At 37.0% G+C, this 72089-nt stretch overlaps 1 non-coding gene across 1 annotated transcript; it reads right to left on the bottom strand.

Moving 5' to 3' along the window:
• Nucleotides 1–49417: 49417 nt before the first annotated feature.
• TRNAK-CUU (transfer RNA lysine (anticodon CUU)) lies at nucleotides 49418–49490 on the bottom strand. The gene has a single exon. It is a non-coding gene; the product is annotated as a tRNA-Lys (tRNA).
• Between the last annotated feature and the right edge of the window lie 22599 nt (nucleotides 49491–72089).

Raw genomic sequence — 72089 nt, 5'->3', positions numbered from 1 at the left:
TTTCATACTTGCCATGAATAGCAAATAGCTCAACAGCTCAAAAGCATTACAGACGGGACCTAACTTCAAATCAACTGATTTTAACTACCAAGTCCATAACTGCTTTTAGGAACATTACAGCTTGTGGGCTGAATCACATATTGGTTGTATATATATTTATCTAATTGTGCTGAGAGCCTAAGGAGACAAAGCTTTTAAGAGGGACGTAACCTGGCCAGCATAGAACATTGGATCTCTCTTGAAGATCTTGAGGAATGGTTCACCGTTGACATGGTAATTTCAGGGGGACTGTTGAACAGAGTAAAGCAAACTTACCACACTTCCACTACAGTTCACTCAGAAATTGTTGTGCTAGCCTCTCACGCTAAACTGAAATTATTCATTCCAAACTGTTCAACCACAGATAATCAGAGCAAGTTATGACATACTTTTATGAATCAGAAAAAAAATTATCTAACATAATTTCCAGACATTTTCTCTTACTAGTCACGGGCTGTTCAGAGACCAACTACACACTTTTTAAAGTAAATAGAACACGATTGGGTACTCTTTTTCAGACAAATCACATGCCTGAAAGACCAAGTTTCTACATTTATGTTTTGGCAGGTTCAAAGCTGTGATCAATATTCTTTGACATTTTTTCATGGTACATAATCATGAAATGTTAGATGTTCTAATGACTAAAATTTCAAGCCATTACATTTGAAAGGGTCAGTGGTTGAAAAGTTGATATTTGTAGCAGCCCTATGTGCTCATTTGTGATTATTATTTCTGAAATGTTGGGCCTACCTTCCATCATAACAACCTTCGATAAATGCATTTTATTGCCAAGTAACTGTTAACTATTTTCTCTGTGGATATATTCCTATCTGTGCAGAATTTGGTTTTCTCTTTAGCTGACAGATTATTGTCTTGCTGAGAGAAGTGCACATTTCTTGTAAAATTTCCAAGATATTTGCTGGACTATGTTTCAGAGCAGATGTACATTCCCTGTTTCAGGGAATTATATTGATATAGCTTTGAATACGTCAGTGACATCAAGTTACATACAGTTGATAATAAGCTATATTAAAAGTTCATTCCTAATATCCAACCTTCACCTCTAAGCAGTATTTAAGAATAGAAATATTTCAAACTAAATATTACCTCTGCTGCCATAATGTTATATTTTGAAATCTTCAAATTGCTGAACCATCTCCTGTTCAGTTAGTCATTTGAATCCAATAAGATTACTTAAATTACTAATTACAAGATAAATACAAAGTAAATAGAATTCGACCAATTTCAAGGATAAATTATTAAATCTTGTTGTATGAGATGTACTTAAGCTGTCTTTATCAAAATGATATCTTATCATTTCATCATCTCATTGAGACAGCAATAGATCAGAGATTTTGGCTTGTAGTGTTCTGACAAAAGACTGTGCAAAAGCACATATCTTCTAGAGAAGTTAGTAAACAAAAAAGAGATTTTATGAATTTCTAACAAATAACTATCAATTTGAAAGACATAGAAGGAAATTTTTTCTCTATCTTCTGTGATGACTAATAAATGATTCCCCCCACACCCCCAAGCCAGAATTCCTGGTATTGTGGGAAGGAGGTGAGGGGCAGGATTACTAGAGTGGATGACTTTACTATTAAATGAAAAAAATATGTTGGGATAAGCAAGATAACAAACCAGGCCAACAAAGGTACCTTTATTTAGAAATACAGGTTTGCTATTGCAACTGCTACGTCTACTCAATCACAGAATGGCTGAGATTGGAAGGGACCTCTGGAGTCCATCTGGTCCAACCGATCTGCTCAAGCAGGGACACTAGAGCCAGTTGCCCAGGATCAGCTTTTGAATATTTCCAAGGAAAGAGACTCCACAACCTCTCTGGGCAACCTGTTCCAGTTCTTGGTCATGCTCACAGTAGAAAAATATTTTCTGATGTGCAGATGGAATCTCCTGAAGAACTTGTCTCCGTCCTCTTTGCACCATCCCTTCAGGTATTCATAGACATTAATAAAAAACCCTCCCGAGCCTTCTCTTCTCTATGCTAAACAGTTCAAACTCTCTGAGTCTTTCAGAGGCTCCAGTCCCATCATTCTCTTCATGGTCTTTCATTGGAGTCCCTCCAGGATGTCCATGTGTCTTTTGTACTGAGGAGCTCAGAACTAGACACAGTACTCCAGATGTGGCCTTACCAGTGCTCAGCAGAGGGGAAGGATCACCTCCTTCAACCTGGTGGCAATACTTTGCCTAATGCAGCTGAGTATGCCATTAGATCTCTTTGCTTCATGGTCACACTACTGCTTCATGTTCAACTTGGTGTCCACCAGGATCCCAGGCCTTTTCTGTCAAGCTGCTTTCCAGCTGGGTGTCCCTCAGCATATACTGGTGCCAGGGGTCATTCCTTCCCAGGTGCGGAACTTTGCACTTGCCTTTCTGGAACTTCATGAGGTTCCTGTCTGCCTATTTCTCCAGCCTGTTGAGATCCTTACAGGTGGCAGCACAACCCTCTGGCATATTAGTCATTCCTCCCAGTTTTGTATCATCTGCAAACTTGCAGAGGGTACACTCTGCCCCAGTTTGTTAGGACATATCTAGAAAAGGAACAGCAGAGTGGGGAAGGAAAAGAGAGGTCTGAATCTAACCTGCACTTTTTAATTCTAATGATAAAGTGATTCAGTGAGTGCAAAATAGCACTGAAGAGAGAAAATCCAGCTATCAGCAGAAAGCCAGCTGAACTGTTGGTGGGAAAGCATCACTTAATCAAATAAGTTATTTCAAAAAATTAAGCAGACCAGAACAGAAGCTTAAAAGCTAACACTGACAAAGCACCAATCAACGTTATCAGCAAACGTTAAATTGCTTTCCAAAACAAAATCCACTTAGAAGTTCACTACATAGGAAAGGGCTACTTCACCGTAACATAGCAAGACAGATGTATCCATCAATAAAAATGCTGAACCCCAGGACAGTGATTTCAAGAGTAAGACGTTTTATTTTGATAAAACTCCTGTCATCGTTTTTTGTGCTAAAGATAGTATTAAAAGTCAAACTATTCAGCACTAACATACTAATCTGTGAAACATTTTTGAAGAATATAAATGCAGTGTTAAGGAAAAAAACTTTCTTCAGTATTTGTGATTTACAGAAGCATAAAATAACTACTGTTTTACGATTTGATTTTCAATTTTCTGTTTATTTTGTAATTATTTTGATTGTTTACTTAGGAAGAGTTTACTTTATTAGTCACTCAGAATAACAGGAAAACATACAGATGGGAATAATTTAGCAACCAGCCTGAAGCATGCTCAACTTTGTTTATGTGTTGCCTGATGGATGCCTCTCTTACCTTTCTAATCTCCCCTCAGGTTTGCCTGGACAAATTATAGTTTAATATAAAGATTGCTTAATACAGTATTTGATTTAATTAACTTTATATCAAATTATAAAAGTAATTATTTTTTTAATTACTTCTACTTATATTTTTCTCTCTTTTGATTTTCTTTCAGCTAGTACATCACTAAAAGTAGAAAAATACTTTAGCTACATTTTCCTCAAGTATTTCAAATGAGAAAACTCAGAATAATTGATTATCAGGGTAAGAGGGAAAAAAAAATAACAACTTCTGACTGCTATCTCAATAAATTTGAAGCTACTGAGGAGTCAGTGATATGATGACACAGCATAATGAAGGTGTTGCCCCATCAAGCAATGGCTAGTTCAACAGTGACAAAATGTAGTGAGAAATAAAAAACATTATCTATAAGGATCATATAAACCCTCCTTTGTTCTTTCATCACAGTGACTTCATTTGCAGTTAGGGAGCTTGATTCCTTTTTTTTAAGATTAATTTTTGCTTTCAAGTAATTTAAACTCCTTATGTTCCTTACATCATTAAATCAGCTATGAAAGAAACAGCTGCAATGACAGGTTTAGATCTTTGCTGAGGGTCTCCTTGCTCTTTTTTTTTGTTTGCTTTTTAAAAAATTTTCTGAGACTCTGAGTAACAAAGACTATAAGGGAATTTCCCAATTAAGAAATAAATTTTCTTCTTACATTCTGTATTTTACTTTTATACTGAATAGGAGCTTATATAGAATAAAGGGAGCCATTTTGATCTAGGTCAAAACAGAACTAGGATGGAAATTATGGTTTCATTTAGATTTTTGTGTAAGTAAAGCATTCAAGAGTTCGTACAAAATGGATATGGCATGAAGTTGTCAATACAATTTGTCCTGTGAAAAAAAGAGTCAGTGTTCATGTAGCATATCTTGATTTAACTTTAAAATATTTATTTCATGATTCTTCCATAAAATCTAGGAAAATATATTCAGAGTAAATGCCTAAGGCAAAATCACAGCTGATGATTAAAAAACGAACCCAAAATCAAAAACTCCACCAACTTTCAAAGTGTCATTGCTTGCAATTCCCCATTAAACTGAAATGGTACTTTAAACAAAATCTTAAAGGAGTCATTTAATTTCTGATCCATACTGTCACCAAAAAACTGGATGATCTGTACAATTATAAAATTTTGTCAAGTTCCAAGGTGGAAGTCAAAAGATTAAAGACATTAACAAGAATAAAGAATATTTTAAATAAGCTGTGTAAGTTGGAAAACTAATCTGAAATCAAGGAGGAGAAATTCAGTACAAAAAAAATTGTTGACACATATCATAAGTTATAAATGAATTTTACATAAACTATGGTAGGCATTGTTATTCAGAGAGGATTGTAGACCCCAAAACTACCCAGCCAGATAAACTAGGAAGAAAATGAGAAAAGATGACCTTGTAACAGAAAACGATACTACTGGCATTTAACCTAACTCATAAACTAGATTGAGGCAGTTTGAAGGCATGTTGAAGGGAATGCAAAGCAAAGGTCAGCCGTCTGCGCCAAATGTAATAAAGACTGTGACTGGATGGAAGAAATTCAGTTCACATAACACTTGAAAGCCTATAAAGAGTGACTGATGGGTGTAGTGGGGGAAAGAATAGCCTGACAGAAAGAAGGTCCTGATCTAATAACATCAAGGAACAGCACAAAGATCTGAGAAACAACATGAGAACCTGTATCTGATAAAATCTTATTTAACTATGTGTTTGCTTACTTGTATCTGTAGAGTAAATTTGGCATATTCTAAGAGGCAACACCTCTTACATGACTGGCTAATCCATTTGTTTGTGCTTGTAAGTGTTAAAGTGCATTAGAATAAATACTTCCCCTCACTGCACACATTCCCTTTTCTTATTCTTTTCTGGAGTCAGCTGGTGGATGGAAGCTGGAAGTATTCCTTCAATCAGCCAGCCTGACTGGGGAGTGGCTGCAGCCTTCAGCTGGCATGCCACATGAGAAGTAGAAATCAAGTATGTGTGCATGCACACACACAGTGGAGACTATGGATAAGTATAAAAGGATCTGGAGATTGTTTCTAACTGATTTCAAGATTAATAGCAGACTAAAGTATGATTTGGATGCTAAAAAGGCAACTCTAACTTAGTTAAAAGATAGAGGAGTTCAGTCTGCTTAAATTGTGTACTGTCTCACCAGAATTTTAGGTACGGAACTTTGAGGACAATGCAGCACACCTAGAATAAAAAAAAAAACCAACCAAAATGAGCAATATGTTTAAGTAATGGAAAACTACTGGGGCAATTCAATTTCCTTAGATAACATGTCTCTAAGACTACAGAAAACCAGTGGAAATGATGAGTGCTTCCATTTACTTTCCTTAGTTCCTCACTGATGATATCATTATAATAAATTAAAATTATTTGAATAGTATCAAGGAAAAGAAGTATCTGGGCAATCTAAACTTCACTTAGAAGCAAACTCAATCCATATTGTCTACATATCTGGAGTGTTTCCTGACTATTATTGATATTAAATGATCAAAGCAGTGGGCCAACTCTAGCGATCACAACTTGTGCATAGATTTTTAGCACTAATTCTGAGATGTAAAAACATTTTACATTAAAACATCACTAGACTACCTTCCCATCACATCCCTTTCACATGGAGAAAAATAAAACAAAAAGAAAACCTAAATCCCAATTCTTGCTGGCCCAGAACCAGAAAGAAGAATCTACCCCCAAAGTTGAGACCTTGTGACAAGATGCAGCCAAGGGCTTCATCAAACAGAAAACCTTGATTGCTACTCAACTCCCATAGATTATAATGGAGCACAGTCCAACTTCTCTACAGGCTAGTGGTTTTGACCCTCACTAAGGGTACAGCATTTATGAAACTGCTTCATCTTGGATTAAAAGGGTTCCCAGTGTTCTCCCTTCCTGAATGACTGCTTTAACTGTAAAACTATTATGTAGAAATTGAGATATTTATCACTAATTTTAGCTTGTCACAGGTCACTTTTTCAGGGACTTAGAACTATGTTAGCGCATATCTGCCCATTTATCCCAAAACTGCACTTTTGTCCACATTAAGAAGGAACACTGGCAACTGTTCTAATATTGCTCAAGTTCACTAAGGCAATACCTTCTGAATTTACAAATTCATGAATAGGCAGATGTGGTAACCACATCAAAGAATCTAGAAAACCAAATACTAAGGGAAGATGTGGTCACAGTCTCACAGTTCACAAGTTATATCAGGCAGTGAACAATTCATTCACTTTTTCTATCAGTAGAATAATAATAAAAAAGTCAGCTTAATTTGCAGCAAAGACAACATGCAAAGCAGTTGCTTAGAGCAGCTGGGAAACTAAGCTAACAACTGGTATGAGTGCTACTGAAGGAACAGCTCTGGTATGTGGAACAGCAGTTTGTGCTGTAGTAAGCAAACCAATCTTCTAACAACAGCAGTAATAACTAACCTCAAAATCCCAACAGAAACAACAAAATCCATTCTTCCAGACACAACTTGCATTCCTGTCCCCTGACTCAAGTATACTCCATCTTTTTCTCCTTTAGTTACAGTAGCAGACTGAACCTAACACCTCATACTCAGGATAGAAAAATTCAGTTTTGTCTACTTAGCTGCAAAGCCCTAAGTCAGCTCTGATTAATGGCTTAATCAAGTTAAATAACATACCAGAGGCCTACTTACAAATGAAAGAAAATTTATGTCTTCTAAAAGAAAAGAAATTTTATTTTAGTTCTTTATTTCCTGCTAGGATCATAACTGTAGACACTCCTACCCCCAAGACAGAAGAGAAAATTCTGTTTCTAATTCCGTCTACAAGACAGAAGTAGAGTCACACTAAGACTGTTAGCTACTTCCTGACAATTTTTTTCTATTATACCAGATCCAGCCCAGCTGTGATGAACTTAAGGAGTCACAGGTGCAGTAATCACCAGTTGGCAGAAGGAGAGGCCTTAGGAGTATTCTGCTCTACTAACGTCCTGTAGCAGAAGTCTCAGATTCACTTCAGCCAAGAGTGTTAAAGCGGTAGGAATAAAAATGAGAATTAATAGAAATATTTGTGAAATTTGTAGGCATGGTGTAAATATGTTGATGTTTAAAGATATAGATAGTCTTTAGGTTTTCCTGTCTTGCAGGTAACAACTGTTTCTCTTGGTTTTTTGAAAGCTTAGTGCCTAGATGGATGGGAAAACAATGCAGCTCAGGAGATGTGGTATTATAAGAAGATTTTGATAAATTAACGGGGGTGTACTTTATGTATTTTCTTTCATCTTCAGGTTTCTTGCTTTTTTTTATTCAACATATATTTTATAGGAATGTTTTCAGCAGACAAAGGTGATAATATACTTTTATTACTTAAACTGTATTTTAATGTTTGAATGTAAAGTATATAGAATATAGGTTTATTAGTTTATTATGATAACTGTTTGGCTGTACAGTTATTTTAATTTTGAATCTTCAGTACAACTTGTAGGAGGAGCAGCTGCAAAAAAAGGGTATTTTCTTCTTCCCTCTGTTAATTGTAAATCAGTATCTGTAATAGGGTATTATACCTTCATTTAATATAGTTATTTAGTTAAACTCTTGTAGAGGATGATTAGTGTTTTGTTGTTTGTGGCAGCTGTATGATGAGAAGTAGTCCTTCATCAGACAAATCTCTTATGTTATAAAGCTTCTCTTGGAATGTCTTACGGTTCTTATCTTTAGAAAGGCTATCTCTGTGTAAACACTTCAGTTAAGAGTTACAGGCTGTACTGTCCTTGTTTTCTGTAGCATTAGAGGTAGCATTAAGAAGGTTCAGAATGTTAGTATATATATAAATTTTTATATAAATATTATATATATGCATATGTATAGATTTTTGCAATTTCCTATAAATGAGAAGTAGATGCAAGAGACAGGATGTTCCTATTGTATTATGAAGCTGAAGTAGCTGGGACTCCAAAGTCTTTATTGTGTCTCTTAAAAACAAAGGATCTGCCTCCCTACTGTTCTCTATTAAAAGAACTTCTAAATGTAGTGAATTAATGAATGACTTATTTAAAATGAAATGCGGTTTAGGAATGGGATTAGCTTTCTGATCCATAAGCACTACTGTACAGTTTCCTATGCGATACACTGAATGTTCTTACCTAAAGGGTGGAACATTCTGGGTTTGGCTCTCTTGTTCCTTGTTTGTCCACACTGATGAGGATTTTAGATGCTTGTCACACTGTTCTTATGTATTTTGATGAAATAAAGTATACTTTTGTGGTTTCAAATTGTAAGGAACTGAAGGAAGAAATGCCTCAAACATTCATCAACACAGAAAACCTCAAGGACAAGCTGTGGCCTTTGTGATTAGTCTAATGAACGTCACCCAAGGATGCACCCCCTACTCCCTTTGTAGGGATATTTGTTGATATTACTTTTCTTGTTTTGCACACCTATTTTCTTCTTGAAAACTTTTTGTTTGTTTGTTTTGAGGGGGTGTGTGTGTGTGTGTGTGTGTGTGTGACTTCCTGTCCAGTGCTATAAACAGCTTGAAATTTCCTACAAGTCAAGCCCAGCATCTGAGCTCAGATATGATTAAGTTCCAGCTCTATGCCTGATGGAATTCATTATGAAGTAGCCTGTGGAGAAGATAGGCTATTGCTTATCGTGGGGTGTGAGTGTATATATTGCAGGGGATTTGCATGAGAAGGCATTGGTTCTTGTCCATAGGCAAAGAGCTGCAAGCTTCTTGTTTTATGTCAAAAGTCTGAAGGCCTTCTACTGTATTACTGAGATGGAAAGACTTAGAGGCTGATGAAAAAATTAGTAAGAGAGTGTCACATTGTAGCTAGCTATTGGGCCAGTCCTCTGGAAAGGAGATGAAGAGACTATTTCTGCATTCTGCATTGGAGCTGTCAAATAAAACATAGACGTACTCTCAATGTAACCAAAGACTTATGACTGGCACTTGCAGGGAAATCCATGCCTCACTAGGCTCTGGAAGGAGATTCCTTTATTCTTGTATTTTCTTTCATTTCAATAAGTCTCTTTACCTATTACTGAGCGGGGGAAGAACCCTAGAATTTAAATGTTGGGATTTATCTGAAGACAGAATATTTGCCTATAACCAGATTTAATTTTGGTCTATAGATGAATGAAAAAGTCACGCTAGGGACATCTTTTTTCCCATTTTTGATTTGAAGAATGAGAAATTAAAACAAACCAATCAACCAAAAAAACCCAAAAAACAACAGACATGAAAACATCCACAACAAACCAGTATTCTTCTATTTAGTTGGGGAAAAAAAAAGTTTCCCATCAGAAAGTCCTGTCATAGTAACAGTCTATTACTTAAGGGGAAAAATACCTTCATATAAACACTAGGGATTTTCAGCTTTTAGTGATGCAAACAAAATCTGAGGAGATTATGCAGAGATCATAATCAAACCCCAAAGTGATAAATGTTATGAGAGATGCATGTGACAAACTTTAGTTTATATATGTAAATTATACATAGAGAGATAGCTTTATATTTATCTTATTTATGTAAAAATTATATGGATATAAACTATATGTAATTCTATATATGTCTTATCTTTATATAAACTATACATATTTTTTTGTTTCTGCACAATCTTGTTTCATGAATAAATAATATGCAATTTTTTCCTCTGTGCAAATTTGGTTTGCTCCCTTTTTGTTATTGGATGAGTAAAATAGAGCGAAGCAATATGCTTCACTGTTTTTGGCAGAAAGCGCTTTCCCTCTCTTCCTTCTAGTAACTAGTAATAATTTATGTTTTGCAACTCATTCTTACCATGACATCAAGTGACACTGTCTTCTATGTTCATTCACTCTAACCATTCATGCCTGTAGGCTAATTTCTATAAAGATCTGGGTTTTGTTTAGTATATTCGAACTCCTGCAAAGTGCTCTGAAATCTTTCACTAATAATTAAAATGTGTGAACACAAGTTTCTAAATGAATACTGTTAACTTTTTAATGTATGTCTATTTTTTTTTCTTACATGATGTAATGTTTTTATCTCTTTTCAATATTTGCTTCCTATACTGGAAACAGGACATAGTGGTGATGTCCAGTACTTTAGTGACAGTTCTACCAAGAAAGTGTGGAAGTTTTTTTTTTTAAAAAAAAAAAAAAGTGTGTTTAATCTTGGTTTAAGGTCCTCCAGCAGAGATGGTCAAAGTATATGGATAAAAATTATTTTCAATGGGATTTTCAAAGTAAAGCCAGTGTTGGGGAGGGGGGTGGAAGGGTGGAAATCACACAGACCTTTGGAAAAAGGACAATAGCAAAAAGATAAAAACGAAACCTGCTTTCTCATGTATAAACATCTACTTCATGAAAAAGTTGGTAAATTAATAGAGAAGGCTAGTTATAATGATTATGTCACTGTTAAATCTGTGCCTCAATGGGATTAGGAAAAAATATAGTAGCTATTGAAGTTTCTAGAACCTGCTAGTTACTGTGACAATAAATGACTTATTAACACTAATAAGCATTAATACAAATACAGGTATCTTACAAGGTGTATTCCTACTAAATGTTAATCTAACACATTTTTTAAAAATTAAAATGTAATGACACATCCATGCTGTTATTAAAACTTCTCATTAATGATCACCAGAAAACATAACATAGCCTCAGGAGAAAGATACAGAAACTGAAGGCTTAATCTAAAACTGAAATGGAAGTAAAAGCATCTAGTAAGAAAATATAGCAAGTCCTCTGGAAAACATGCAGTGTTTTGAAAGAAGCAGAAACAGAAGTTGTTCAAACAGGAATTCTATTCCCATAAGAAGTAAGGAGAACTACTAAAATGCAAAAATTGAAGGTAGTTATTCTTCTGAATACTGAAGTCGGAGATAAAGATTAATGTGAAATAGTTATATGAGGAAGATGGAAAAAAAACCCATCAGGTTTCAGTTAGGAAAAAAAATAGAATACTAAACTCATTTCAACTACCTCAGTTTTAAATGGAGACCCTGTAACAAGAGAAACTTCAATAGAAGGTGAAATTGGGGTGCAGGGGAATTATTAATTCTTGCTGATATGGACTATATATATAAAGTGCTTATTGCATCTTAAAACAGGAAGAAACCCTCTAGCATTCCTTAATATGAGGTGGGAGGGGTTAGGGGGAGAAGGAATGACAAAGGGAAAAAAAAGAATGGAGGAACAAAATAACCTCACCAAAACTCTTGTTTACATCATCTGAGAAATTTTAGATTAACTTTTTTATTAATATAGATTTGTTTACCCCCTTAAAAAAATGCATGGATTATTTTTAGATTCTCACTTTTCAGAAATACAATTATGAGAAGTATTAAGAAAACTGTGAAGTATTCATGCATATATTTTGAAAACCTGTGGTAATGACACATAATGGTTATAGTAATGGTTAAGTGTTTCAATCCTATAGACTTTTTTGAAATGCTTTTCAAATCTTGTAAAAAATAGTAGAGTCATAGAAGGGTGTGAGTCAGAAGGGACCTTAAATATCATCTGGTTCCACCCCTCCTGCAATAGGTAGGGACACCTTTCACTAGGTCAGGTTGCTCAAAACCCCATCCAACCTGGCCTTGAACACTTTCAGGGAGGGGGCTGTCATGTCCCACTCAGACTCAGAGGAGACAAGTGACTTAGATTCATAAATCCCCAGCAGAGTGGACAACAGTGAGTCAAGTCTCAAAGTCCAGAAATTTATTAACTTCCCACAATGTACTAGTTAGATACACGATAACTGGCTAAGTATATAACAAGTTATGGCAAACAATATACTATGCCTTGCATTGCTTAATGGTAGTGAGGGAAAAGGGGAAAAAGAAAAGGAGGGACATAGAGAGTGAGAATAGAGAAACAGAGACCACCGGTCCTGGTTCCTGCATTCTTCAGGGATGCATTAATCTTCTTTTCTTCTTCATGTCTTCTTTTTCTGTCCTCCCTTTCACTCCTCATCCCCCCCAGTTTATAGACACTTTCCTTAGATCCCTCCTCAAGGTCGACCCACTATCTATATATCCTATGTATGAGGAGGGGTAAGATGTTTCATGGGATGATGTAATTAGTGTGATCTTGTTAATCTTTATTATCATATTCAGGGGTGTCAACTGTAATATGCATTTTGTGGATAATGAAGTAAAGGTCATTCACTGGACAGATGGCCCTTGAAACTTTATAAGATGCACCAAAGCAGAACCGTCCTGCCTTCACAGGGCTTCATCTTCCAATTACATCCTGTGCTGTCCAGGCAGCCTTATCAGCTCCAAACCCTACACTACCCACCCTGTGACTACAGCTTCATTACGTGCGAGTGTTTGAGACATTCCTTGTCTCGGAGGGCCTCTTCTCCCCCCCCCATCTGTTATCTCTGTCAGGCTGTCTTTTCTCGCAGGCCTGTTTCTCTCAGGCACTGTTTCGGGGAGTTACAAGTTTGGGAGAGACAACCTGTTCCAGTGCCTCACCACCCTCATAGTGAACTTCTTTCTTATATCTGATCTAAATCAACCCTCTTTCAGTTTAAAACTGTTACTCCTTGTCCTCTCAATACACTCCCTGATAAAGAATCCCTCCTCACCTTTTCTGTAGGCCTCCTTTAAGTACTGGAAGGCCATTATAAGGTCTCCCCAGAGCCTTCTCTTCTCCAGGTTGAACAACCTCAATTCTCTCAGCCTGTCCTCCTAGGGGAGGTGCTCCAGCCCTCTGATTATCTTCGTGGCATTCCTCTGGACTTGCTTCAACACCAAAAACATGCTATTAAACTGTTAAAAAGATGCTCAAAAAAGCTCCAAAGTCTAGTTTAAGTCCTCATAATTGCAGGCAGCTACTTTTGCATTGTGAATTTGACTTATTACAATATTATTCATTAAGAAGTTTAAACTATTTATCCCTAGAGTTTAGAAATAGGATCATTTTAAATTATAAACTGGCAAAAAAAATGTATTATGATTGAGACACAAAAGTTATATTTGCTGTAGACCTGTGATAATGAATGTGTTTTTATGTATATACTTGTGTGCTGAACATAGATGCCATATATTTATGGCAAAACATAGGTATAAAATGTAAGTGCTGAATTTGTTCCTCTTGGATTCAGAGTGCTAAATTATTCTCCAGAGTAGAACTACAGAACAATAGGAAACATCTACTTTTTTATTTCTCCTTTTTTTGTGGAAGAAGGTAAAGACCAAGATACTTAATGTCTAAGATCCAGAACAGGCTGAAGAAGATTTAGTGTCTCAGACAGCATCTGTTGACACAAATGTTTCAATAAAAATCACTAGAGAAGGCATGGATGGCTCCCCTAACAATATGAAACTCCTGCAGTACAGTGAAAGTTTGCTCATTGGCTCAGGTAGGTAGATAAACTATACAGTTTTTATAAAGTATTTCCAAGAATCTTAAACATTTGTTGTTCTTCCCTGTACTGGTAGTTCAGACCCATCTCTACTAATATATGACAGTGTGATTGCCAGTATTTTGCAAGTGCTTTATAGAGTGGAAATTTTATTCATCTTACTAAATATTTTGCACATTAAAATAACACATAGAGTAGTACTGTTCTGTATTAGTCAAGGAAAAATTATGAGAAACTTCTTGTGCAGTAAATTACAAGCAAGGACAAATTTAAAACAGTTGTCCTTGACTGCCTTATATCTACTGGGCAAAAATAAGCCTTAGTGATTTATGATAAGAGAAATAATGACTTTATTAAAGACTTGTTCAAGCTCATTTTTCAAAATATGTATTACATGTGAACATTTATTACTGATTTTTCAATGCTTCAGTTATACAATGCAACACACATCATTTGTTTATCTCATTAAATTTTTTTTTATAGAAAGTAAGTATTAGGTCATCAGCCTAATAGTACAACTTCTTTAAACTAGATTAGAAGAGTGAGATTGAAAATACAGTGTCTTATTTGATGAGGACTACTGCAAATCTATAAAATACTTTTTAGTGCTTAACTGTTTAAAAGCTGTTTTCAGTGCCACCTTATTTATGTAATGATGCACATTGATGAGTGAACAGCTGTAGCTCACTGAAAAATAATTTCATTCTTTTTCCCCCAATAATCCCACTAACATTTTGGTTTCCATTGTTGTAAGAACATAAGTTAATATTAGATAGACTGTCTGTGAGTCCTGATTTTACAAATAATCTTTCATTTGCTTAATTTACTCTTGTGATAAGTCTCCATCATTTCAAATAACTTACCAATGTCATTTGTTATTTATGATTAATATTCTGACATCTCCCTTTGAAAGTAATTTCTGTTCTCATATGATTGCAGTCTGCCACCCTTAGCACTTATTACTTTCTGATGTGCCCTTGGCTTCATCTTTCCATCCATGGTTTGTCCAATTCTTTGCAGTATTAAAGGCATTCATCTACGTGGAGATAGGAATGCCAAAGGACATATATTCAGGCCTTGGTTGTACCTGCAGAAATAAATACTCTATAGTCCTATGCAGCATCTCTGATGTCAGTGAAATTTATCAAGTCCAGCTGTTACTGCAAGATATGACTCAGACTCATCCGGTATTATTCTGAACATCTATTCACAACACCTCATTTAAGACTAGCCATCCTGGGCTTCCTCAGATGGCCATGTGTATTAGGTAATCTGCATCTAATTCATATTTGTTTTTACAAATAGTACAAATGGTGAAGGGCATTCTTAAATGTGTGCTTAAAGTTAGTAGGATGAATCCTTGTGTAAGTCTGCTTTGCAGCATGGAATTTGCAGGTAGGTAAAATGACTTAAAAAGGCAGGTGAAATTCACCAATAACTGGTTTTATAGAGTTCATACCGGTAATAAAAGTTAAAGTAAACATCTTACTGTATTTGTGAGTGGTCTAAATGTAAACTATCTGTACACAGTGGAGAAATATTTTTTTGTTGTTGTTTTAGAGAAAATGTATATAACTGTAGAAATAATTTGACATTATCATGTATTCCAACAGTAACCCTTTTATTTCTGACAAAGAAATATTTTGAATGAGGTTTAAAGTAAATCATGTTCCATTTCCCTTCCCTGTGAGAGTGTCAAAGATGCTCATGAATCTTAATTGCAAAAAAAAAAAAAAGTAAGAAAATATCAAGAATGGTTTAGATTTCTTGCTTTGAAGATAAATTTGTCACAATAAATCTTGCTTGGGACACTGCTGTCTTTACATACACAAATAGAAACTGTTTCTATTCTAAATGTTTGAACATACAGAGAAACGGGCTTTACTATTCATGTCAACCTGAACAAAGTAGCGCATGGAAACATTTCTTTTTTAGAGATCTCTTGCATGCATTTTCAGAATTCCCAGTCCCATGAAGTTCAACTTTCAGCCAACCACCTTCTTAAGCCATGCATTGCTCTTGATCTGTCAAATAGCCTCTTGAAAAATCTCCAAAAGTAAAAAGGACAGTGAAGTTTGCCAGACATAACTCTGTCTAGATACTCAAATTTGACTGATCTGGAAGGAGTTAGAGCAGGAAAGTTGGTTTCCCTCAACATTAAAACATTAACCATCTATACAGATAATAATCCTGTGAAGTCAGAATTATGTACTATGTTCCAAAGTAATGAAGCAGCAAGCCTTATGGAAATAATGTCTTCACAGTTTTAAGCAAGCTTTTGTTGCCAAAGCTATTTCTATTCAATTTTCAAGCCTAGAAACACAGATAGAATGCTCTTGGTATCACAGTACTTATGTAGCTACTAGTGAAAAGGATAATGTACAGTAGTTGTTTCTATTTATCCCAACAGCATACTAGAGCCAGTGTAAATTGTATATCTCATTAGTTTTGCATTAAAAATAACATATTTTAGAGCTCTACATGAATAAGATGGCCTGAAATCCTTTGAAAAAAGTCTGTTACACAAAAACATGATTAAATATTTTCCATTCAATTATATAGCTTGTAAATAAAGGGTGAAAAATGTTTTCTAAATGTGTGTTTAACTTAAGAAATATGAAATATGTTACAACATTGTAAAGAACGGAGTCTAGTAACTTTCTGTAGAAATGGAAGAACTGGAAAGGGAAGGAAAGTTCTCAAGTATGATTAGCTTATTCAAGGAAATACAAATTTCTTTCTTACACTGTTATCAAAAAAAAAAAAAAAAAGAGTTCTCTTATGTGAGAGAATGCAGAAACGGTAGGAATTGGACCAACCAGTGCAGATGCTCTGTTCTGAGAGATTGAAGAGAGATGTTATTATATGGTGACATATTCTAAAGTTTCAACTTTTCTTCAGCCCTGGAAATGTCTTTGCCCTGTGTTAACAGAGGAAAGTGAAAAGGAAATGGAATAAAAAGTACTCATAGACCTCATTGTCAAGTAATATCCTACAGAATGTTAAATAACTCCTAATGTGTGTATTTCTTGTATAACACAAGTATAAACATTTCACTGTTTTCCTTCTCTTCAGGTCTTTATAATCTGCTTATCATTCACTGTGATCATTGGTGCTTATCTACAAATATAGATGGAAAAGGTATATTAATACTGTCATAATAACTGTCCAAGAATGTGAAGATTTAAATCAAGTAGATCGATCTCTCTCTCTCTGTTTTGGTAAGAAAGCCCTCTCTTGACTTTGATATCTGGCACGTGATGTGTGCCTATAGAATAGAATTCTCCTATTATTACATCTACAGTGTTAGATATGTTAACAACATGTTAAATATGTTATTGTTAAAGATATGTTGGATATGTTATTGTCTCTCTACACAGACATGTGTTTGTGACCACAATGAATGTCACTTTATAGTGCAAACTTCATTTTGCATGAATTCTGAAATAAAGAACTATTGCTGAAAAGGATGTTTGAAGATCAAATATATAAGGGACTAAACAGAAAGGACAAGTTGAAGTTACAATGTAAGTGTCTATTTCCCTCTTTAAATGAAAAGTGGAAATGGGTGCTAGATAGCTGAAGCCAGCATGTACATCACAGATAGGTTAATATAATTTTTGAAATTTGTCTTCATAACTAATAAGTTTTGAGTGATTATAGCCATAATATAACCGTTATAAAAGCAATGACATGTATACTGTTTTCTAGCCTAAAACCTCCATATGTTTTATTACTAACTAGGATAGATCCCCATCCCCATCAGAACTGTATATAGCTCTGTCCTAAAATGGAATTTGGTATTTTTCAATATTGGATTGTAAATCTCCATTCTAGGTATGTTCTTAATAACACAAGAGGTGTTTTTTATAGATTTTATCCTTCATTGATTGAAACTGGTATATCCCTGGTAAGTCTGACAAATACTGAATAAAGCTAACATTTTGGTTTCGATGAAGGGTCATATATACTGAGTCTTTTCCCCTCTTGATTGGTATGAAAGTGGATTGTTTTCATAGCTACATCTTGTGCTCATTTGTGTGTACATCATGTTTTGCAGGAAGCATACTTTCAAACTTCAGACCCAGTGTTTATCCATTAACAGAGACATTTCAAATGCTTTCAGTCTTAGTGAATATTGTACATCAAGAAAGACTTCACGGTGTCTGGGCTTCCATAGCAGTGTTCTATAATTGTAAATATGCGTTTGAAAAGAATCTGCAGTTCTCCACTTGGATCAGAATGCAGATGTGAACATTGAAAACACATAAAAGTGTATCAGATTTTGACAACATTCCAAAATTCACTAGTGTTCTTTTAACCCTATGAAAAACACCATTTTTGATCAAACGCAAAGATAGCACTATGACAACCTGCTTTCGATTCCTATTGATGAAATATGTTTTTTTACATTAGAATTTAAATTAAAAATAATGTAATACTATTCTCTAATGTAATACTGAATACTTGATAAGATATCTTTGGTCAGGCACTACAAATATAGAAATGAGTTTAAATCCTGCTTATTAAAAGTCAGTGGTTTGAAGTAAAGAAATAAATTCAGCTGAGAGAGAAGATATAAGATTATTTTTCACACAATTGTTCCAATATGCTTCAATTTTGTCTTCTGAAAGCCTTGTATCAAATAGCTGGAATCCTATATTATTTCAGTTGTTAGCCTTTCTACTAGAACTGCCAGTAGCTGTGAAAATTAAAGCTGGTGGTGATGGTGTTTTTGTAGTACAAATGTCTGTCTTCCACCAACTGATTCATGATGAAAAGTTCATTATACAGTCTCCTTTTTCAAACATAATGCAATTTCACAGATTCTGTGCTACTAAATGTTGGTGTGTCATAGCAATGCCAATATTTTTCTGTTAATGGGCAAATTACTGGTAGATTTACTTCAACAGGGTATGGAAAAAATAAAAAAAGCAAGTTTCAAACACAGTGTCATGATTTAGACATCACTTGTTTGAGATCATATGAGTTCATGGCCAGATGGTTGCAGGAACCACCTTCATTCAGATCAGGATGAGTCTCCCTGATTTGGTGAAGTTCTTCTGTTTAGGCTATTGTTATTAATATAACTGTAAAGAATAGAGAAATGCCTAGAGCAAGAAGAAAGTGAAACAGAGCTAACCACAATAAAGAATCAAAACAAATCAAATTATATAAAGGAACAACTTAGAACATTTAACATCCATACTTGTCTTCTGAAGATCTCTGTTAAGGCATAAGTAGCCAAAATGATGTCTCTGAAGTGTTGATCGACAACATGGTACAAATGGCAAATCACATTTTATACTGCTGCTTGTATAACAAATAGAACTAAAGAAAGAGTTGTCAGGAAAGATTGGGCTAAGGCTTTCAAAAGTTTGGGGGTTTTGGGGGGTTGTTTTTGTTTTTTTTTGGTTTTTTTTTTTTTTTTAATGGAAGAACAATGTGGCTTAAAGTTTAACATATATATTTGTGAAGGCTATCTCATGAGGACAGAATGGAGGATTGTTTGAAGTGAATGACTGTAAGTTCTGTCATTGTTAAAGACTTTCAGTAAATTAATTTAATGAAACTTTGTCTTACTTGATGTAAACAGTGTTTTGTCAGGCATAGCAGCTCCATAAAAATTATCTTCAATGTCTTAATTTTTGCTCTCAGATCTTTCCTAAGAGGGTGAATAAATGCAAAAGTTAGAACATTTTTACTATTAGGTCACATAGATTTGCAATAGAAATACTGAACTACTAATTACTTTAGAATAAGAATGTATAAGCGAACAAGTCACAAGACTGTAGCTTGTGTCCCCAGGAACGCAAGATAGTAGGAGCCTTGAAAGTACAGGAACAAGGTAATACTAGAGAACACAGAGCTAGACTGACCAACAAATACTTGCTGTGATAGTTGTGTAAAAAGCCTAATGAAGTTACCTTAACTAATAGCATGATGTAGCTGTCTTTTAAAGCATGTATAACACTATCACAGAAACAACTAGTTGCACAGTAGCCACTGCTTCAGAACCAGGTGTGCAGTACTCATTGCTCCGATATCCTACACTGTACTGCCACATAACTAAGTATTATCTTACTATCATTAAAGAGAATTGTTTCTTTGCATTTGATCTAAGGTTTCATTGGTTGTGTTTTGTTATCTGCCTTTGAGAAATGGCTGTTAATTCTGAATGTATCTGTGATGGCAGCACTGTACTTTCTACCACTAAACTGTCCCCTTTTCCCCTTTAACTAGGGGTGGATATTCCATGCTCTGTGGATAAGAGAAAGGAGATGTGATAGCTTCTAATATGTCAATTATTACAGTCTGTCTTCAGGTGGATCAACTCAGTCTCAGGAGAGCTGCGACTCAAGGTCCTGAGCTTTGAACAGCTTATATATTTCTTTAAGTTCTAATGGGTTCTTGAAATCTTTGAAACACCTGGAAATACCAAACTTAGAAACAGGACTTATATATTCAGACGGCCAAACTTATGGCCTTTTTCTATGGGAGAACAATCCTAATTCAGAAATTCTTTAGATGATCTCTTTGTAAGTCTTCTCTGCTACTAACTGGAAGAGATCAGAAAAGATATCACTCATGAATATCACTGATTGAAACTGGAAAAACCCCCAGTATCAATACAGGTGGGGGAAGAAAGGATTGTGGGCAGACCTGCAGAGAAGGACTTGGGGATACTGGTGGATGAAAATCTGTGCGTGAGCTGGCAATGTGCGCTTGCAGCCCAGAAAGCCAACCATATCCTGGGCTGCATCAAAAGAAGTGTGGCCAGCAGGTCGAGGGAGATGATTCTGCCCCTCTACTCTGCTCTGGTGAGACCCCACCTGGAGTACTGTGTCCAGCTCTGGAACCCTTAACACAGAAGAGACACGGATCTGTTGGAGCAGGATCTGTTGTTCAGCCTGGAGAAGAGAAGGCTCCAGGGAGACCTTGTTGCAGCCTTTCAGTACTTAAAGGGGGCTTGTAAGAGAGATGAGGACAAACCTTTTAGCAGGGCCTGTTATGATAGGACAAGGAGTAATGGTTTTAAACTAGAAGAGGGTAGATTTAGACTAGATACAAGGAAGAAATTTTTTACGATGAGGGTGGTGAAACAACTGGAACAGGTTGACCAGAGAGGTGGTGGATGCCCCATCCCTGGAAATATTCAAGGCCAGGTTGGATGGGGCTTTGAGCAACCTGATCTAGTTGAAGATGTCCCTGCTCATTGCGGGGGGGTTGGACTAAATGACCTTTAAACATCCCTTCCAACCCAAACTATTCTATGATTCTATGAAGAAAGGATTATAGACCCCTATTATGTTTGCTCCATATAGGATGTTTTTGTAATAGAGAAATAGATATAGAAATTGGGATCAAAATATTATCAGATAATGTATTCTCAAATTTGTGCTCTGCATTTAGATTATGTCGGTTTGCACCAAGACAAAAAGATGAATCGGGTTTTGCCTCTGAATGTTGTTTTCATGCAATTATTTCCTGAAGGACAATAGGGAAGGAGCTTTTCAAGTCTCTTAGCATGCATCAGGAACATGTTAATGTAAAAAGATTAAGAAATGGAAATTCCTGTTTTGGCATGGGTTCCTCCATGGGCTGCAGGTGGATATCTGCTCCACCATAGACCTCCATGGGTTACAGAGAGACAGCCTGCCTCATCATGGTCTTCACTAAGGGTTGCAGGGGAATCTCTGCTCTAGCACCTGGAGCACCTTCTCCTCCTCCTTCTTCACTGACCTTGGTGTCTTTAGAGTTGTTTCTCTCACATATTCTCACTCTTCTCTTCCAGCTGCTCTCATGCAGCAGTTTTTTCCCCTTCTTAAATACATTATCGCAGAAGCACTACCATTGTTGCTGGTTGGCTTGACCTTGGCCAGAGGCAGGTCCATCTTGGACCTCTCTGGCATTGGGTCTATCAGATATAGGAGAAGCTTCTAGCAGCTTCTCACAGAAGACACCCCAGCAGCCCTGCCAGTACCAAAACCTTGCTGCACAAACCCAATACAGAAGGGAATAAGGAAGAAAGAATAACTGAATCTTGATGTTAGATATCAGTTTCTTTAAGCTTTCTGACAGGTCTAGAAAGATGTTACTTGAAATAAAAAATACACTTGACCCACATATTGGTTAGTAAAATGAAAAAAAAAAAAAAGAAAACAAAATCATACTCAGAAATTTAATTTTCTTAGCATAAAATCTTACTCCTCTTTTTTCACCCCACTGAGATGAAAAATCAGACACCAAAGGAAAAACTTTGAAGAAATACTCTAGATGTTTCACAGTGCACTTCTGTGTTATATGAGGTTTTCTGCCAGGTATATATGATTAAAAGATATTAGCCTTGTGCCTAGCATATTTTTACTTTGGTGAATTTCACTAAACAGAGAGATAATAATGCTGCCCACAGTCTGTACAAGCTTATGTTTACTTTAGAAAAAATTACATTCAAATTTTTAGCTTCACAACTATATGGTCATGTACCTGAACCGGATTAGTAATGATTGTAGTGGTTCAGAAGAGAAAAGGAAATCAAAACTATAAACTAAGAAGAGGGTTTCTGCTTGACAATTTAAAAATTCACCACCATGAAATACTTAAATGAGAATTTACTCAATGGACTGTTATGACTCCTGAAGACATGCTATCGTCTAGTGGTTAAGTAATACGCATTTTCAAAAACTATAGATCTTTTTGCCCTTCAGATCAGAAGAGATTTATGTGCATAACTACTATTAGCAATAACAGGAATTATACAAGTCACTGCTGGCAGAATTATATGCTTTAACAGATGTCATAATAACATCTTTTTTAAATCATAAAGAAATAGTAAACTTTTAAAAATAATTTTTCTCTAAAAACTTGATATCAGTTCAATCAATTTCCCTAAACAATGTATTTCTTTTTTTTTTTTTTTTTTTTTTTTGTCTGACAGTCTTTGGCACTTTCTTTATTTTTATTTATACATTTGGAAGAGAAACATATTGAAAGCATATTTTTGAACTTGTACTTTACTTTCATCACTGTTTCCCCTGTCATAAATTAAAAAGAAAAATGTTATATATATTTTAAAACTTGGATTGTATCACAATTTTATATTTTCACATAAATAATTTCTTCCACCCTTAGAAACTATTGTGCTAAGACTTATGCTTATACTACAGATAATAGAGATAGAAATAAATAGAGTTTATAAACTTTAACACATTGTGGGCATATTTATGTACTGCCTAAAAGAAAAGTGGATGTTATTCATATCTTGCCAAATGGGAGAAAAAATAAAAAAGAAATTAGAAAACGGTATGGGTAGAAGCAAAAAAGTAGTGAGTATAGGAAAAAATTTTGTCTTAGACAAGATGTGTCACCTGTCATGGATTATCATTGAACTGTAAACTTCTTCATAGAGTTAAGGTTATCATCAGTTCAAAAAGTCTGATCATCACACTTAAGAAACAGGAGACCTTTTTTTTTTTAATTATTTGCAGTCAGTAGTTATTGGTCATTGACACTTTAAGTCATCTTAAGATGACTTAAAGTGTCAATGACCCAGAGCTCATGCCTGTTCAGTTATAGTTCAACTAAATCTTATTATAATAATTTTTGTTTAATTTTACTTTTCTACAACTATCTGTAGTTCCTTTATAATATTTTTTTTGTATTTTTCCCCTCATTGATAAAAAAAGCTGCAAAACAGCAATTATGTCAGTGGGGACAGATTCCTGCTAGCAAATAATCAATACAGATATGACTTTGTACGAAAAGAGATCATCCTGTCATACCTGATTACCTTCTATTTCTTTTTCCTATTGTATTTTGAGATGTCACAGGAGGATAAGCATGGAAACAAATTTATATTTTTTAACATGGCAATAAAAGAATGAGGAAGACACAAATGCTGTTTGAGATGAGGTATTTTTAATCTTTTCTTCCAGATGTCAGGGAGAGGGTGGGATGTGTCTGATGGATATGTCCTTTGGTCCTCTATTAAGCTGATCTACAGGGATATATTTTAAGGGAAAAAAATAATCATAAACAAACAAAACCTACCACCAAAGCTAAAAGTCACTCAAAAATTATTGCATTTGAGAGTATGAAATGTGAAATTAATCTGAAAAGTGTTTTCAGTATTTACACAAACCAAGGGTGCCTGATATGCTGGCTGCCCTTCCGTCTTTATTAGACCATCTAATATATTGAGAACTTCAACACCTAACTCAAGACGGTGCTTTATTTCCCTTGAACTGACTGTGTATGTAGGAATATGTGGAATGTAAAGAATATGTGGATACCTGGAATGTAAAACATACCCGATTTGTGAGGAAATCTAATTAAAGGTTGTTAAACATAACAAATAATTAGAAGGTAATAAAAGTAATAAACACCTAAATACACAAAGTCTAATGAACAGGAGGTGATAGGGACAATAACAAGGGCCACAAGTCTCAGGCCACTGACTGATGAGCCACTGAAGGAACTCCTTTGTAACTGGTAAGAAGAGGGCAGACCACATTATCATGGATCTCATGAGCGGGAGCAGACTTCTTATGAGATATTTGAGAAAACTTGTGAGATTGTGTAAAATGTATAATGGGATGTTTTAAGGGGTGATTGACATGTGGAAAACCTACTATAGAATGTTTAGGAGAAGCGCAGAAGGTGGGTAAATGAGAGATCAAAGTGGATTGGGGCATAACAAGTGGGGAAGTGAAGAAGAAAGGAGATAAGGGGCTGGTCGTGTACAAACAAGCTGATGGTCAGGACGCTAGTCTGGCAAATCTCATGTCTTATTACCACAGCCTGTCATATCTTATTACATTCTGTTCTTGCCTATTTTCTGTGTCACCTTACTGTATTAAGGAGGTGGAGGGAAGGCAGAGGGAGGAATATGATTCACAGTAAACTCAAGTCCAGCTCTGGGCTCCCCCATACAAGAGATGGACACATTGGAGAGAGTCCTGTGAAGGGCCATGATCAAGGGACTGGAGAATCTCACATATGAGTGAGCTGGGACTGTTCAGCCTGAGGAAGAGAGTGCTCAGGTATATAATCATGCCTGATCAGAGGCAGGCTCTTGTCAGTGGTGCTCAGTGAAAAAAGCAATGGGCACAAACTGAAAAACAAGAGATTTCATTTAAACACATGTGGTGGTTTGACCTTGGCCAGCTACCAGGTGCCCACTCAACCACTCCCATTCCTCATCTTCAAAAGGACAGGAGTAAATGAGATGAAAAAAATCTTGTGGGTGATGATGAAGACAGGGACATCACTTACCAATTATCATCAAAGACAAAACAGACTTTGCCTGGGGAAAATTAATTGCAGATATTCTAGAAAATCTCAAATAGTGCTAGATACCATATGTTTAGGAAATGAATCAAGCCTGTTTCTGATATAGGCACTTCCATGCAGACACCTAAATTTAAATGTCTTAAATTAGAGCCTCTTACAATGAAAGCATCTACATGTGAATTAGTACTGTATTTGAATTAGTCTCTATATCTGATTGTCCTGGTTCAGCTAGGATAGGGTTAAGTTTCCCCAGCAGTGGGGAGGGAGCTCTAGCCGGGTTATTCGATACCATGCTGACGTCAGGTCCAGACGCCCAAGTGTGGGAAGACCAGAGATGGCCTTTGTTCGGTCCGTCCCCTCACTGCTGTATCCATACGGTGTATCTCTTGTTCTGTTCATTGTTATTACTGTTATTGTTATTGTTGTTGTTCAGTTTGTTGTTGTTACACTGTTGTATTAGAACTCTCCTTATCTCAACTCCGGGGTTTGTATTTTACTCCCTGTCCTGTCCAGTATGAGGGTGGGGGAGGGGCAGTGGCAGCGTGGTCTCGAGTCCCGGCAGAGCCTAAACCATCACACTGATTAGTCACTGTAACTGACTAATTCACTTAGGTTTAACTTTGCTGGAGGCTAAAAGGAATTTATGATGAGATGAACTGTATCATGTAAGTGATTCAGTCAAATATATCTACTTTTCTGCCTATTCATATACTGCAGGTCACCACCAGATTCCTAGAATTTTATCTCTTTTCAGAGTTTTTCTTGTGCTCATAACTCCTTCAGCAAATATACTGGTTTGTTGTAATTTGTCATTCTCTTCTGTTGCATCTCCAGGTGAAAAAGGTATATTTTTAATATGATTACTGAATTCACCTTTTTAATCAAGATGTTATTTTCTAGCTCCCTCAGCCCCCATCGTGAAGAAACACTCTCAAAAATAGCCAAAAGATGTTCAGAGCAGCTCTCCTTTCACTTCTCGACAGCTGATGTCTTCTGCCTTTCAGTTAAATAGATTATGACTCTTCAGCTGGAAAGAGATAATTGAGGAATGACTTTATGAAAGCCTATAAACAGTGAGAAACACGTGAAACAAGTTTCCATTAGAAGGACTGGAGGCCAAAAGAAGCAAGTCAGTAATAAGAGATTTAAAACAATCACCAATGGATGTATAGTTAAGCTATGAAACACCAAATTATACTGTGGATGTTAAAAGTGTAAACGAGTTCAGTAAGAATTTGAACAAACTTAGGGGAAAAAAATATCTTAGAGAACTTTTAAATATAAATATGCCAACACCAGTTAAGAAAGTTCCTGAGTCACATGGGCCACTGAAGTTCACTAAATCTCAGAGAATAATTTTATCTGTCACTGTGTACTACGCCTGTTCTTATGCTTTCCCTGGCCAGAAATATGTTATTTGGTCACAATTCATTGAATGCTTGGATTAGATAGATTTTTGATAAGAGTTAGCTTTTCCTAGTAATGTCTCTAGAGGCTCTATATTAATAGTATGCATAAAAGTTTAAGTATGGCTATACTGAGTAGATCTAAAACCTGCTGGTTTTACAAACCTGCTGGTTTTACTTCCCCTCTGGTATGTTTCCAAGTAGACAGCTGCTTTAAGATTTCAGAAGTATAACATGTTAGTTATCTATTTTCTGTTTCAAGATTCATAATGAACTTCTGCTTTCTTAAAACTACTTTTTGTAGGTGACAGGTAATTTTTAGGTGGATTAGACACAGCCAACATGGCTTCCTCAAGGGCAAAACATACCTAACTACTCTAGTGGCCTTCTAAAATGGAGTGACTATGTCAGTGGGTAAGGGAAGAACAAGTGATGTCATGTATCTTGAATTCTGTAAGGCCTTTGACATGGTCCCACACAACATACTTGTTACTAAATTGGAGAGGTATGGGATTGATAAATGGACTGTTGGAGGGATAAGAAATTAGCTGGATGGCTGCACCCAAAGAGTTACAGTCAACAGCTCAGTGTCCAAATGAAGAACTGTAAAGAGTGGTATCCTTCAGGGGTCCGTATTAGGAACAGTCCTGTTTAATATCTTTCTTAATGGTATATATACTGGGATTCAGTGTACCCTCAGCAGCTTTGCCATTGACATTAAGCTGAGTGGAGAAGTTGATTCTCTAGAGGGAAGGGATGCCATCCAGAAGGACCTTGACAGGCTTGAGGATTAGGCCCATGTTAACCTCATTAAATTCAACAAGGCCAAGTGCAAGGTCCTGCACATGGGTCAGGGCAATCCCCAGTATCAATACAGGCTGGGGGATGAATGGATTGAGATTAGCCCTGCAGAGAAGGATTTGGGGGTACTGATGGACATGAGTTAGCAATGTGTGCTTGCAGCCCAGAAAGCCAACTGTATCCTTGGATACATAAAAAATGAGGGAGCAGATAGAGGGAAGTGATTCTTCCCCTCTCTTCCACTGTTGTGAGACTGCACCTGGAGTATTGCATCCAGCTCTGAGGTCCCCAGTACAAGAAAGATATGAACATCTTAGAGGGTCATAAAAATGATCAGAGTGCTGGAACACTTCTCCTATGAAGAAATACTGAGGGAGTTTTGGTTGTTCAACCTGGAGAAGAGAATACTCTAGGGAGACCTTATTGCTGCCTTTTGCACTGGTTATGGTGGGGATAGAGTTAATTTTCTTCATAGTAACTTGTATGGGGCTATGTTTTCGATTTGTGAAAACAGTGTTGATAACACAAGGATATTTATTGTTGAGCAGTGCTAATACAGAGTCAAAGCCTTTTCTTTCTCACCCTGCCTTACCTGAGAGTAGACTGGGGGTGCAGAAAAAGCTGGGAGGGGACACAGCGAGGATAGCTGACTCCAACTGACCAAAGGGATATCCAATGCCATATTGTGAGAGACAAAAAACCAGGCCTGTGAGAAATGTGGACTGAGAAAAATAGCCTGAGAAAGAGATAAAAGTTGATGCCCTCCGCGCTAAGGAATGCCTCAAACACTCTCAAGACAAAACTATAGTCACAGGGTGGATAGTGCGGAGGTCGAAGCTATTAAGGCTGCCTGAATAACACAGGATGCAGTTGGAGGAGGGAGCCCTGTGGAGACAGGACAGCTCTGCTCTGGTGCACCTGGTCAGATTTCAAGGGCCATCTGTCTGGTGAATGACCTTTGCTTCATTATCCACAAAATGCATATTAAAGTTAACACCCCTCAATATATTAATGAAGACTAACACGATCATGCTAATTACATCATCCTCTGAAACACCTCACCCCTCCCCGTACATGGGATACGTAAGTATGTGGGTCGACCTAGGGAACAGAACCAAGGAAAGTGTGTATAAATCAAGTGGGAGGAAAGAGGTGGGGAGGGCCTGGAGAGTGCAGTGAAGTGAAGAAGATGGATGCCTTCTTGAACTCTCATTAGCAGGATCAATGCAGAAACCCAGACTGGTGATCTCTTTTCCTCTATTCTCTCTATCTCCCTCCTTTCATTTTCCCCCTTTTTCCTTCACTACCATCAAGAAATGCAAAGCATACCGTGTTGCTTGCCACAACTCATTGTATACTTAGCCAATTATCATGTGTTCAATTAGTACATTGTGGGTAGTTAATTAATGTTTGGACTTTGAGACTTGTCTCACCATTGTCTGCTCCACTGGGGATTTGCAAATCTGAGTCACTTGTCTCCCTCATCTGAGCAGGCCGTGACGCATATGCTGTCATGTTCAGCAATAAAAGCTGGGGGAAGAAGAAGGAAGAGGGGGATGTTCGGAGTGATGGCGTTTGTCTTCTCAAGTAACCGTTATGCATGATGGAACTCTGCTTTCCTGGAGATGGCTGAACACTAACCTGGGTATGGGAAGTAGTGAACGAATGCCTTATTTTGCTTTGCTTGTGTGTATGGTTTTTGCTTTATCTATTAAACTGTCTTTATCTGAACCCATGAGTTTTCTCTCTTTTACCCTTTTGATTCTTTCTCCTTTTCAACCAGGGAGAGGGAGTGAGCAAGTGGCTGTGTGGTGCTTTGTTACCAGCTGGGTTTGAACCATGACACCATTCAGTATTTAAAGGGGGCTTTTAAGAAAGATGGAGAAAGACTTTTCAATAAGGCCTGTAGTGACAGGACAAGAGATGGAGGTTTTAAACTGAAAAAGAATAAATTTATATTGGACATAAGGAAGAAAGTTTTTTACAATGAGTGTGGTGAGACATTGGACCAGATTGCTCAGAGAAGTTGTGAATGCCCCATCTTTGGAAGTGTTCAAAGTCTGGCTGGATGGAGCTTTGAGCAACCTGATCTATTGCAATATTTCCCTGACCATGTCAGGGGAGGTAGACTAGATGAACTTTAGAATTTCATTCCAACCCAAATAATTTCATGATTCTATGATGAAACTCTATGATGCTATATGAAACTCTATGATTCTACAATTGTATGGTTCTATAATTCTCTAATTATGGTCCCTGTTAAGTACAACACCTTGAGTAATATGTAAGAATATTTCTTATTGACTTCAGTCAAGTTTCCCTGGCCAGATTTTTCACTTAGTATCAAGCCTGGATTCAGTTCAGGGTTGGGAGTTCAATCAAAAAATATTCAGACATTTTTATTCTGGATGTCTTTGAATCACTGAATTCTTTATCCAGATATGTATTATCTACTCCTTTTTAAGACATCTTTCTGAATGTTCACAAAGCCTCTCATAAGTAAGTGAGTTTTGGCTGAGCAAGGATCATAGAAACTTTTATGTTTCATAGTTCATGGAATACAAGTAGTATTACTTATTTTATTTCAATATAATGAATACAATCAGAAAGTATGCAATTTGCAGTCCTTTGTTTCTAAACCAGAGAGAAAAGCAAATTGAATTCTGCACAGATTGAAATATGTTGATTACATAGAGTGGCAAGGATAAGATGAACATTAAGTTTTTAAAGTACCTCATAACACCACAATATTTTTAGTCCTCTTTTTTGATTGCAGCACAGTAACTATCCAATTTAAGTAAAAGAAGTCAACAATTACTATTGCTCATTTGGTTTTCATTTAATATCTGATCTGTTCCTGCATATGCATAAAAGGAAAAGCAATCTGGCCTTGTAAAGCAAATAAATATCTAAGTGTTCTGAGCTAAAGATAAACACCAAAATGACAACTCTTCAGTATCGTTCAATGTCATTTATGCCTTAGCAACCGCATCACATCAAAAGTCAGAGAAATTACTAGCCAGTTTTAGTCCAATAGTTGGAAATAAATTACAAGTACATCTCCTGTGAATTAAGTTATCCCTGTGCATGTGTATAAATCAAACAGAAAGTAAGGAAATTATGCCTGTAATGCTCACATACCCATATTCTTTATTCATAATAACAAGTTTTGTCAATGGAAATTTAAGTGTAGTACAGTTAATGTTTCAGAGATGACCTTAGAATGCTCAGGTTTACTAACTACACAAAGTCTGAGCTGCAATTCAAAAATTTTTTTCTGAAATATTCTCAAGTATCATGATAGATCTATTGAATAAAGAAACAGAAATGTTTTACGTATCTGATAATATCTGGAAACTACATTTTTTTTTTCACAGCTATTCTTCTTTTTTATTTTTTTCTATTGGTAAAAAACTCATAAATGAGCCACAGTCAAGTTACTTCTTGTCATGTACAGTATTTCCAGAATGATTCAGTTCAGTAAATGTACAATTTAAATTTAAAATTTCCCTTAAATGATAAGGTGAACAAGTGCTAAGATCACTTAGAGAGGAGTCTGTAAACTTTCACTTTCACTTTGGAAGAGAGTTATATGTTTTTAAATCAAGATGTCTTGTAAATTGTCTGTTCTCTATAGGAGTTAAGTGTTTTAACTTCCCCCCCCTCCCAATTTAATACAAAACATACATTTATAATAACAAGCTTGAAAATATGCTGAGGTTTCATGACCTCAACATTTTTAAAGGCAGCACTTCTAAGAAGAGCATAAGGCAGAGGTAGAGTTGCCTATAAAAATGTTTCAGCCTTAGATTTTTCAGGGGAAAATATTTTTTAAAATACATCCACAAAAGTATTTTGGTGATTTTTATTTAAATTAAGTTTATTAATTTACCAGTGAGAATAATATACAAAACACAGGAATGACACAATCCAGAAAGAAAGTTGTTCTTGATTAAGAAGACTTACATTGACTTAATTTGGTCTTTATTTTCTGGATTATTGTAAGAACAAAAAAGGTAAAACATACAAGGTGGGGACTTCATTATCCATGGGATACAGTTATTTGTAAAAAAGTATAATTCATTTTTATAATGTAAGTTGATATAAACTTAAATTCTATAAGTAACACTTTTATATTTCCTTCTGGAATTGATTAAGTCAATTAAATTACTGTTCAGGTGATTGTTCCAGCAGTTGCCGATTTCTATCACATTAAGGCAAGTCTAGACTGTAACATGCACTTACACAGATTTAGCAGAAATCATACCTTATCTGGCTTTAACTTCTAGTATTCTTTTCCTGCAAAGATAAAGTTCAGAGAATAAATAGGAGATTTTCTAACTGTCTTTAAGAATTTCTGTTTACATTGTAGAAAACATCTAACAGAAGTCTTTAGCTGTAAGTTGTAAATCTACTGCAAATGACAGTTTGCAAAGTTAGGACCATTAGACAATGAAGACATGTCTCCTCAAAGAACAGGGTACATTGTGCCTGACACTGACTTATTTCAAGAATACAAACTTCGAAGATACTTCTCTTACAAGAACACATCTGTAACAGATAAAGATATTTTGATAATGTAAATGAAATACTGAAATGCATTATTGATGGTAATATGAGTCAGGAATCACAACTGGTGAGAATAGTAAGGCAGTTCATACTTTTCAAAATTAAATCCATTCTCATAATTACAGTCTTTCAAGATCTGTCCACAGGGAAGTATTCAAAAATTGAAACAAATAATTCTTTGTTAATGTCTATAGCTTCCTTTTTTGAACATCTCTCTCCCCTACTTATTTAGCTGTAAAATAGTCCTGGTTTAACAATATTAATTGTTTTTCTTGTTTCCACATTCCCAGATACCTTTTTTAAAAAATTATTTCAAAAGAGAAGTCACTTCTCCAGATTAGCATTAAAAGATTTATCTAGACCATTTCTTATTTCTCTGGACTGCCATATGCAAAACTTAAATTTGAAGTTGCTTGGAATGTGATGCCTTGAATACTTTCCCTCTCATACCTCAAAGTTGGTAACCAATAAGGCCAAAATATTAATAGAAAATAAACACTGAAGAAGATTTTATGAACAGAGGAACACTCATTAGCTAATTCACAGACAGAATTTACAAGTTCTGTACTTTGAAGTACACAGTCAAATAATACACAAAATAAATAATGCTGTAAAAATCCACCCACGACAGTGAAAACAATCAACCAGTAGAACCTTCCACCAAGAGATATACTGGATTCTGTGCTAAAACTTTTAAGACCAGGAATTGTATCTATATTGAAACAACTCATAAATTTCCTACACAAATTTATAGCCATTTGTTGAAACTAGAGTTATTGTTTTTCCCCAAAAATTTTCACCGAATCTTGTGAAGATTCTCCATGAAGTCTTCCATGAACTAATGCTGACCTGGCTTAGACTTTAGGAATAACATTTCTCACCTGTTGCGGATGAAAGTATTGACACGGTAATGATTTAGTAAGAAATCTAAATTTATTCATAACTAACAGCAATTTATTATTACAAAATAATTCAGAAATACCGAAAGAAAGAAAAGCGACTTATTCACAGATTCTAAAATGACAAGATTCACACTAACTTACTTAACGGTACCTTTATATATACATGCACATACACAAAACGGACAAACACACAGAAACAAAGGTATTTGGATTCAGAAGAATGAACACAGAATGGACATACACACACAGAAACAAGGGTACATACCCCCCCCCACACACACACACCAATAAACAGAGAAAGGATGGGTGAAAGAGAAGCTAGCTCAAAGAAAATTTCCCTCTTGAGTTTAGAGCAAATACTCACAATGCCTTGGCATTCCTCAACGGGCAATAATTGAGACTTGAGCAGGTGGACTTCGCCCTGGCCTTCTGTCTGGAGCAGACGACACCTTAAGGGTTTGGTACCTGAGAGGCATCCCAGCTCAGGGGAGGTTCTGATCACAGGCCCGCTGCGATCCAGGAGAGCTCAAAGGGTCTCCCTGGTGGTTGCAGTTTATAGGGTCCAAGATAATTGACTTTTGTCAGATACCATCTGGTGCCTTCCAGCAGTTGCACAAGAACTTCATGAATGTGCAACTCTGTTATTGTTCCCATTTGACCACATCCCAGGCACAGGTGTGCCAGGCCCTTAGGAGATGAGGGGCTGTTATAACCGTTTCCCAGCAATCTGGAGGGCAGGAGCCAGGTTCGTTAACGTTATCAGTCCTTATCTCCACAGACTGGTGTATAGCTCAGGGGATGTGGGTGGAATCGCACATAGCACCAAGCAGCCCAACAAAGAGAGGCGTGTGTGTGTGTGTGTGTGTGTAAGAATTGCACCACCACATCACCTGAACCTGGAAGTTCATAACTGGACTGTCCAGATTTTCCAGATATATCTCAGCAGATTACCTCAGACTCTATGGCCACTAAAAAGATGATTTTGGAGCCAACAACCCTGGGATGTCTATAGAGCTAAATATTTTAAAGTTCTGTGTCTAGCAAGGCTTGGACTCATGTGACCAAGGGTCTAATAAGAACCAGCAGATACGGATGCAAGAAGCTGTTGAATAAAACTGGCATACTTTTTAGTTTCACAGTTGTTATAAATTATTTGCTGAAAAAAAGTGTTAATGGCATCAGTATCACGGCGTGGATGAAGGTCCATAGGATCACTTTCATATTGGAAAAAACACCACAAGCTTGGTTTTTGTAAAATAAAATGTATTCAGTTTTTTAAGTTTGTTTTTATCTGATCCAGAATTAAAACCAAAGTTATAAAAAATGTTTAAAATTGAGCCTTTAAAGAGCTTGACTTCTTATCCTGCCTTGATCACATCTTTTCGGAGAAGAAATGGTTGGAATTAAATAATCACCCCATTCCTTGCTGTACAAAGATCCATTCTGCTTATAAGATACCTTCTCAGACATTCCATAAGAAATATGCTTAGGATGGGAGAACATGTGATGAGCAGATGTGAGGAGCAAATGTGTAGCACAGAGATGGCACAATTTAAAACAGTGAAGATACTATTCCTTAAGAAGCTGTTGTGGCCAAATTAAGGAATTTGTTTTTATATTATCCAGAATGCATCTAGCCTGCTGAAAATATTGAACTATCTGTATTGGGTCTGCCTGTGATGAAGTTAACTTTCCCCATAGCAGCCCTTATAGTGCTGTGCTTTTTATTTGTATCTAGAACAATGTTGATAACACACCATTGTTCTGGCTATTGATGAGCAGTGCCTGCACAGCAACAAGGCTGTTTCTCCAATCCACCTCCTCCTTGCCATCCACCAAAACAAGTAGGCTGGGAGTAGGCAAGAGGCTGGGAGGGGACATAGGTGGGAAAGCTGACTTAAACTGACCAAAGGGATTTTCCATATCATAGAATCATAGAATCATTTGGGTTGGAAAAGACCCTTAAGATCACTGACTCCAGCCATAAACCTGACACTACCAAGTCCACCACTACATATTACATTGTGCTCAGCAATAAAAAAAAAGAGAAAGGAGGAGGAGGGGCAACATTCACTATTAAGGTGATTCTCTTCCAAAGCAACTGCTACATGTACTGAGGCTCTACTACTTCCCAGGAAGCATCTGGACATTGCCTGTTGATGGGAAGTAGAGAATAAATCTTTTTGCTTTGTTTTACTTCCACATGGCCTTTGCTTCTCTTCATTAAACTGCCTTTACACTGACCCACAAGTTTTTACCCTTCTTTCCCTCATCATGCTGAGGAGGAGGAGTGATAGAGAGTCTTGGCGGACACCTCACAGCCATCCAAGGTCAACCCACCACATTATCTTTCCTCATTCTTCTGTGTGGCTTGTCTCTCAAGGAATGCTCTCACCCCACAGAATTTGTGGGCTTGCTATGTGGTATACTATGTAAATCCTTTCTGACTTTAACATTTATGGCTCTACTCCTTCAGAATTATGTCAATTAAACTTTTTTTTCACCAATTATCAGGCACAGGATCTGACCCAGCCTGACATGATTAAAGTTAAATGATTATGCCTTTGGTAAACTTTTCCTTTCCTCTTTTCTCCTCACATCCTTTGTGTTTTGTCTATTTCCATTCTTTATTCTCTCTCTTACTTCAACTCCTTCCATCTAAGAAGCTGAGCAGTTACTCTTATCAGAATTACTCCATGTATCCTTTCTCATTAGAAGTGCTAGCAATGTAATGAAAATATTCATGTCTAAATGATTTAACAGAGGAAAGAGATTTGGACAAAGAGAAGGAATGAGGAGAAAGGATTTTCCATGAGGGTTAGATTGGGGTTTTTTTTCATGATTTTACAGTTTTATTTTCTCTGTGCAATGTTTTTCTCATTCTCTTTAGGGCTTCATAATTTTTCTTTTTGAGCTTGAGAGACTGAAAAACAAATCTGGTATCTTTTTTTTGCTAACAAACAGCTTGGAAATTTTCAGTAGAAGAACTTAGAAGAGAAGGTGTTATTATAGCTATTCAGAATAAGGAGTTTCAAATACTTACAATACAATTATTTTTAAAAGAACCAGTCAGTGATTATTTTCATAGATATAATACACTTTCTTATTGTTCCTAATTCTTATGTAAGTCTGTGATTGGTTAGCAAAGACTGTCCATATTAAATGGTTACAAATAAATAACTATTTTCTGATTGTGCTGATCAGGCCCCATAATCAAATTGAAGGAAAGAGAGCTCTTGATTCTTGTTTCATCCTTGTTACATATTTTTGGTGAGACAGCATCTTTGCATTTTGATTGCTTAAAAAAAAAAGTAATGTCAGTATGAGGTACAATAATTTGAAGAAAAATAGAGGAACAACTAAATGGTTATTTGTCTGGATAGCTAATGAAAGCATATTTATTATTTCACTGTATGTGTGCATGGACATTTATATATATATCTATACATATATGCACTCAAAAATTAGGGAAACTCCTGTTACAATGGAGATTATCCTTGCAACAGTGATTTTATTAGAATCTCACCACAGCTGAAATATTAATTTCTCTAATACTGAATTAAATTCAGTCCTTCAGTATCTGAAGGATTGGTTTCTGTAATGCACTATAACTTATAAATGAGATATGTTCTCTCCATGTTCCTGTGCAGATAACCAAACTGCAAACAATTAAAATATTAATTAAAATGTTTAAATTAGACTTGTGAAGATAAAACCTTAGGCTAAAGTCCAGGAACAAATTTGGGTTTTGGCTGTGTTAGAACAATTGAAATTTTATGCAAGTCACAAAAGACTAAAAGTGAAAATGCTTAATTATCAGGCATTTAAAAATTAACTAATTTTTTTGGGGGGGATGCCTATCATCCCAAGAGGAATTCAAAAAGTGGTCTTAGATCCTAGGCTTCCAACTCTATACCCAGAATAAGACATTTAGATGAAGATTTAACTTCACATTCAAAGTTAAGAGCTCAGGTCTTTCCTTCTCAACATTAAATGCAAATCACCTCAAGTTGTAAATTAGAATTAATCTGACTCTTGACTTAATTTAATATACTCAAAATCATGCTGATCATGGAAATCTATCAGACAGTATATCTGTTCCTACCTTTGCCATTACAACTAGCTAGTTAGCATACATTTCTGTTTAGTATAAAGAAACTGTATGCCATTTTGAGAATTTTGTACATCTAGCTTCAGCATTGCCAATTGACATTATTTCTTTGTGGTAAGTTTTAATGGGAATCCAGTGGAAACCTGAATAAGTAAGTAGGAACTGAAACTCAAACCAGGTCTACTTTTCAAGAAAGAGGGCAAATACCACCAATATAAAAAAAAAAAAAGTTAAATAAAATAAATAAAGCAAAAGGATGTCACTTGTTGAGGTACATTATTTTATTGTCAATTATTGAGAAGAATTAAGGTGGAGAAGATTTAAAATCTTTACAAGCAGAGAAAACAAACAGGGTTTGAGGAAAACATGCCTTAGCCCATGACCGATGTTCAAATATCTGTCAGAATATTTTGAATGAAACCTTTATAAAGTTTGATAAATTTGTACATTGCAAATATGAAAACAAACAAAAAGCTTGCAACTAAAAGAAGAGATAGAAGGAAAGAATAAAAACAAGAAGAAAGTTGGAAAGAGGGAGAATAACCTATCTGCAGTGGTAGCTAGATGTTTGTCTCTCATTGAACAGAAAGTATTTAAGATATTCTAATTGCTGCATGTATTCCCTCATACCCAGCAAATGGTTTCTCCCATACCCAATCAGTAATTTTTCATTTATAAGATGGTTGTGAACTACACTGAGAATTAATTGAATGATGAAATGACACTAATGCCATGATTTAGAGTCACATATTGGCTCCTGAATCACACTTAACTGGAGGAGAAGAGGGAAATAAAAAAAGCATTTGTATTTTCATACAAGATGACAGTCATCATATTTTTCCAGTTTTTCCCCTCATTTTGCCATCATCCTTCCTTAAAACTGTCTAGGCTATTCTTTCACTTTTCTCCAAATAAGTATACTGCATTGCAATTATTCCCAAATGAGTATTTTTTATTTCTGAAAAGGATGTATAGTTTTTAGGTTTACAGCTGAGAGTGCACATATTGGAGAAACATGTCTAGTTACAGTGGGATCTTTTTGTGTGCATTACATGGATCTTTCACAAAGAAAGGAGTCTTCTTAGAGCTGCAAAGACTTTTCTTTATTAATAAAGAACTGTTGGGAAATGCTGGCAACTTTACATGCTTCAGTGATCAAATTATTGTTTTTCCAATGCATTACAAAATCTATATTTTTTAGATAAAACTGACATTCTCTGCTTCTCAAAATTGCAAAAGGCTTTTGAAGTGGTATTTGTGATTCCAGCAGATGCTATTCAAAGCATATGTAAATGTTTTGATTTCTGAATAATTTTGGTTCACATTTCTTTCAGACAGTAGAGTAATAGCAATTTGATTATATGAAATAAAAATAAAATACCATGTATACAATTAAAATAGATTGTTTTTCTTGTTACTTAAAGAACTAAAGTCAAATAAACTCATTTTAGTTTTAATTTTAACATGCAGGTTACTAGGAGAGATTTCAAAGTGTCTGGTAAGAGTTTTCAAAAGAATTTAATATAATTTTAATATAATTTTCAGGGTCTTGTCAAGTCAAAAGAGAGTTTTTTGATTTTCTTGACTCAGTGTATATCATTTCAATACATGAGAAAAAGAGTAGAAAAAAATGAAGATAAAGTCCTGAGTCTGAGTGTCTTTGACCATGTCTTCAGATACAGAGTGTGCCTGGTGTTCCTCCCTGGGGTGGGGCCAGGAACAGCAATGGTGATGTCCTATCTATGATGTGTACTCTGATACAGATGCTGCAGTTCCAGATGGAAAAGAAGTAAAAAGAAGTGAGCAAGCTTTGTTGCGTCCAGGATGAGAACAGAAGATAAACAGCATCTCCAAAAAGAGTTAACAGAGGCAATGCCCTGAGCCCTATAATAGTGGGAAGGAAGGTATGGCTAAGGTGACACATAAACCAGAAGATAACGAAAGGTTTCATGTGCATAGTAACTGGAAAACTGTTACTTTTGAGAGCAAGAGAAAGGTCCACTCTCCACTTGTAACTAATGAGAAAATAGATTCAGGGCTCTTGAAACCAAGGAAGAACACTCAAGGGACTGATTGTTTGGGTTTTTTTCTACAGTATTTTCAGTCAAGGGAGAATCACAGAATCATCTAGGTTGGAAAAGACCTTGAAGATCACCTAGTCCAACCCTTAACCTAACATTGACAGTTCTTAACTACATTATATCTCTAAGTGCTATGTCAACCTGACAAGAACATTCATATGCAGTAAACCAAGACCTGGCTGCATATCTGGTGTCAATGAACACAGTTTGGCCTATTTAATGATGGTGTATAATTTGATGAAGAAAGAAGACTACTGGCAAGAAATTAAAATACACCTCATAATGACAAGGAATAGCAATCTTATTAATCTAGTAAGAACAACTTTAACATGAATTTATAGGGTCATGGGGATCTAGGTCCAGAAGTAATTAAGGAAGAGCCACAGGAGAGGAGGTTCTCACGGAAAAAGGGAGACTCAGATTCTCCCTCAGAAGAGAAGACATTCAGAAGCTTTTATCAAGTGTCTGTACATTAACACAAAGTACTTAGCAAAATAAACAGGATGAATTTTAAATTCTTTTACTGAGGCAAGGTTATGCAATGATGGGAATCACAGAGACTTAGTGTGATAGCACAACAGGAACACATGAATGAGTGTAGACTGTTAAAGAAGGCTAAGAAGAGGAGTTACATTATGTGTAAAACAGCTCCCTGTCTGTGTAGAACTCCATCATGAAGCCAGAAACATATTTTCTTTATCTCTAGATGAAGATCAGAGGATTCTGGGGTCAGAAGACTGGTTTTGATCACCTGATAAAGAGGATGGACTTGAGAAGTCTGGAAATTTTGGCAGAAAGCCTATTTGATTATGCAAGAAATGTTTTGGTGAACTGAAATATAGACAGGAAGCATACAGGAAATGAACAGACAGAAGAGGTAGAATTTAAAAGGGCTGTACATCATCTCTAAACATTTTAATTTTATGAGTGTTTGATCATTTAATTCCCCTGAGGGTGTTGAAAGAACTGACTGATGAAACTGGACTACTGCTGTCATTCATTTATGAAAAATTACACCATTCAGGAGTTGTCGCCAACAACTCGGAAAATTAATCATGCTGTATCTATTTTAAAGAAGGAGGACCAAAGAACTTAAAAGCCATTCAGTCTCATTTCAGTCCTTAGAAAGATCATGAAGCATGTCCTTTCAGAATCCATTCCCAAATGCATGATAGACAGGTAGGTAATAAAATTTACCAAGGCCAATCTTGCTTGACCAAACTGAGTGATTTCTACTGTTAAATGATGGGCTACAAGGAGAAAGAGACAGCAGAAGGCCTATCTCAACTTCAAGAAGGCTTTTGAGGCCCTTTCCTACATCAGTTTCATGTGGAAGCAAAGGAAATATGGGTTGCATAAACAGATTTGGCTCAACTGTGATATCTTCATAAGACTATGAGTTACAAAACACAGGTATTTCTGAATAGGCAACTGGGGAATGAGTGGGATTCTCCAGGGTATCTTAGTGACACTTAGATGCCTATGTATGCACAACTGAATCAATCTGTAGTTAATTAGCTTAGACTTACAAATGGCCAAAGTGAGACGAATCCCACTCTTCCACTCAGTTTCAGACATTCTTTAATAAGAAATAATATAAACAAAATGAGACAGAAATTGTAAAGTTTTGGAGGCTAAAACAAGGAGTGAAATAACACGTATCTCATAATTTTGCATTGTGGAAATAATCGCATTTTTTTAATTCTATTTGTTACAATTTCTGTGGCAAAGCTCTCAGAAATGTCATTTTCCATTGCATTGAAAAGGCAGAATATCTTCTTATTTTATATTAGGAAAGAATAAGAAATAAAGCATAATACTGGAGGGATGTTAATGAGGCAGTTTCAGTGAGTCAGACTCAAATGAATTTGATAGGAATTGTTTCTCCGGAGTTCACATTTCCTTATTGGTATTCATTCTCATGTTACTGGGGCTCTCTTTGTCTTCTTACTCATAAACAGTACAGATTTATGTTTCCACCTGGAAGTTGTTAGACAACACTCATATTTGTAAAATTGCACCTTCATGGTGTGAAAATCCTTGAAACCTATATAAAGGTCAGGGAACTACCATTCTTCCAGGAATACAAGAATAATGGAATGAGTACGGGCTAAATGATTGTCCTAATCTCTCTTAGCTTTAAAGTCCATCTGTTTAATCATGATCTGACCACTTTTAAGCCAGAGAACTGAGAAAAAGGAGTTTTCCAGAATACTCACACAAGACACACTCAGTTTTAATAGCACTGAATTTTTAAGGTTTCTTGAAAGCACTTACATATCTCGTTATATGCTCCAATATCCTGTTTAATATAATTTTATACTTCTCTAATTTGTTAACTGACAATGTTAAATGATAGTTCAATGTCTTCCTCCCATGTGTTTCATGTGATGTTAGCTGAACACTGTCAGTTTTATACTTTAGAGCTCAGCAGGACATTATGGTGCTGGTTCATCAGAGGATTAAGCCAGCTATATTCACTCAGCTGATGTTTGCCTATTGATTCTGCTTAATAGTTACAACTTCCTATGTGTTAACTGAAAAATATATAAATATATATATATAGTTTAACCACGATTCAAAGTGCCTCATGCATTAAAAGGGATATAGAGGTAGAAAATATTATCTTCTATCATCTTTTTATCATATTTTCTATCATCCTTTTAATTATCACTGGGAAAAATCTCAAATGATAAGATTATAATAAAAAAAAAGGTAAAAGAAACAGCAAGGTATAACCTATTATATCTCTCTGTCTCAAGGTAGCATCAGTTATTCTGAATCACTGGATGATGAGAAGGAAACAACTTGCTAACTACCATAACGTCACACTGCCTGTATATCTTTTTCTCTTATAACTGTCAGAAAACAAAAGCCTTTATTTAGGTGCTCTCAGCTCTCTTGTACTGTTTTAAGACCCAACATTACTCATACCTCTGCATTAATAGCCAACAGGATGCCATTTTTGTTTACCTCCAACTGCTAGTCTGGTAGCATCCTGTCACTTTATATGCTAGATTCTAAGAATGTTTTAATTATTCATCACCTCAGCAGAGAGCACTCTCCTGCTGTCTATATCTACAGGCAAGCACAAACACCAGTCTTAGCATCCTTTGCTACTGCACCTCTTCTAAAAAAGATGTTGAATTTTCCGCTTTTTGAATCAATTGATGCTGTGCTCCAGCTTTATCTTCTATTGAAAAGCCAGTTCCTTGATTTTATTGGTCTGTAACAGACTTCATTTTTGCTTGTTGTAGATACTTATGGCAGAGAAATTGCTACTCATTTCAAATCTCAAAATTTTTATTTGATGAAACTTCTGTAACTAAAGTAACATGTTAACTGAAAATGGAAAACATATTTTTGTTTAAATAAAAACATTTTTCATTTTTTTATAACATCTTTTGAAATTTCCCCATGTAAAATAACCATTACTTTTCAAGATCCATTTCTATTTATTTGAATATGCTAACTTGACCTCTAAAAAACTAACATTTTCATAATATATGAGTATCAAGCATTGTTGATATAAGAGGTCTTTGCATCTTTCTATGACGGTCAGTTTTAAATAAGAGGTACAAAACTGATATAACATGAAATTAAAATAGTACCTGAAATCACAATAGTACCTGAAATCATGCACTCCTCTGTCTTTAGTAAGGTATAAGTCATACTGAGAATTGAGAAGACCCAAAATCTGCTGATCAGCTTCAGTATAATTTCTCCATTTCCATGATAATCATCTAAGCCTTGTTTCAGTTTGAATTCCTCTTTCTTTAATGTGGTTGATCAAAATCCTATGCAATATTTGAATGCCTTTTGTAATGTCATTAACATTTTCTCATTTCTATTGAAAATGCTGACTGACACACCATGAACTATATGTATTTTTTTTTTTGATCACATGAAATGGATGATTTATAGCTATTCCTTAAAGGACTCAAAACCCACAGTCTTTTGAAGGCAGATATAAAAAAACCCACTGTATATCATTGTGCCCTACTAGCTAGTTCTAAACAACAACAGCAACAACAGGATGTCTATGTCTAGTGGGGCGTACTCCCCAGTACAAGGTAGGATTTCCAATGAAGAACTATGCAGATGATGGAGGGACTGAAGCATCTCTCCTATGAAGAAAGGCTGAAAAAGCTGTGAGTGCTTATCCTAGAGAAAAGACTCATGGGGGATCTTATCAATGAGTAGAAATACCTGAAGGGAGAGTATAAAAAAGACAGAGACAGGATCTTTTCAATAGTGTACAGTGACAGGACAAGAGGCAATGGGCACAAAGTAAAACAGAAGATTTCATCTGAACATCAGAAAACACGTTTTTACTGAGGGTGATGGAGCCTGACACAGGTTGCCCAGAGAGGTTGTGGAGTCTCCCACCTCAGAGCTGTTCAAAAGTCATCTGGACATGGTCCTGGGCAACCAGATCTAGGTAGCCCTTTTTGAGTAGAGGTGTTGGACCAGATGACTTCCAGAGGTCCCTTCCAACTTCAACCATGCTGTGATTCTGTGAAACAACATTAATAGCAAAGAGAGCACCGTATGCTGCTAAGATACATCAGTCAGGGGAGTACACCAGATATTAAATATATTTCCAGTTTCAATGATTCTCACTTTTCCTAACAGCCTAAGACTCCTCATCAGATTAGTAAACACTTGTTCTTATTTTGATTTTGAGTTTAAAAAAATTAGGAAAAGATAAAATAATTGGACTAATTAAAGCATTTCAAGTTGTTTCATAATTATCTTTTATTTTCTATGTATCACTTATGCTGTCTCCCTCATTGTTACTTTTAAAATGAACTAAATGCCAGAGAAACTCAGAATATTTTTAGAACATAATTTCCTGTAGTTGATATTTTAATGATATAAAACTTCACACTTTGCATAAAATATTGATGATAATATGTATCTTACACTTTCAAAACTTGTGTTTCATCATGTATTTTGTTATCCTGTGATTTGAAGAAAAATGTAAAAACTTTGACTTACTAACAAGAATGTATTCAACTGAGTCAATAAAATAATTGACTATTTCACATTAAGAATTTTACAAAAGAAAATATTTAGCTCCATATAAGAAAAACAAATTTTCCAGAATGATATTAATTAGGAAATTAATCTCCTAAAATGGTGTTCTGATCACCTAAGATTAGATGTGGTATAATATAAATATATTTACATCCATACTTATAAGCATATATATATATGTATATATACTTATATAACTGAGCCATTCACTGTAATCTTCTACTATATGGACAGAAATAAACATCTCGAGAAATCATTTTATCATGAGACAGATATGTAAAACAACTTGGAGTAAATTTCTTATCCAAAGGAAGCCTATAATAGAGTTCAAAATTCAACTTCCGTAAGTAAGGACTGATGGAGAAAACATTAGAAAATTAGGAGAAAAGTTAGTCATAGAAACAAAGATTTTATCTACTCAGTGTTTTATCAGAGGGAAGGATGATATATGTCAGAAAAAGTAGCTGCTGTTTCTGCACAACGAAAAATGTTTTGGTTTTGTAGCAGTCAAAAAGCAAACCACATTTTTTTTAAGCCAATAAAGCTGAGAATTTATAAACTAACCTCTTCCTTCTTACACACTTTTTCAGAAACTCCCCTTAATCAAAAAACTCCACCTTTTACTCCATTATTTTATCAGAGATTGTTGACAGGTTTATTTAACTTTTATAACTTCTACTTTGCCTCTAAACTTATTCCAGTGATGATAAAGCTGGTTTTCTTATGGAAGCCTGGCTTTGCAAAACTTTTCAATGGCTGCTTACTCCTCCAAGTAAAATGCAATATTGAAAGGAATTAGTAAAATTTAGTAAATCTCTTCCTAGGCCAGGTTCCTTAACATCCAGAATCTGTTCTTATTAATTTGCTGTTGTTTCTTTTTTCTTGTCCTGTATATTACTGACCTATGTGTCACTGCTATTGATGACACTGTTGCTTCTTCTGTCATGTGTGCATAGAATTACTAAAGCTTATTAAATATACAGAATAGGTCTCTCATCTTTCTCTGGGAATTTTCTTCTAATTATAAATTGATGTATTAAATGCAAAGAAGTAATGAGAATGGCAAAATCCTGCTGTCCCTTGGTTATGTAGTCAAGAGGGACTAAACAAGTAAATTTCCTACATTTATGGTTGCTGTTTCTTTTTTTCCTTCTCGTCAGCTTTCATTGTACAACAATTACTCTAAGCAGAAATTAATAGCACAAGCACAATGAACAAAATCCCAGGAGATCTATGATTTGTGTCTATGCATAGGACATGGTACGTGATAATGTGAATAAAATGTGAAATATTATTATAAAAACATTAGGTTTCAGCTTTCTTCTATTTTACTACTATAACTTTATTTTTCTCTTTAATAAGCATTTCCAGTGTGGAAGCAGCAAAGAAGCTGTCCTGTACTGTGAGAACTCTTGGGTTTCTCTTGTTTGCCATTAAAATCCCATACTTTCCCACTTCTTTCTATTTCCTACTCTTGTACAAAGCACATGATCTGCAGAGGAACATCCACCCAATCCATGGAAAACTGTTATGTAGATGATATTTCTTTGCATACTCTCTTTTACATATAATGAACAGATTAGGCTGTGCCAGACAAGAATGACCAGAACTGGTATTATTTTTCTTACCAGGATATTAAGGGAGTTACATAGTGATTAAGTTTTTTTGTTATTTAAGCACAGAACCATCACAGTGGTGTTAATTGTCCATAAATTAACTTTTTGTCATGGTTTAAAACCAGAGGGCAACTAAGCACAACACAGCTCCTCCCTCACTCCTTCCCCTTCAGGGATGGGGAGGAGAAGATAAAACAAAAGGCTCCGGGTTGAGAGAAGGACAGGGAAGGATGACTCACCAACTATGGTCATGGGCAAAAGACAGACTCCATGGGGGAAGAGAAAGAACATCAATTTAGTTTGAACACCACCAACAACATTAATTTTCCAATCAAACAGAGTAGGAGAGAGAGAAAGACAACCACATCTTAAAAACACCTTTTCCCACCCCTCCCTTTTCTCAGGCTCAGCTTTGCTCCTGGTTTCTCTACCTCCACCCTCCTAGCAGTGCAAGGGAGTAAGGAATGGGGGTTGCAGTCAGTTCATCATCCGTTGTTCCTGCCACTCCTTCCTCCTCATGGGGAGGACTCCTCACACTCTTCCCCTCCTCCAGCATGGGGTCCCTCTCACGGGAGACAGTCCTGCACAAACTTGTCTGATGAGAGTCCTTCCCACAGAGCTGTAACCCTTCATGAACTGCTCTAACGTGGGTCCTTCCCATCAGCTGCAGCTCTTCACGAAATACTTGAGCGTGGGTCCCGTCTACAGGCTACAGTCCTCCTAGTGACAGACTGCTCCAGCACTGGCTTCCCTCAGAGTCCCAGCCTTCTTCGGGTGCAGCCACCTGCTCTGGTGTGGGGTCCTCCACGGGCTGCAGGTGGGCATCTGCTCCACCATGGACCTCCATGGGCTGCAGGGGCACAGCCTGCCCTCTCACCAGGGGCTGCAGGGGAGTCTCTGCTCCGGTGCAGCTCCCTCCCTTCCTCCTCCTTTCTCCCACTGACCTCGGTGTTTGCATTGGTATTTCCCTCACTCCTCCTCCTTCTCTTCCTCTCAGATTGACCTTCTTAAATATGTATCACAGAGGCGCAGCTACTGTCGCTAATTGTCTTGACTTGGAGCCAGGGGAGCTTCTAGGAGCTTCTCACAGAAGCCACCTCTGTAGCCCCTCCCCTGCTATCAAAACCCCGCCACACACAAATCCAACACACTTTTGTATGCCCACTAAATTTAGAATTAAGTGTATAGTAAACCAAAATAATAATAAAAAAATCTCTTTATTATGGTGAGAAATAGGCAATTAGGATATTTAATATTTTAAAATATTTCTCTTCTAAAGAAGTCTCAGATATCTATCTCTGACATTTGATCCTTTGAATCTCCCCAATATGTCTAGATGGAACTAATTACTTCTCTTAGTCTGTGTTTCCTGTTGTCACCAAAACGGAATAAAAGAACTTATCGACACCAATTTGATGTAGATAAGCAGACACTCCTTTATTAACGTCCGGGTGCGCAGGGGAGTCATCTCACCAACAGTGCACACCTGAGTCATGTAACATGCTGATTATTTTGGAAACAGTAATACATATTAATCAAGTTCTCATACATAAACATGTTAACTCCCATAACTCATTTTCATATTCCCACCTCTTTCTGGTCATGTGCACTTGAGTTCTGAAATGAGTCGGGGGGCTGCTTTTGTGACCACCACAGACTACTGACTCAAAAGAAAGACCCCCCAATGTCCTTGATTCAAGGACTTTGGCTCTCATTGCAATTTTATCATGCTTCGAGGCCCTTTCACAGTACAGCTTTTAAAACACCTAGTCTACAGGGCTATAAATCATCCTTACCAAACAGTCTAACAATGGTACCAGGTCCAGCAGCGTAACTGGTTGTATGGTTGCTTTAAACTAAACACAACATCTCTATGACTACTTAAAACATTACACCACTACCTTCTATAAAAAATGATATTTTTGTGAGATTCCATTTAATTGATTAGTCCTAATCATTCTTTATCAAAATCTCCAAAAATCATCAACTCAAATTAATAACAAATCAGTGACAATCAGTAACACTGTCATAGTTCACAAAATCACAGAATCATCAAGGTTGGAAAAGACCTTGAATATCATCTAGTCCAACCGTTAACCTAGCGCTGACAGTTCCCAACTACACCATATCCCTAAGCGCTATGTCGACCCTACTCTTAAACACCTCCAGGGATGGGGACTCCACCACTTCCCTGGGCAGCCGATTCTAACCCCCAACAACCTGTTCTGTAAAGAAATACTTCCTAATTGCATTGTAATGAATTACAAATACTCCCTAACAGGTGTTTCAAAACTGATGTCTAGATAGTGTTCAGTCATTGAGCTTTAAAAAGACAGAAACACTCAATCCAGTGGGTATCCCTCCCCCTAGAACATTTCACTTCAGAGAATAAAACTATTTCTGTTAAATAGCTTTGCAGATTTTAGATAATTTGTTGCTTAAAATGTCACATGGACTATTTGGGCAGTAACCTTACTATTGCTTTAACCTTTTCACTAGCCAACATAATCAGTAACATTAGAAAAAAGATATGAATAATTCAAAGATATGTGAACATAATGTCTCACTTGTTTTATTAGTGATGTAAACTGAGGCAAAAGATTGATGTACTCTTCTCACTTATCTCTGAAAACCTACAATGAAACTATCTCTATAGGAAGCAGAAATAAGCTTCTTCTAGCTGAAAATGTAAACATTGGAATCAGGAGAGAGAAAGGGGTATATCTAGACTTTAAGTCTTAACTATAGATCTCCTTACTGAAGCTATGTAAAGTTTGGAAAGAATCCCACCACAAATGAAAATGTAGTTATCTGTCTTAAACAATCAACACATTTGCATGAAAATTATCAGATATTTTATGTTGAACTCTGGGAGTAAATATTGTTGAACCAGAAAATATAACTCATTTTCTAAGTAGAAAAAAGCTATGCATACTTCTTTATGTGCAAAAAGGAAATAAATTATAACCCTATGTTATGTCTCCTGTTGTTACATTTCCTTAAAAACTTTGGTAACAAAAAGCATATTATCTTATGAGTTTAACAGTCATGAGTTTCATGATATCAGTTACTAAATGAAGATAACTACTAAAAATTATTTATAATATTCAGAGAATACCCAAATACTTAACAGTGACCAACTTGAATGAGCCAAATTGACATGGCTTTATTAGTACTATTTTGAATATTTATATTTATGAGATGTAATTTTTAAGATGCTTTTTCTGCATAGAAAAAGATGTAAATGCTTAACTTTCTCATATGTGTCTGCTTGCAATAAACAGACATATGTCGGAAAAAATGCAGTATACACATCAGTGTAAAATAGAGGTGATTGAGGATACTGTAAACTCAGTAAAGGTTATTGGCAGTTCATAAAGACATTTGGTTTTATGAAAATTTAGCAACATAATCTAACTGTTGTAGTCAGTATAAAGCTTTTTATATTAGCTGGTTTAAAGGGTCAAGAAGTTGGTAGTGAGAACTTCAAACTATATGTCCTGGTTTAACCAGGATAGGGTTAAGTTTCCCCAGCAGTGGGGGGGGAAGCTCTAGCCGGGTTATTCAGATACCATGCGGACGTCACATCCTGGCAGGTCACATTTTTCCTGGCGCGGAGCGCGGTGCACTCGTGGTTTTGTACATCGTGCTTCAAACTGCTGTATTTGGTAGCTACTTTGCTCTGTTCACTGCTATCACTATTACTGTTATTGTTATTGTTGTTGTTGGTTGTGTTGCTATTGCATTGTTGTATTAAACCTTTCCTTATTTCAGTCTTGGGGCTTTGTATTTCACTCCCTTTGTGGGGGAGGGGCAGCGGCCGCGTGGTCTCAGACCCCGGCAGGGGCTAAACCACTACAACTTTGGCGCCCAACGTGGGGCTCGAACCCACGACCCTGAGATTAAGAGTCTCATGCTCTACCGACTGAGCTAGCCGGGCCCTATCCTGGTTAAACCAGGACACTATGTTATTCTACTTTTTCCATAAATAGGAAAAGATTTCCTATAAGTTTTTATTATTTTCTTGGCTATTTCAGTATAAATTTGAATTATACAAATCATTTAAGCAGAGAATGTAGAAATGGAAAGACTCAGCATATCTTCCTCACATAAAAAAATCTGTTAAACTCCAAAGAATTTTCATATCACTAAGGATGACAGTCTACATTCCATGTATTTGATCTATATAAAGTGAACACATGCAGTGGAGTAAGAAAAGGATGTTATTTTAATGAGAAATTATCATTAGAAAGACTGAATAGCAGATTTTTCTAAGAGTGTTGTACAAGAATTAGAATAATTATAATTTTTAAGGAAAAAATACAATACAATGTAGTAATAAAATCCTATTTCTGCAGGAATTTCTACATATACCTTAAATTTCTACATAAATTTATCCATATTTTCATATGTCAGAAATAGAACTCCTTGTATTTCTCATAGACAACTTCATAAAATTGTTTTTGTATATCAAGAAGAGAAATGTAGAATTTTTTTTTCTCAGGAAAATGTTACAAAATAATGCAGTGGATTACAAAAAATTTGTCCAAATTGGATCTGTTGCTAAACTATGCAAAGGGAAGGATGCTCTTTCTTCACTTTCACTTAAAAACTCATAGAACATTACTGTGTAGTTAATAGCTATTGCCATGTTGTGGGGTGTTTTTTGGCTGATAGGTCACCTATTTGATTAATTTTTACTTTCTCTCTGTTACATCTCAATTGGCAGTTTATCTTCTCATGAGTTCCTTACATGCCATAGCTATCAGCCTTTTGTGAGTGGTGAGTGCTGGTAAGCACTGAGCTAAAGTAAAGAAAGTTATACTTATTTCCTACTGATGATCAGTTTGAATTTGCTGAGATGAAAGGAATTTTGAGTAAAATAAAGATAGCTATAATTAATAAATGAAGAAAAATGTATTAGAAAATGACTCAAATAATTATTTTAATTCAGTCTGTTCTTTCTTTCATAGCATTCATTAACTTCATTATGTTATTTATGTTAATAACATTGCAAATACTTAGAGTGAAATAGTGATTCCCGATTACACCAGAACAATCTAAACTAACTCTGTAGACTGAACTTGATTAAGTTCAAAGTGTGCTGCTTGTATGAGATCAGGATTTCTAGATTTGAAGATTCACCCATAGATACACAGGAAAGACTGCAAATTATGATGAATAAAAGAAATGCCAAGAGACATTGGATAAACTGTACATGACAGATAAGTGTATCCAGAATACAATTATTACAGTTATGCTATATTTACACAACTATTTTCAAACAATAGAAAAGATACTATAGCTGTAATATCTATCAACTCTTAATTATTTTATTAAATAATACTTTTCTATTTTGCTCTAGAGTACACAGATATCAACATCTAAAATTGTTTACATTTATATCTGTAATATTTTCTGAAGGGATCAAACTCAGGCTTTTTTATAAATCTTTTTTTTTTAAAAAAAAAATAGGGTTTTGATCAAAATTGGTTTTACTTGTTGGTTTTGGTTTTTTTAAAAAAATGTCTCCTTTGCTTTTAAAGGTATTAGTGATATTTCTTTCTAGATTATGTATTTTTAAATAGCACATGACCATAAGTAATGAGATCTATCTAAATTAAGGAAAACAAGTGTGCATTTTTTAACTCTTTTTGTTCTACACTCCTTAAACAAAGTGATCAAAGAGTCTTGTGAAAAATAAGTTCCTAATCTAGGTATAGGCAGGTTGTTACTGATTTTTAAAGATGCCAAGGAACAGAAAATTTAGTTTCATGCAACTTTCAGCAAAACAGTCACAACAGCCTAGGTCACTGAAGGAATTTTATGTGTTTATTTTTCATGTATATATCTAATTCATGTGTTGTTTTTTTTTTTTTTTTTTTTTTTCCAGCAGAGGCTTTTAAGAATCTCAACCAATGTGAATATGAAATCCATTGAGATGCATTTATGAAATTTCTCAATGGTTTTTTACTTAGATATTTTAGTATAAAATCTAAAACATTGTTAAATTAAATACAAATAAACAAGGTCACAAATACTGAGGAAATTGACTCAGACACAGAATCACAGAATCATAGTATCATTTAGGTTAGAAAAGACCTTTAAGAACATCAAGTTCAACCATTAACCCAACACTGCCAAGTCCACCACTAAACCGTGTCCCTAAGCACCACATCTACACGCCTTTTAAATACCTCCAGGGATGGTGACTCAACCACTTCCCTGGGCAGCCTGTTACAATGTTTCACAATCCTTTCAGTGAAGAAATTTTTCCTAATATCCAATCTAAACCTCCCCTGGTGCAACTTGAGATCATTTCCTCTTGCCTTATTGCTTGTTATGTGGGAGAAGAGACAAACACCTACCTTGCTACAACCTCCCTTCAGGTAGTTGTAGAGAGTGACAAGGTCTCCTCTCAGCCTGCTTTTCTCCAGGCTAAACAACCCGAGTTCCCTCAGCTGCTCCTCATGAGACTTCTGCTCTAAACCCTTCACCAGCTTCACTGATCTTTGGACACGCTCTAGCACCTACATGTCTTTCTTGTAGGGAGGGGCCCAAAACTGAACACAGCATTCAAGGTGTGGCCTCACTAGTGTCGAGTACAGGGGGACAATCACTTCTCTAGTCCTGCTGGCCACACTATTTCTAATAAAAGCCAGGATGCTATTGGCATCCTTGGCCACCTGTACGCACTGTCGGCTCATGTTCAGCTGGCTGTTGACCAGCACTCCCAGGTCCTTTTCTGTCAGGTTACTTTCCAGCCACTCTTCCCCAAGACTGTAGCATTACATAGAGTTGTTCTGACACAAGTGCAGGACCCAGAACTTAACCTTGTTGAGTCTCATACAGTTGGCCTCGGTCAATCAATCCAGCCTGTCCAGATTCCTCTATAGAACCTTTCTATCCTCAAGCAGATCAACACTCCTGTCCAACTTGGTGTTGTCTGCAAATGTACTGAGGGTGCACTCAATGCCCCTGTCCACATCATTGATAAAGCTATTAAACAGAACTGGCCCCATACTGATCCCTGGAGAACACCACTTGTGACCAGTCACCAACTGGAACTCTATTCACCATCAGTCTTTGGGCCTGGACATCCAGACAGTTTTTTACCCATCAGAGAGTACACCTATCCAAGCTATGAGCAGCCAGTTTCACCAGGAGAAAGCTGTGGGAAAAGGTGTCAAGGGCTTTACTAAAATCTAGGTAGACAACATCCACAGTCTTTCCCTCATCCACTAAGCAGATCACCTTGTCATAGAAGAGGATCAAGCTAGTGAAACCAGGACCTGCTTTTCATATGCTGGTGCTGACTGAGCCTGATCACCTGGTTGTCCTATACATGCCATGTGATGACCTGCTCCATAACATTCCCCAGCACTGAGGTCAGGCTGACAGGCCTGTAGTTCCCCGGATTCTCCTTCCGGCCCTTCTTGTAGATGGGCATCACATTTGTTAATTTCCAGTCAACTGGGACCTCCCCAGTTAGCCAGGACTGCTGATAAATGATTGAAAGTGGCTTGGTGATCACTTTCACCAGCTGCCTCAGTACCCTTGAGTGCATCCCATCCATCCTCATAGACGTATGTGTCTAAGTGGTGTAACAGGTCACTAACCATTTCCTCTTGGATTATGGGGGCTTCATTCTGCTCCCCATCTGTGTCTTCCAGCTCAAGGGGCTGGGTACCCAGAGAACAACTGGTCTTACTATGAAAGGCTGAAGCAAAGAAGACATTAAGTACCTCAGCCTTTTCCTTATGCTTTGTTACTATGTTTCCCTCCACATCCAATAAAGGATGGAGATTCTCCTTAACCCTCCTTTTGCTGTTGATGTATATATGGAAACATTTTTTATTGTGTTTTATGGCAGTAGCCAGATTAAGTCCTAGTTGGGCTTTGGCACTTTTAATTTTCTCACTGCATAACCTCACAACATCCTTGTAATTCTCCTGAGCTGCCTGTCCCTTACTTCCAAAGGTCATAAACTCTGCTTTTTTTTTTCTGAGTTCCAGTCAAAGCTCTCTGTTCAGCCAGGTTTGTCTTCCCCACCAACTTGTCTTTAGACACATAAGAATGGCCTGCTCCTGTGCCTTTAAGATTTCCTTCTTGAAGAATGTCCAGCCTTCCTGGATTCCTTTGCCCTTCAGGACTGCCTCCCAAAGGACTCTGTCAACCAGGCTCCTAAACAGGCCAAAGTCTGCCCTGCAGAAATCCAAGGTGGCAGTTCTGTTGACTTCACCCCTTACTTCTCCAAGAATCAAAAACTCTATCATTTCATGATCATTATGCCCAAGATGCCAAGAAGTCCTCCAACGATCACATCACCCACAAGTCCTTCTCTGTTTGCAAACAGGTCCAGTAGGACTCCTTCCCTAGTTTGCTCCTTCACTATCTGTGTCAGGAAGTTATTTTCCACACACTCCAGGAACCTCCTAGACTGTTTCCTCTCCTCTGTATTGTATTTCCAGCAGACATCTGGTAAGTTGAAGTCCCCCATGAGAACAAGGGCTAGTGATTGTGAGACTTCTCACAGCTGCTTATAGAGTATTTCTTCTGCCTTTTCATCCTGATTAGGTGGTCTATAACAGACTCCCAACTTGATATCTGTCTTGTTGGCCTTCCCCCTGATTCTTACCCATAAACACAACCCTATCATCACCACTATCAAGCTCTAGACAATCAAAACAGTCCCTGACATACAGGGCTACCCCACCGCCTCTCCTTCCTTGCCTATCCCTTCTGAAGAGTTTATAGCCATCCATTTCAGCACTCCAGTTGTGTGAGTCATCTCACCATGTTTCTGTGAGGTCAACTATGTCATAATTTTCCTGCTGAACAATGGCTTTCAGCTCCTTCTGTTTGTTGCCCATGCTGCGTGCATGGGTGTAAATGCACCTCAGTTGGGCTATTGATCCTGCCACCTTTTTGGGGGGAGAAGCCCTAATTCCTGCTTGACCTTTCTCAGGAAACCTGACAGAGAACAACAAATTATGCTTTAAAAGTTAAAGACTGGAAATTTCTTCAATAACTTGAACAATAGTGATTATTTGAGCAGTACAAAGAAAGACTTTTAAACATAATCAATTGCAAACAAAAGTTGCAGTTCTAGCAGAAATTTTAGATGTTGAAACTAAATATCTTGAAATTGTTGTAGAAAGTAAATCTTTGCAGTACTTCCCACTGTTATCTTCTTTGTGCTTTTTCTAACCTAATAATGGTGGGGTTTATTTTCCTCTCAACACCTCTCTTGACAATGGATTACCTTCTCTGACTTTAGTTCCTGACAGAGAAATCAGTTCTTATATTTTTATAGTTGAGTTTCCTTTGGTTTCTCCCCTCATGGTTCAGTACCTTTGTTTTCCTTTTTTTGATCTATATTCCTTTAAAAATCATGTGGAAATGAAATGTTCCTGCATTTTTAATAGGACTTGTTTTTCAGAGTTGGAACTGTGGTCATTTTTGTGCACTAAAGAATGACCTTAACCAATGGTGCTCTCCTGCTGACTTTCAACCACTGTACATTGATATAGAAATTCCTGGTTTCTTTGCCTGAATAAATTTAATTACACGCTCAGATTCACTCAGTCAATCTCAGTTGAGAATATCCAAGTAAGAGATACTTACTGACATTCTGTCCTTATTAAGCATTGCACATTGTTATTGAGGATTAACCACAGTCATATTCTAAGTGCTTCAGAGGGAGAGTTCATCTGTCGTGCCATGAACATCTTGTTTATGTTTGATCTTCAGATGAATCCTTATTAAGTTTCTGTACTAGGACTTAGAGAATGCCCTACAACAATTATAAAATTTGTTTATTTCTTCTCAGATACATTTTCCTAGTGCTTTTATAAAAGATTAGTCCATTTCAACAGAATAAAATAAAATAATTTTGCAATATACTAAGCAAACTATATTTTTTTACTCAGAATTTACTTCACAACTTAAAACTTGCTTAAATTTATAGTTCATGATGAATATTTAAAAAATACATCAAATTACCACAAAAAACCACACACAAAATATTACAAAATTTCCATGTAAAATCTACAACACCCTTGTTTCTCATAATGTAGAAAAGAGATTTATATAACAATTTATTTGAAACTACTAAACAAATATAATTAGTTTAGCCAAGTCAGGCCTCTAAAAATCAGAATTATGATGTTCCAGTGTTCCAAATAATTACCCTGTAAAAAATACATGGAAAGGCATTCAGTGGTAGTGTGGTTTGTGTGTATTTAACAGAATAAAGGACAATAAAATATCAGAAATCCACCAAATGATTGCTTGAGCTGTGAATATCTGTAGTGGTACTCATCTTCAACATACTATACATACTTTCTAATTAACTAGCAAGAATTAATTAGTTAAATATTAAGGAAAATTAACCTGACTGTAAAAAAACACTCTTGGTGAAACTCCCTTGATTTCTTTAAGCTTAGAGAAGCATAAAATTTGTTCCATCATTTACATTCTGTCATACTACTCCTTAGCAAGCAAAGCTAACTTTTTACCCCAAGGGACATTTCCTTAATGACATAGCAACAATTTTGTTTTACTTTCTAACTCAGGACACAAAGTAAGATTAAGTGAGAGGGGTATTTTTAGTTTAGCTCTATTTTCCCCTAGCTTCACACCAATAATGCATACAGGAAAAATCAGGGGAAAAAAAATAGTTTTAAGTAGCAAGAGACAGAAAAGGCAAGAAGAAGAGAGTGTATAAGTGCTTAATACACAAGAAAACAGATCTACTTCAAATTGGAAAAGTTACAAGGGTGTTGCATTGCATTCTTAAATTAGGTGTATATGAAAAGGTAATCTGTGACGTACATAACTTGATCAAGTTTAGGAAGTAGATAGGGATTCAAGCTGACATTCAGGGAGAAAAAAGATGCGTACATCAAAATCAGATTAAAGGAGGTCTTGGTATGACATCTGTGTGCTGTTTCTCAGGGCCTGATGAAATAACTTACCAAAGTATGTCAAAGGACTTAAAAGAATTTATTTAGAATCACTCCAGTATCTCTAAGACTGGAGAGAATAGCTGGTGTCACAGAGGGCTGGGTGTCCTGGTTTTGGCTGGGATAGAGTTAATTTTCTTGAGCTGGGAGGGAGCACAGCTGGAGTACCAGGCCCGGATTGGTCACTGGAGTATTCCACATCATGTAACAATATGCTCAGTATATAAAGGAAGCAAGTTCTCTCTCACTTCTGGTTGATGATGGCAGGATCTTCCTTCTGTTGGGATCACTGGCCAGGGGCGGGCAGGGTATCGGTTGGTGGGTGTTTTCCTTGTGTTCCTACAGTCTCCTGGAGGATGGTGTTTACTACCAGCCAAGTTCAAACCACAACACTGGGAAATCAAGTATATTTGTCTGTGAAGTTTGGTGGGGAGATGGAGATTTGTTTTGTTTTGTTTTGTTTTGTTTTTTGTGTGGACTGTAGGAGTAGATATGACATATCAAAACTACAGCAGAATGATTATCCCACAAAACATCTCATAAAGAAACTAAAGTCTAGTTGTTACAGCCATTTAATGTGGCTGGAAATGATTCTCCAATAATAGTTATCAATGATTTGATGTGTAACTGTGAAGAATCTTAAACTCAAAAAGCGTCTCTCTTAATGTCAGATTGTCATTAATGTTACGATAGAAAACAGAGTGTAACTACTAAAATTTGTAGATGACATCCCACAGAAAGGAGGTGCAGTTTGACAAAGAAGTTCAGACTTCAAAATGGTCTTGACAAATTAGTGAAGATTTGAAATCAGAAAGATGAAATTCAACTGTGACAAAAGCAAAATGCTGTATTTCTGAAGGAGGACAGATGATAACATGGGGAATTATCTGAGTAGGCATCAGTATAGCAGAAGGGAGTTCTAAGAGTAATCACATATCACACACAAAATAAGTGCCAACAGTGTGACACTGCTGCAAAATAAGCAAGTCTTATCTAGGAATATAGAACAAGCTTTTTTATTTTTGAGACATTGTAGGTCTGGTAAACACATAGAGAATAAAATATCTCCTAGTTAGCTGTGAAAATTATTTATCTCTCAATCCAACTCAATTTAGATAGTGAAAGAGTGAGAAAAAGAGTTTTAGGACTAAGTTACCTGACCTTGAACTTCCTCCTTGATTTTCATTGAAGTCACATAAAAACCTAAAGAATAAATCCAAAATAGGATGTAACCATTTACCTATTGGGAGCAAACCAACTACTTTTTAAATGTCTTGTCTGTCTGGAGATAAAGTTCACAGTTAAATGACAATGTGTCTGTGGAGAAAACTTTAAGTTTTAGTCACAACTGTGGACAACTGGCAACAAGAAGACTGGATATTAGGAAGTATTCTTTACAGAATGGGTTGTTGTACATTAGAATGGGCTGCCCAGGGCAGTGGTGGAGTCCCCATCCCTGGAGGTGTTTAGAGTTGGCTTGACATAGCGTTTAGGGATATGGTGTAGTTGGGATCTGTCAGTGTTAGGTTAATGGCTAGACTAGATGATCTTCAAGGTATTTTCCAACCTTGATGATTCTGTGATTCTGTGAAGAATGCTCCTAAAGATAGCCTGTAAGAAATGTTCAACACCTAAATAGAGAAAGTTGTCTGGACTCCTCTTTGTAACAGTGTTTTAAGAGTGGAACTCAAGATTAAAGGAAAGTATTTACACACACAGATCCAGAGACCTAATATATCTTATGAAGAGCAGGACTCATTATTTCTGTTTAAAATATACCAAGGGAAAAGCTGATGGCAAATATATATTATAACTACTGTTTAGAACTCTTGCTCAGAATGAGTAAAGTTTTGAAACCTCCTCCATTAAGTATCATGAATAAAACAGCAGGAGGTTTGATTCATTTCACTCTGTGCAGTCTTTCAAAGTTACCACAAACCCAGTCAGCTTCTGATACTGAAGCACCTCCACCAACCTTCATGAGACATCCCAGAGCATAGAACATTTTATGATTTCAGATTATTTCAAACGCTGAACTGAAAAAACAAATGCTCAAAAGATAGTAACTATGTCTTAATGTTACATGAATCTCACAATTCCTAAGAAGATAAAGGGTGAGTACTGCACAAGATAGACTTGACGGACTTTCACCAAATCACAGAATCATCTAGGTTGGAAAAGACCTTGAAAAACATCTAGTCCAACCACTAACCTCACATTGACAGTTCCCAACTACACCATATCCCTCAGTGCTATGTCGACCCGACTCTTAAACACCTCCAGGGATGGGGACTCCACCACTGCCCTGGGCAGCCCATTCCAACGCCTAACAACCAGTTCTGTAAAGAAATACTTTCTAATATCTAGTCTAAACCTTCCCTGGCACAACTTGAGGCCATTACCTCTTGTCCTATCACTTGCTACTTGGTTAAAGAGACTCATCCCCAGCTCTCTGCAACCTCCTTTCAGGTAGTTGTAGAGGGCGATGAGGTCTCCCCTCAACCTCCTCTTCTCCAGACTAAACAACCCCAGTTCCCTCAGCTGCTCCTTGTACGACATGTGCTCCAGACCCTTCACCAGCTTTGATGCCCTTCTCTGGACATGCTCAAGTGATTCAATGTCTTTTTGTAGTGAGGGGCCCAAAACTGAACACAGTAATCGAGGTGCATCCTCACCAGTGCCGAGTACAGGGGCAGGATCTCTTCCCTGTCCCTGCTGGCCACACTATTTCTGATGCAAGCCAGGATGCCATTGGCCTTCTTGGCCACTTGGGCACACTGCTGGCTCATGTTCAGCCGGCTGTCAATCAACACCCCCAGGTCCCTCTCTGACTGGCAGCTCTCCAGCCACTCCTCCCCAAGCCTGTAGTGTTGCTGGGGGTTGTTGTGACCCAAGTGCAGCACCCGGCATTTGGCCTTATTGAACCTCATACAGTTGACTTTACCCCATCTCTCCAGCCTGTCCAGATCTCTCTGCAGAGCCTCCCTACCCTCGAGCAGATCAACACTCCCACACAACTTGGTGTCGTCTGCAAACTTACTGACGGTGCACTCAATCCCCTCGTCTAGATCATCAAGAAAGATGTTAAACAGGAGTGGCCCCAAAACCAAGCCCTGGGGGACACCACTCGTGACCGGCTGCCAACCGGATTTAACTCCATTCACCAAAACTCTTTGGACTCAACCATCCAGCCAGTTTTTTACCCAGCAAAGCGTGCACCCATCCAAGCCATGACCAGCCAGTTTTGCCAGGAGAATGCTGTGGGAAACGGTGTCAAAGGCCTTGCTAAATTCAAGGTAAACAACATCCACAGCTTTCCCTCATCGAATAAACAGGTCGCCCTGTTGTAGAAGGAGATCAGGTTTGTCAGGCAGGACCTGCCTTTCATAAACCCATGCTGACTGGGCCTGATCATCTGGTTGTCCCACATGTGTTGTATGATGGTACTCAGGATGAGCTGCTCCATCAGCTTCCTGGGCACTGACGTCAAGCTGACAGGCCTGTAATTTCCCAGATCATCCTCCTAACCCTTCTTCTATATGGGCCTCACATTGGCCAATTTCCAATCTGTTGGGACCTCCCCAGTCAGCCAGGACTGCTGGTAAATGATGGAAATCGGCTTGGTGATCACCCCAGCCAGTTCCTTCAGCACCCTCGTGTGTATCCCATTTGGTCCCATAGACTTTTGTATGTCTATGTGATGCAGTAGGTCACTGACTAGTTCCTCCTGGAATGCGGGGGGGTTGTTCTCCCAGTCTCTGTCTTCTGGCTGAGGAGGCTGGATTCCCTCAATACAACTAGTCTTGCTATTAAAGACTGAGGCAAAGAAGGCATTAAGCTCCTCAGCCTTTTCCTCATCACTTGTTACCATGTTTCCTCCCGCATCTAGCAGGTGATGGAGGCTCTCTCTGGTCTTTCTTTTGCTGCTCACATACTTATAGAAACATTTCTTGTTGTCCTTGATTGCTGAAGCCAGATTAATTTCCAGCTGGGCTTTAGACCTCCTGATTTCCACCCTGCATAGCCTCACAGCATCTTTGTAATCACAGTGAGTCACTAGCCCCTTCTTCCAAAAGCGGTAAACTCCTTTTCTCCCTGAGTTGTAGCCAAAGCTCCCTGTTTAGCCAGGGTGGTCTTCTCTGTTGCCGGCTTCTCTTACAGCATCTGGGTACTGCCTGCTCCTGAGCCATTAAGACTTCCTTCTTAAACAGTGTCCAGCCTTCCTGGACCCCATTACCCTTCAGGACCGTCTCCCAAGGGATCTTGTCAGGCAGGTGCCCAAACAAGACAAAGTCAGCCCTTTGGAAGTCCAGGATGGCAGTTCTGATGTCCCCTCTCCTGGCCTCCCTAAGAATAGAGAACTCTATTATTTCATGATCACTGTGCCCTAGTCGTCCTCCAACGACCACATCATCCACCAGTCCTTCTCTGTTCACAAAGAGGAGATCCAGCAGGGCACCTTCTCTGGTTGGTTCTCTCACCAGCTGCGTCAGGAAGTTGTCTCCCACACATTCCAGGAATCTCTGGGACTGGTCCCGCTCTGCTGTGTTGTATTTCCAGCAGATGTCTGGGAAGTTAGAGTCTCCCACAACAACAAGGGCAAGCGATTGTGAGATTTCTCCTAAATGCCTATAGAATATTTCATCTACCTCTGTCCTGGGTGGGTGGCCTATAGTAGACTCCTACTACAACATCTGCACTGTTGGCCTTCCCCCTGATTCTAACACAAAGACACTCCACCCTGTCTTCACTATACTTGTACTCAAAGCAATCATAACAGTCCCTAACATACAGCACCACCCCACCACCTCTCCTTCCTTGTCTATCCCTCCTAAAGAGCTTGTAGCCATCAACTGGCACACTCCAGTCATGGGAGACACCCCACCATGATTCTGTAATAGCCACTACATCATAATTTTCCTTTTTCTAGTAAAAGGATGTTTTCTGTAGTGTCATGCCAAGAAGTGCACAATGACCTCTGTGATCACTTGGTAATGTGATTCTGTAAGCTAGATGAATTTACTGATTCCAGTTATTGACTATTTTGGAACCTTTTCAAAGCATCTGGTATATACAGGAAGCTATATAATCCACGATTTAGTGTTCCATTCTTAAATGACTTGACTTGAAGTTCCTTTTTTATGCTTAAGTCTACTGTTTTTTGGCTGGGATAGAGTCAAATTGCTTCATAATGTCTTGGATAGTGTTATGTTTTGGATATGTGCTGAAAGTAGTGTTGATAACAGACCCATGTTTTAGTTATTGTTGAATCCCTCTTTTGGAGGGATAGACAAGGAAGGAGAGGTGGTGTGGTGGCGCTGTATGTTAGGGACCGTTATGATTGCTTTGAGTACAAGTGTAGTGAAGACGTAGTGGAGTGTCCTTGCGTTAGAATCAGGGGGTAGGTGGGAGCACACAAGAAGTTGGGAAGGGATGCAGCTGGGACTCTAAAGGGATGTTCCATACTGTATCACATCATGCTCAGCGATAAATGTTACAGGCAAGAAGGAGAAAGGAAGGAATGGCATTTGTCTTTCCAAGTATCCATTACACATGATGGAGCCCTGCTTTCCTGGAGATGGCTAAACATCTGCCTGCTGATGGGGAGTGGTGAATGAATTCCTTATTTTGCTTTGCTTGCATGTACAGCTTTTCCTGTACCTATTAAACTATCTTTATATCAACCCACGAGTTTTTGCGCTTTTACCTTTCCAATTCTCTCCCCTACTCCACTGTCAGGGAGTAAGTAAGTAGCTGTGTGGGGCTGTGCTGCCTACCGAGATTAAACTACATCACTAAGTCCTTTATTAATAGAGTATGGGCTTTACATATTTAAGTATTTAAGTTGAAAAATACATATCATAATTAAAATGTTGGCAGCTGTACAAAAAAGGAAAAAAAGAATCGACTATAACTAGGGAAAAAAAAACCAAAAACAACCAGAAAGGAGCCATTTGATACTTGTTGCAACCCTGTCACAGTGGGAGGGTTCTTGTGATGAAGCGCCGATTACTTTTGAGGTCCCAATATTATAATGTCAACATCTACATCATATATTTTAGTTTCCTATACTTTTCAAGAGTTCACAAATCTACTGTTAATATTGTCAGCATCCAAGAAATATGTTTCAGTGCAAAAACTGATATATGGAGTGTAATGTAATAAATTGACTGATTAAAAAAGCAGTGGTCATTCGATACCTATCTGAGTCTTTTATCAATGTTCCAAAAGAACTGACTCAACAGACTAGTCTCTTTCTACTGTGCCCCTCTCTCCCAGTTTAATGACTTATCACTGTAAAAAGACATAGTCATATTGCAGTGATTTCATTATAGGTATCCAGTGTTTTCCTGATGAACTAAATCATGCATTACACATCAGGGTCTACTTTGAAATTACAGACAATTGGACATATTTCTCAATAGATGCAATTCATATACGAAGACTAGGATGCCATTGCAGAGAATGCCATGGAATATTTTTAGACCATTTTCTAGGAAGAAGGTAGTGCTCCCTAAAATAACAGAAAGATACAAAAGATACAGAAAAGACCTAAGGCAAACCAGCTTTCTCCTGTTCTCAGAATCTGACTTGTTAATATGGATAGAACAGAGATTTGATGTCATATGGGAGAACATATCTGCTGTTAAGGTCTAATTCTGTATGACCACTGATAATTTCTTTATGAAAAAAATATATCTATTTGCATTAATAAAATCATGCATACAAAAAAAAATTGATACAGAATAATTATCTGATCTGTTAAATCATTTTGTTACACAAATCTGTTGTGGATCAATTTATACCAAGGGTATAGAATATAATCAACACATTACACCTGAAGACATATCATATATGTTAAATGTGTAAATACCTACACTAATAAGGTACCTCAAAGTTAGTAATTTAAGAAATCCACATTGTTAACTTGTTTTAGGTAAAAGTTTGTGTTATCACTGTTTATGGTGGAAAATGCAATTGCTTGTTCTATAAAATGAAAGATCAAAGATGTTAACATTTTCTTGAGCTACAAGTGATGTTTCATTCATTTTCTATTTGAATTGAAAAGACATATTCAAAACAGCCATTGTTGACATTCACAGTCCTGTTCAAAACATCCAGTACTGCACAGTTGGTTATCTTTTTGCACAGAATTTACAATTGATCTTGGCTAAGAACTAACACAAAGGATGTGCTATTAATTTGTATAAGGTGTTAAAGATTCATTAGAAAAGTTAGGCTTTGGCACTTCCTGGATCTCAACTGGACAGAATCGAAATAGAGTAGATTAAGTCATATTTTTTAAATTTGTTTTAATTAATTTTATATCTGCTACGTTCATATGCGTATTGGAAAGAAAGATCAAATAATTTGGCCAGTTCCAACTGTGATGTGCTGCAGAAAAATGACTGACAATAAAAAGGGAATATTGGAAACTTCTATTTCTCTTGTTTTGGAATAAGACTAAGGCAAAATTCCACCAAATGAAAGGTGTAATACTTAGAAGTGCCAAACCACCTAATTAAACAACAGAATATATTGTGCCAGAAGGTGAGATTCAACTCATCTTATTCCAGACATCTGCAATGTAGATAGCTACAGCAGTCTGCATTGTAGTTTAGACGCTTTCTGTATTCAAGAAATAGACATTTTCAGGGACAAATTCATGTCAGTTGAGAATGAGATGAATCATTCTTTGGGCCCTATTGACAATATTAAGTAGATCTTACTAGGAAACTTGAATTATTCTCTCAAATGTGAACATCTTATGTTAGGTGAATCATACCCACAATGTTACTGAAGTTACAGTTTCTCTTCTGGGTGTGTCAAGCAATCACAGATGATGATAAACCATGAGAGAAACATAAGGGAAACCACCAGAGGGAAATATAAGTTTAGGATTACATTAAATGGTCTATTTTGGTAGGGCTAGAGAAATATTAGTGCCAGCATATAAAGATGAGATTTCATTTGAAATTCCGTGCATCCACATCCAAGAGGTATGTGGAGTATGTGAAGGGAAGGACAACAAAAGTAATCATAGACATGGAATTTCAAATTGACTAAGAGAGTTTGGTTTATAATTTGTTCATCTGTAATCCCAGTAGGATCATGGCTCGCAAAACGTACTTCTAAACTGGGACTGACCACTTGATGAGAAAAAGATTATCTGACATGTTTGCTGATGTTGATTTTTTTTTTTTTTTTAAATAACAGCAATAGTAATTTCTGAGTACAGGTGTTTTTAGAGAATTTAACATTTAATATTTAACATAAATTCTAGTGGCACTATTTTTTATTCTGAAAATGAGTAACTGCCTAGACAAAGACCATGTTGTCTTTGGTAGAATTTTTGTTTAACATCTGCTGTTTCTATTTTACCACTGTTTGTTAGTTTGAGGCGGTTTTTCTATGTATCATTATTCATATTACAAAAAATGTTTGCTTTAGTATGAATATTAATATTTATTTCTTCTTGCTTACTATTCAGCTGTTTAGAAATTAATATCTTAACTATAAAATTTTAACAACACTCTATAGTTTTCTTTTTTGGAAGTAAACTTATTCCAAAATCATTTGCTGCACAAACATATCTATCATTTGTCTTGTCTTTGTCATTCTAAACCTATTAAGAAGCTAAGTAGCAAACAGTAAGCTGTAGATGTTTTTTATAGATATGTCTTATCAGACCTTGTAATCTTGTTCACTTATATGTGCCTTTTATTTATTACCTGAAATTACTTTATTTTCTCCAACTCCATCTTAATACCCTTTTCATTTGTTTTCTCCTCTCTCAGTTGATCATGGCTAATAAGTTTTTCTAACAAACTTTTCTTCACTAATCTAACTCTTCTTTAAACTCATGCATTATTTGGATAGTTAATCTTTCTTCAAATCTTTTCCTTACAACTTCAGGTCTTCTCTCTCTCCTGTCTCTTCTGCCACTGTGATTGATTATGTTTTATCAAGGGAGTCTTTTCCTTTTTCCTCTCCTTTGTGTTCATAAGGAAGTCCAACTTTCAAAAACTTCGCATACTCTTGGGTGCCTTTATCAGTTTAATAACTACTCTGATTTTTCAAAAATTCAGATGAGGCTCTAGATCTGAATATGATATTGATTTCTTCAATGATTTCACATCTCAGCCTGCCCCTGACACTTCTGTCTCTATTACTTATATCTGAATATGACCCAAAATATTTCCTCAGAGCAGAATATATTAATGACAATCAATGGACATCGTAAAATTAAAAAAAAAAAAAAAAAGCATAAATCAAGACCAAAAAAAGTACAGAAATCAATTAAAATACCTGTGTTTATCATACTAGTATACATAATTTTATTACAATACTTAAAATAAGAAATACTGCAAATATTGTTGTCAATGATTTAATGTTCACTTCTGAGTGATTTAACACATACATTTCACACTGGCTAATTAACCTTCAGGGTGTTGGACAAAAAGTTGCGTTTAGTTAATCACAGAATCATAGAATTCCCCATCAATGGAAGTGTTCAAGTTCAGGTTGGATGGGTCTTTGAGCAACCTTATCTAGTGAAACATGTCCCTGCTCATTGCAGGGAAGGGGAACTAGATAATCTTTAAAGGTCCGTTCCAACCCAAACCATTGTATGATTCTAGAATTCTAAGATTCTAAAATATTAAATAATATTGGTTCCAGTACAGACCCCTGAGGGACACCACTCGTTACTGGTTTCCCCTTGGACATTGAGCACTGACTGTAACTTTTTGGATACAGCCATTCAGCCAATTCCTTATCCATCTAACAGTCCACTGAAACCATAGTTAATGTCTCAACTATCTAGTAAAGAACTTTGTCAAAGGAAGTGGTATCTATGGAAACACTGGGACTGTGTAGGTAATGGCAGGGAGGCGTGGCAAGAGGAGGAGGTCCTGTGGAAGTGGGACCACACTTTTCAGAGGCTGAACCTCTCTATCACAAATGACTCTGTGAAGAGCCAATAGAGAAGCTGTTTTCACGACACATGTGTTTGAGAGTCGGTCAGAAGATCAGCATTGTCTCAACATTGTCATCAGGGACATGGACAGTAAGGTACCCGATAACAGCCTCTTTGGAACAGTTGCCAATCCCAAGAGTGGAATGTGGTGCAAAGGCTCCTGAATACAGAACTGTGTGGCACAACGAGTGCTGTGTTATTCTCCTGAGTACTGAACTGTGTGGTGCAGGGAGTGCAGTGCTGTTCTTCGGTACCTGAGCCGTGTGGTACAAAGAGTGCTGTGCTATTTTGCAGTACCTGAGCCTAACCAGAGCCGTTAGAGATGACCACACAGCTACTGTCAAAAAGATAGATCACTACTGTTGCCATAACATCAATGAAGAAATCATGAACTTTAGATGATCTTTGCTTCATTATAATACCAAAACACACCTCCTGGTTGAAGGCTACACACCTCTAAGACCGACCACGCCTCGGATAGTCCTCCTCGTGCATGCACGGTAGCCTCGCTCGAGAAGGGTGGAGATCCCTGAGACAGAGGAAGAGAAAGGCGTGTCACTAAGCATAAAAGATGACTTCTGGACAACAAAAATTCAAAGATTCCGCACCAAGGATCTCAACGACCGATGACTGAGTGCTGGCTGGACCCAGGATCATTAGGATGTCTTGAGATCAGCAGCGGTAGCTACAACCTCTCTTTCTCTTCTTTCTAAACTTAACTTTACTTTTCCCCTTTCTTTCACCCATCTCTAACTATCGTGTGCCGCTTCATGGGCAATACAATAAAGTTTCACTGTTTGATTGATGCTATCCCTTTTGGTGTTGCTCGCCTTAATTTTGCGCTTTCGAGATCACAGTAAACGAACCATCATGAGTCTACCGAGTGGACCATGACAATGTGCCAAAAGCACAAATTGCACATATACCAAAAGCAAGAAGAATTTTAGAAGCATAAACTGCACATGATGCCTAATTAGCCTAACGAGTCCAAGTGCCCACCTGGAGGAGGGGAAAGGAATTATAAAAGGACAGAAGTCAAAGCCCCAAGTGTCTGTGCCCCTCCAGAACTGGACCCCCAGGCTGACTGGACCAACAATGGAACCAGGACTGGTGAAATCTTCCTTTTTTGTCTTTCTCTCTTGCTCTTCCTCCCCTTTTATCTCCCATTCTTACTCCGTATGTCTGCATATAAAGCAAAGATTGTTTGGACATGTTTAAGGCTTATCAGGGTGTATTATAAGATCTGTCACAAGCTCTTGTAAGTTTAATGCCTGTGTACTGGGTCTGGCTAAGCCGGAATTGGTTTTCCCCTATAGCAGCCCTCATGGTGCTGTGCTTTATGTTGGGAGCTGGAAGGGTGTTGATAGCACACTGGTGTTGTGGCTACTGCTGAGTAGTGCTTACACAGCACCAAGGCTCTTTCCAACATTTCCCCCCCCACAGTGGGACGGGGTGGGCAAGATCTTGGGAGGGGACATAACCAGGACAGCTGACCCAAACTGACCAAAGGGATATTCCATACCATATGACGTCTGCTCAAGTATAAAGCTGGGAGAAAGGAGGAAGGGGGTGGGGTCACCCTTGGTCCTCCGAGGCAACCACTACGCGTATTGGACCCCTGTTTCCTGAGAAGGCCCAACATTGCCTGTTAATGGGAAGTAGGGAATAAATCTGTTTTCTTTTTTTGCTTCCGCACGCGGACCTTTGCTTCATTTTGATTATATTAAAACTGCTTTTGTTTTACCCACAAGGGTTGTTTTTTTTTCCTATCTTATTTTCTTTCCCCTCTTTGCCCTGGTGAGAAAAAGAACGGGAAGGAGGGGGAAGTGATAGAGCGACTTGGTGGGTACCTGGCATTTAGCCAAGTTCAAACCACCACAGCCTGTTGCAGAGTTTGCAAAGGTTACCAACAAATTTTCATGTTAATTATCTCTTGTGAGTGAATAAAAATTGAGTTTTGTGAATTGAAGAATCCTTGGTGTCATTTCACCTTAATGCTGACCTGGGAATCGGTGAATCTGAGTCATCGTCACAAGAAATTGGGACATGACATCCACCCATCACCCATATCTTTCCAATTTAGAGGGAAGAATATTGTGGAAGACCGTATCAAGGGGCCTACAAAAGTCCAGGTAGATTATATCAGTAGCTCTTCCCTTGTCCATTGATACAGTCACTCCATCATAGAAGACCACTAGATTAGTCAGTCATGATTTGGCCCTGGTGAAGCCATTTTGGCTGTCTCTAATCACCTCCCTGTCTTGCATATGTTTCAATATATCTTCCAGGACAATCTGTTCCATAATATTTCTGTGCATAAGATGAGTCTGCCTGGTTGATAGTACCCTTTTTAAAAATGGATGTGATGTTTCCCTTTTTCCACTTACTGGGGACTTCGTCTCACTGCTGTGACTTTTCAAATATGATAGAGTCATTTAATGAGGGTTATAGCATCAACAAGATTAAAAGGAATCACTTCTTGTGAGAGATGACTTGTAATTCTCTGAAATGGGCCCTGAGAGAAACAGGCTTGTGAGAAACAAAGACTGAGAAAAACAGCCTAAGAAAGAGATGGGGTGAGCAGAGGCCCTCTGAGACAAGGAATGTCTCAAACATTCACAAGTAATGAAGCCATAGTCACAGGGTGGATAATGTGGAGTATTGAGATGATAAGGCTGCCTGGAAAGCACTGGATGCAGCTGGAGGAGGGAGCCCTGTGAAGACAGAATGGTTCTGGTCTGGTGCGTCTTGTAAAGTTTCAAGGACCATCTGTCCAGTGAATGACCTTTGCTTCATTATCCAGAAAATGCATATTAAAATTGACACTCCTGTATATGCTAATGAATCCTGGCTTGTATTAGAAATAGTGTGACCAGCAGAAGTAGGGAGGTGATAGTCCCCCTGTACTCTGCACTGGTGAGGCCACACCTGGAGTATTGTGTCCAGTTTTGGGCACCTCAATATGAGAGAGATATTGAGGTGCTGGAGAGAGTGCAGAGGAGGGCAATGAAGCTGGTGAAGGGCTTGGAGAACAAATCCTATGAGGAGAGATTGAGGGAGCTGGGACTGTTCAGTTTGAGGAAGAGAAGGCTGAGGGGAGACCTCATCACTCTCTACAACTACCTGAAAGGACATTGTAGAGAAGTTGGTGCTGGTCTCTTCTCACAGGTAATTAGCAATAGATCAAGAGTGAATGGCTTTAAACTACAACAGGGGAGGTTCAGACTGGACATTAGGAAAAAATTTTTCACAGAAAGAGTGATCAGACAGTGGAATAGGCTGCCCAGGGAGGTGGTGGAGTCACCATCCCTGGATGTGTTTAAGGGTCGTTTAGATGAGATGTTGAGGGATATGGTGTAGGGGAGACCTTTGTAGAGTAGGGCTGATGGTTGGACTCGATGATCCCAAGGGTCTTTTCCAACCTGAATGATTCTGTTATTCTGTGATCCTGTGAATATTAACAAGATCATGTTAGTTACATCATCCCACGAAAATATTTACCCCTCCCCATACATGTGATATACAGATAGGTAGGTCAACCTAAGGGAGAGACGTAAGGAAAGTGTGTATAAATTGAGGGGGAGAAAGGAGTGAAAAAAAAAAGTGAAGTTAAAGAAGGCAGATGCATCCCTGAACCCTCACTAGTGGGACCAGTGCAGGAATCCAGACTGGTGATCTCCATTTCTACCTCTCTCTCTCTCTTTTTTCCCCTTTTTCCTTATTATCATTAGGTAACGTAAAGCATACTGTGTTGCTTGCCATAATTCATGATATACTTAGTCAATTTTCATGTATCCAATTAGTACATTGTGGGCTATTAGTAAATGTCTGGATTTTGAGACTTGTCTCACCGTTGTCCACTCCATTAAGGATTTACAAATCTAAGTCACTTGTCTCTCTCATTTGAGCAGGACATGACACTTCTTGAACAGATTTTAAAAAAAAAAAAAAGTCTCTTAAAAGAAAATTGAGAAAAAGAGATGCAGGCTATTGAGATCAAAATAAGATCTTGTTAGCTTGCTGCTGATATAAAAGAAAGTTGAGAGAAGGAAGTGATTTTAAACACACAAAAAAAAAAGTCCAAATGGAGTTTAAGTGCAATTAACTAATATATCCACTAGCCCCCTGGAAATTTGAGGGAAAATCTAGGATTAACCAAGAAAATATAGTGTGGAAGAGTGATGGGTAGTTACATGTCATAAAAACAAAAAGAAGCCTGACAGTTACCCTCCAACTTCAGTTTACTGCTGAAATAGTAAAAGCTCTATCAGAATAACTAGATGGTTTCCTTTGAACCTCTGAAAACTGCAAGGAAAAGTAACTCAGATTGAAAATAATTGTAGCCACTGTAGTCAAAATACAAAATGGTATTTCCACAAGAGTCAATTTCCCTTTAGAAGAATGGGATTGATTCTGATTCTCCATTTGAAGACTCTGGGGTTAACTACTCCTGTGTGAAGGAGAGGATAAACTCACCACTAGTCATTTAACAAAGATCAAACAGATCCCTCCATGTGGATATTCCTGTTCAGCCTTTACGGGTTTTGGTTCCTGTAGTTTACATCACTTTGCCTATTCTACCTAACAAATAGTTTTTAGTTTCCTGTAATGGTATGGCTGTCTTTAAATAGTCAAATTATCATTCTAATCTTCAGTGTCTAATGCAAGTAGTTGAGGCTGGAAGCTGATTAATACATTTACATATAAATCAAGAAACTTTAAAAATAAGTAGCTATTAAATTTACATTTTTGTAAGAACAAGCCTAATAAAACATAGATCCAGTGGCTCATTAAGTATTTATATATTATATATATTTGATAACACTCAAACTCAACATCACAACAGTCATCTGGCGGACACTGTAATTGACAGGTAAGTGACAGCAAACTTGTAGAAAACCAGACAGAGGAACCCCCATGAATGTAAGAGCTGAGCTATGCAGAAAGAGACCTTCAATAAGCTGACTTTCCAGTAATACTGCATAAGGCTTCTGCAGGACTTCCATATTCATAATGCTCATTTCTCTTATCTGTCAATGGATTTGGATTATACAGCAGAAGAGCTGTTATTCCAGCATTCGGTATAATATAATGATTTTTTTTACAAAGGAAATGTAAGGCAAATTTTATTTGTTTGTTTCATTTTAGCTGAATACACTGAAAAGTGTTTAAATTTTAGAGTTGTCTATTTCTGTTTATACCATTAATTTATCATGTCTTTCTATTGTTTTTGTCCCTTTAAGTTTGTGGTCATTTTTAGACACTAATCTCTAATTAGTAATTATAAAATAATACTATGCAAATAACAGTTTTAATTGCTTTAAACCATCAAATACTCATTACCACAATGAGTATGTATACCAGTTCTGCATCGTCAGAAGATAACAAAGTTGCTTGATAGTTCAGCTTTTAGTTCAGGTTTCTATTGTTACTACTAGAAAAAGTTCTGCAGGCTGGTACTACATGCCATGGAGCAAAAAGGGCACCATGTTGCAGTGGCTGAACAGATAACATGTCAACAGTGAGAAGTACAGTGATTTACTTTAATAGAAACTTTTGAAGTTGCTCTGAGTCACTTACGAGAGCCCAGCAG

The sequence above is a fragment of the Strix uralensis genome, chromosome 2 (genome assembly GCF_047716275.1).
Source record: "Strix uralensis isolate ZFMK-TIS-50842 chromosome 2, bStrUra1, whole genome shotgun sequence".
NCBI lineage: Eukaryota > Metazoa > Chordata > Aves > Strigiformes > Strigidae > Strix > Strix uralensis.
Note: the sequence above shows the minus strand (reverse complement) of the source record. Positions and strands in the feature narration are given on the sequence as shown.